Source organism: Stenella coeruleoalba (genome assembly GCF_951394435.1).
Source record: "Stenella coeruleoalba genome assembly, chromosome: 14".
NCBI classification, from domain to species: Eukaryota; Metazoa; Chordata; class Mammalia; order Artiodactyla; family Delphinidae; genus Stenella; species Stenella coeruleoalba.
The window spans coordinates 31,492,504-31,564,592 of record NC_137160.1 but is presented as its reverse complement, the minus strand read 5'-3'; the positions used below and the strand labels follow the sequence as shown (position 1 = coordinate 31,564,592).

At 35.1% G+C, this 72,089-nt stretch overlaps 1 protein-coding gene across 1 annotated transcript; it reads right to left on the bottom strand.

Annotated features, from left to right (window-relative positions):
• Window positions 1-46,228: 46,228 nt before the first annotated feature.
• SYT4 (synaptotagmin 4) lies at window positions 46,229-53,467 on the bottom strand (the record flags this gene model as incomplete). The annotated part of the gene is made up of 4 exons (XM_079942650.1): window positions 46,229-46,536; window positions 47,908-48,028; window positions 49,713-50,524; window positions 53,434-53,467. 4 exons carry the CDS (start codon window positions 53,465-53,467, stop codon window positions 46,229-46,231), a joined length of 1,275 nt encoding a protein of 424 aa, XP_079798776.1.
• Between the last annotated feature and the right edge of the window lie 18,622 nt (window positions 53,468-72,089).

Genomic DNA, 72,089 nt, shown 5'->3' with positions numbered 1-72,089 from the left:
AATCTAATAGGTTGTCCTATATGTATTTTTATTTGCTAAATCTACAACCCTAAATCAGGGGATGTCTATTTAGGCTTAAAGTTGTCAATCTGGAGCTGTCATGATCTGTTTCCTATAATTAAGAAGTACTTGGTGTTTCTATCCTTTTATATTTATGACACTCTTTATTATTCCATCCTTTTTATCTATATTCAAAACAAATGTACTCCATTTATTCTATTTATGACTAATATGTCTCACAATCTACTAACATATCTATTATGTATATTTATCACTTCTCATGAGTTTCATCCATCCTCTTGTGTTTCGTCCTTACTACATATGAATAAAATACTCTCAAAGAAAACAGCAAGCACATGTTGTACAAATTTATATCTATTTTATGATTATGCTGAACATGTCATTTCCATCCCCAACTATAATTAACTTAGGAACAGAATACATGTTTGACTCATATGTTGCAGGCAATCCTGTCCTACCACAGCATCACCCTTTGTTGAAGCCTAAACTTTCTATCAAGATTCAGCATACCAAATTTGGACCAATACCTGCAGAAGCAGGTGAAGGCTTTCCTTCTCCATGGGGGAGGAATATGGAAATATAGAAATAAAACCATTATCAGGTGGACATTGAGCCTACAAAATCAGTGAGACTTTTTCTCCTAATTGTCCACCTGTTACTCCCATCTTAAAATACATTAGTGTAAGATAACAGATCTTAGTAGAAATATGACTATTCTTGTGGCTTACAAGTCAGCCCAAGGATGCATTCCTTAAATACGTAGCACTTTTCAAGAGGTAGACACTTTATATGACTTACTTTACAGTGGAATTTTTATCTTGCATATACTCCAACATTACAAAGTTATCTTCTATACATCCCAGGGAAATATCACTTTCCTCATTCTAAATTAGGTCTATCTGTTATATAGTTTCACACCACTATGTACTCTTCTTTATAGCATTTACCTAAAAGGACGTTTAGGGCCTTTTTTAATTAATTGCTTAACGTCTTTGTCTGACAATAGTATGTAAATTTTTATTGCAGTATTATTTATGGTGGGAACAACAAAGTACAGAATGTTCATTGGTGGACTATTGTGTTTTTATATCCTCTACACCTAAGACTGCTATGTGGTGCATGCACAAAGCTAAGCTGAGATATATTCCTATTAGGCCTGACAAAAAGTAGGAATCCAAATAAATTAGATTAATGTTCTTATACAATTTATAGTCTTATTTTAAAGATTATCTCCAAGAATGTCTCTAATGGGTTTAGACAAAGCAACACCAATAGAATAAGTATGCCCCCTCTCAAATGGAGTTTTCTGAAGACTTTATTTTAATTTAATGTTTGCATGTCTACTTAAAAATATTATTATTGTCTGACAATAGTATATAAAAGTTATGATTTTTTTTTTTACATTTGGGCTAATTTTGATTTTTATTGCACTAGAGACCTGAACTTAAGTGGTACTTATTTACGCATTTCAGAAAAACCTAATTCACTGGTGATGCTCTCCAAAAACAACAAAACAAAATAAAACCTAATTTGAGCAAAACTTCAAGAAACTAGTACCTTAACTACCATGAGTTGATAACAAGAAGAGATGTCACATGCAGGTAAAACTACAAATGCTTCAGAATTAAGTGAGAAGACAGGTGCAGTCAGTTATATTATCATCAGTTCCCAAGATATTTTACATTTTTCTAAACTTGACTGCCTGAAACATAAGTTAGGAACCAAATGATGTCATTAAAATTTTGTCAGGATGTCAGGCTATAATTTCACACTGTGTTTAACACAAATCTCTGGTAAAACTTTTGGATGCCATTTCTTCATAATTCTCAAATGTCCTTGTTACTACCAGAGTTGCATATTTCTGTTTTCTGCTTCCAAATCACTACTAACAACAAAATGACAATGGAAAAATGAAAGAAATATGTACATCTGAATGAGAATTAAGCCATTGTAATTCACCATACCAGATAATAATATTCAACATGTTTCCCATACATTCCTATTAGTTTCCATAATAGGAATAATCAATATAAATAGACAGGAGAGGTTGATAATGTAAATACGGGCCACAAAGATGAAACTGACTCTAAAAAATTAGTGAAGACAACATTTATACTTCCTGAAAATCCATCATAATTTTTAACCATTTCAGAGACACCTAGCTGATGACATGAAGAATAGGTTAGTTAAAGCTCCCTAGCTGTCGACATTGCCAACAACTCAACAATGTCTTCCACAGATGGTCCTGCTATTAGTTCATTGAGAACTATATGAGCCATTTATCCTCCTACATGCAACTCATCACCTGGATTGAGGAACAGAATAATAAGCTAATGTGCTCTGTGACAGGAAACCATGCCTATCCTAAGTGGCATCCAAACACCCTCTCTGCTTGAGTGCAACTATTATAATGCATAAAATTAGTGATGTAAGAAAAAACTCAGCAAAAACTGGTAATAAAGTTTTGGAGGGGTGCAGTCTTATATTCAAGAGGATGAGTATGTGTTTATACATATGTATGTGCATGATTTTGTGTAGGAAAGAGATAGAAAGAGAGACAGAAAGAAATAAAGACAAGAATAACAGACAGGGAGTTCTTCAATGGTAGAGACCTAATGTAATTATGTTTTCAAGCAAAGAACTGTGCTTGGCACACAGGAAGTTATGGAAGTAAAATATTGTTGAAAGGATAGACCATAGGTGATTTATGAGATAACAGAGACATTACTGAGTCAGTCATTTACCATGGAAAAGTCACATCTTAAAACAACATGGTTTTGTTGTTCAATAAAAACAATTTAAAAGCTAAAAGATGAATGCTTTGAGTCTGTAAATTAAGATTTTTATGATGTTTAAGTTTCTTTTAAATTAAGTTGCAATAAAAGCTGTGTAAAATGAACATAACACTTTAAGAACAGATGAAAAAATTTAACTTAAAGCTGTCTGCATTTCAGTGATGATTTCCTTGTTAAAGAGTTTGTAGTATTTTAAGTGAAGCTATTATCACTAGGAACCTCACAAATGAATATAAACAGGGTATTTCCCTGAAGACTGCTTTTTAAAAACCTGACAAATGTACTTTATTTACATTTTCTTCACTGAGTAAGTTATTCCAGCACTAAGCAATTACTGTATCGTGAATATTAGTCTGATAGGCTCAAAAGGGTAATAATTTTCTAATTTCAGCTCTGTTGAAGAGGTATACTTAATGTGTCAGGTGTTAAGTAGATTGATGAACTTCACCAATTCTTGCTTATAATTAGTAGAAAATGCTTGTAGAATCATTGAATCTTAGAGTTGGAAAATGATCCAGTGTGATCATTTTCATTAGAGAAACAATTTATGCAAGAAAAATCTTAGGCAGTAATGCAATACAAGAGAAGATAAGTATTTGATTAGCATAGATACATTTTATGTGTTAAAATTCGTAATTATTTATTATAAGACTAGCCAATAGAAAGAAGGAGTATTTTATGCTCATGAAAATTTCAAATCTAGAAGTTTATACATAAACTATCAGGCTTATTATTCACTTCTATAATTTGTTTAGGTTGGAAATCCTGATTTAACAAGCTATAATATTGCAAATGGTGACCTTTTTAATCTATTTGAAATATGTGATTACGACTTCAAGGAATCTCATAAGCAACTGTCCTCCATGAGGTGATACAGTGGTTCTGCTACTTTGAAGTTTTGGTCCTGTTATCTCAACCATTCGCCAACTCCATGATTACTACAGTAAGTGAAGAGAGACTGAAAAATCATATCAGTGGCTAAATGCTTTAGTGTGTAAATGATATTTATAACTTCTGCTCCCAACCCATTGGCCAGAATTAATTGTATGTCTGTCTTAATGCCAAGGGATGTAGAATGATAATTCTCTCCTTTGTCCAGAAGTGGATATGTGAGGGCAGTAGATACATTCTAGAATAGATTTATTTACTTAAAGTTCATGTTCAATTGACTTTAATAGATGTTTCCAAATTATCCTCCAAAGATAATGTATTCTATATTCTCATCAATAAATTTAAAATGTAATCTTTTGAAATGTCAGATATCTCAGTGTCCTTACCTGTCAGATATTCCTTCAAAATTTCCAAAGAGTAAATTTTATTTAGTTTTGTTAGTTGAGTCTAATTTTAACCAAAATGACTTATAGACCCAGCACATCTTAATGGTGATTTTTTTAATTTACTAAATTCTTATCAAGATGTACCCCAAATTTAACTTATTATAACATACTATTATGAAAAGGAATCTGGTTCCATGTTCACCTGTTATTGTACAACAATCAAAGACAAGAGTGAGCCTAGAAGGCACACCTGAGTCTTTTTCCATGTTCAGCATATGTTAGTTGTCCTTGTGGTCTCAGATTTCTTCTGTTAGTTGGCCTGAAGAGGCAAAACTAATAAAAAAAAATAAAAGAAACAAAAGACAAAAACAAGTAGAGAGCTGAAAGCTTTCTTACACAATGAAACATTTGCAAGAAACTCAAATGTATCTATAGGGGTAGTGGGAGAAGTTTTATTCTATAACCTATATGGAAAAAAATTAAACGTGGCATGCTAAATCAATTTGTCAGTCATTTCTTGTTTATTAATTTTAATGCGTAACACATTTGTAAATTGATCTTATTAATTCAATGCCCTAAATTATTAGGAATACATTAAAAACTATTAAATAAGCACTTGTGAGTAAACATATGAAGGAGCACTATTTGAAGAGTGTTACCTAAGGATTTTATGGAGAGATGTTCATTTCATTAGAATATAAAAATTTAGAGGTATGGAATAAAAAAAACCCCAAGAGGTCAAAGAGATTTTTAAACAGCATAACTAACAGACGTATTATCAGAAATTATTTAAAGTAAGATTGAATTGGGGTTTTAATGTCATTTGAGTGGATTTATTTTCACTTTCCAATTTGAAGTATTTCCCTTGGTGGCTAAGACAGAAACAAACTACAACATTTGCATAGTTCAACTTTTTCTTAATTTATTCTCATTTCCTCTTTCTTTCTCTGCCTCTGAATCTTCATTTGCCTCTTTATATATTTCTTTTTCTTGAGATATACCACAACATAAGATATATAAAATTAAATGATTAGGCAGTTATCTTGAGACCAATGATTATTTTTCCAATTATTTTAAATGCAACTTTATAATTTACTAAACTGTTGATTATTTTGTAAACATTTATAGATAGCATATTTTGATGCCAGTATCATAGCATGTTGAGTATTGTGACATCAATTTTAATATATTTAATTTATATGTATTTTAATATATGAGGTAATAGTCTAGTTCAAAAACTTTGGAAATTTTTATGTATGTATTATTCTTCATGAAATTTAGGTTTTATTTCATTAATTTGAAAAAGCTTTTACTGACATGTAAAGATATTATTTAGTAGATCAAGTTAAACATAAATGTATCTATAGTATTCTTACTATCTTAGAAACAACATTATTTTTTCAAATATTATTTTATATTCCTGGATATAGTGCAATTTTCTTCACATATGTAGAAAAAATTAAATAAAAATATACTGTGAATATTATACATCATAGAATATAGTATATAATTGTATGTTGTTCAAAGAAATATATATCATATTGACATAATAAATTATCAGTTTGCATAAATTTTTCCCATACCTTTTAAATTATACCCTGGAAAGATAATGATTTTGATAACTGCATATTTTTGACTGATCACATTACTAAACATTTTTATCATTTCAAAAATTTTTCAGTGATTTTATTAAGCTTCCAAAGTGAACAGTAATGGTTATTTTATCATCTTCTTTTCCTCTTTTTACTTTTTTGTGTCTAATCATAGATCTTCCACTAGAATGCAAAATAATAGTACATATTTTTTTCTCTGATTTCAAGTCTTCCCTGTTCAATCAATCTAGTCATTTAGAAAATTTATTCATATTAGAGGACATTTTCTTACTGCTCTATTTGGTAGATATTGAAGTTTATTAAATATTTTTTCTAGCTTCTAAATATTATCTTGAAAACTTGTATTCCTTTTCCAAAGTTTGAATGTAAAGAATTATAATAATATATTTCCTAATATTCAGTCTTTCATTTTTTGTAATAAGCCTTAATTGATCTTGCAACACTATTCTAACATTGAATTTACTAATATTTTCTTTATGAAATTTGCACTTCTAGATACAATATTGACATTAGATACAGTTTAACTTAGTAAAATGATTTGTGCATTTTATTTTTAATTTTCCAGGCTCTTAAGCACTGTAAAAGGCAAATAAATTATATGGTCTTCAAAGACGTTAAAAAGAAACTTGCCTCAATACTATCTAGTATTGTCTTTTTACTTTGTTTTCAGTTAGTTGATCTAGTCATTTTGTTTTTGAAAACTCTTTCTTGAATCAATGTTAATAATTTATATTTTTCTATAAAATTGTTAATTGTATCCATATTTTCAAATTTATTACATATAACTGAATATGATCATTTAAATTTTTTCTATCTTTGCTTCATTGGTAAACTATTATTTTTTTTTTTACTATTCAGTGTTTTATTTTCCCAATTAAAAGTATAGTAGCATCTTTTGTAGTTTTATCTATCTATTCAAAGAACTAGCTCTTGGATTGAGTATCAAGTCTTCTCTTTGTTCTGGTGAAAAATCATTAATAATAAAATATTTAATTTGCTTAATTAAATTAATTTGCCTTTAAATTTATTATTTTATGTTCCCAGGTCTTGTAGGATAATGATCAATAGGATGAATTGTCTTTTATTGCACTGATGCATTCTGCCAATACATAGATTTAAAGGTTCTTTCAAACTGCAAAATCCTTGCCATTCACCATTTGATTTTCCATTGATCAAAAACTTATCAGTATCTTGGTGTTCCATTTCTTACCTCCATTCTTTTCTCACTGTAGTTTTTACCTTCTTAAAAAATTATTTTCATCATTTATTTTATGAGGAAGAAGAGATAAAACTGTCTTTACAGTTTGTAATCCTGTACTGGAGTTTTATATAAACATCACTCCATTTTTTCCTACATTTTATGATTATTTTTTCTTAATCATCTTGTTTCAAACTGAAACTAAAAGTGATTTTTGATGTCTTATCTACCATTTACAAGATTTTGTTCAAAGTTTTATCCTTTTGATATTAATTTAAATTTTACAGACATTTCCTGTGATTAATGTTTCTTTTTCACCTTATATTTATTTTTATTCTCTTTTTACATTTGAGCCTTTCATAGTGCTCACTGTTTAAATAAATGAATAATGAAGAACAGGCCCATTACTGGCTATCTTTGTTTGACTTATTCATATTTGGTGTGTTTCTTTTAATTCAAGTTCTTTTAGATATAATTTACACTAGATTAAAGGCACACATTTGAAAAGTAGAAACCAAATATAACAAAATTTCTGGGATGCAGCAAAAACAGTATTAAGAAGGAAATTTATAGTCATAAACGACTACCTTAGGAAAAAAGAAAGGTCTCAAATAAACCACCTAAATTTACACCTCTAGGAACAAGAGAAAAAACTAACTAAGCCTAAAGTTAGCAGAAGGAAGGAAACAGTAAAGATTAGGGCAAAAATGAATGAAATAGAGACTAGTAAACACAATAGAAAAAGTCAATGAAACTAAGAGGTTTTTTTTTTTTTTAATAAGCAAAATTGACAAAACCTTTGGCTAGACTAAGTTTGATTAATTTTGTCAAATATATATCAACATATGACCACCCCCATTCAAGATACAGAACCTTTCCACATTTCCATCAACGAAAAATGTTCCAAATATGACTTTCAACCTATTCCCAATCCCCTCAGCCACCCAAATTCACTACTGGCTCCAGGCAACAACTGATTACTTTCTATGACTGTTTACTAGTTTACCTTGCTGTAGGACATAATATAAATAGAATAATATACTCTTTTGTAACAATTATTTTCACTTATTTTAGTGTTTTTGAGTTCCACCTCTGTTGCTCTATGTATCTGTAATTTGTTACTTCATTGTGGAATAATCTATTGTCTGGCTACATGACAAATTGTTTATCCATTCACTTATAAATGGACATTTGTTTTTGTTACTAGGTTTGATATTATGAATAAATTTACTAAGAAAATTTACAAACAAGTCTTTTTGGTGGACAAATATTTTCATTTGGGGGTAAATATGTAGGAGAAGAATTGCCGACTTATGTGGTAAATGCATGTTTAACTCCATATGAAACTGCCAAACTGTCTTCTAAATTGGTTAATTTTACAATTTTATAAATACAGCAATATATAAAAATTCTAGTTGCTCCAATTTCTCACCGACATTTGTCATGCCAAGCTTTTTTTTTAATGTTAGCCACTATAATGGTGTTTCATTGCACTTTAATTTGAAATAACCAAATGAGTAATGATATAAAGCACTTAGTCATGATTTCCATATGTCTCATTTGTTAAGTATCCCTCCAATACTTCAGCCCATTTTTTAAATTGGTTGTTCGTTTTCTCATTATTGAGTTCTCAATATACTTATATATCCTGGTTTCAAGTATTTTGACAGATATATGTATTATGAATATTTTTCTACTCTGTGACATGTATTTATATTTATAACAGTGTGTTTTAATGAGCAAATTTTATTTTAATGAATTTCAACTTATCATTTCTTTTTGCTTTTGTTTTCTTCCAGCATTTTTTATATTTAGATCTATTATCCATTTTGAGTTAATTTTTGTTTATGGTATGTGCTAAGGGTCAATTTTCATATTTTAATATGAATATTCAGTTTCTTTTTTTAATGAATGTATTATTTTTCTGATTGAATTGTCATAATGCCATAGTTCAAGAACAAATGTAGAGTTTGGGTCAAACGGAGGAATAGGAGGACCTGGGGTTCACCTCTCCCCACAAGTACATCAAGAATACATCTACAAGTGGAACAATTTTTACACCACACCTTCTGACACTAGCAGAGGACCTCAGATACTTAAAAGGATAAGAAAAGATGCTTGCATAACTGGATAGGACAAAAGAGAGAAAAGGAAGAAAAAGAAAAGAGGAAACGAGATGGGACCCACAACCCTGGGGGGGAGCTGAAGGAAAGGAGAGGTTACTGCACCCAGGGAAACCCACTTACTGGTGGCAAGATCAACAGGAATAGAAGGGGAGCTCTGGGGGCTATCAGAGGAAAGTGCAGCAGCTGGTCTGTGGCAGGCAAGACAGAGTGAGACTTATACAGATGATATGTGCCACAGCTCTGTGCACCCCAACCTGAGACGGGTGTCTACCAGTGATGGCAGGGGCAGGGTGCTGAAGCATGGGGTTTGGAGAGCAGACCCAAGGGGAGGAGTGCTATTGGCTGTACAGAGACAGCCTGAGGGAATGGGAGTGAGTAGCTCCATAGCCAGGAATGCTCCTGGAGAAAGCACAGACTACCATGGAAGTGAGGCATGATTGTTGAGTAGAATGTGAATGGTGGGGAGGACATTATGACCTCTCTCCCCACACACCAGTCTCTGCCTCTTCAGACACTGGGTGGGACTCCTGCCTGAGAAAGTGTGTGCATGCCCCAGTTGCTGCCTTGTCCCCCTCAGCTTGGATGAATATGTGTCCTCTTGTTGGTCACCACTTCCTGCCAGCCCCTGCCTCTGTGAGCTCTAGAGGGGGCTCCCACTGGAGAAAGTGTGTACTCCCCAGTCATTGCAACCTTATCTCTCTCCCACCTAACTAAGCAAGCATGGCCCACTCAGTTGCTGCCTTTGTCCCCTCTCACTTGGGTGGGGAGCAGATGCCTGAGGATGGCCCACATACATCATTGGGGCCAAAACCAAAGCTCAGCCCCAGGGGCTGTGTGACTAAGGACAAAGAACTGAAATCTCTCCATGCAGCTGCACAAGCCACTGATTAAATCCCCGTGAAATTCAGCACCTGAGGAATATCTGAATGGACAATGATGGTCTCACAACCCGGAAGTGTCTAGCTTAAGCAGCTGTGGACTTTGTGGGCATGTACACATGAGATTTGGGCCAGGTCAGAATCTGAGCCACCCCCACAGTGGGTCCAGAGACCTACCTAGAAGTCTTGGAGGGCCTTCTGGGGAAACGGGGGTTGGGTGTGGCTCACCATGGGCTCAAAGACACTGATAGTGGAGACCCCAGAGAATTTTTTTGTTGTTCTTTTTGTCATTGTTCTATTTATTTATTTTATTTAGTTTTATTTTATTTTTTAATATATTTTTTACTTCTCTCTATGTAATTTTGTTTGTTTTGTCATTTTGATCTCTTTTTTTTGTATTTTTATGGTCATTGTTTGTATTTCTTTGCTTTTTTTTGTTTTTTGTGGGGTTTTTTTTTTTTTTGGTTTTTGTTTTTTAGTTTTGTTTTTATTTTTGTGTTGGTTCTTGGGTTTTTTGTTTGGTTGTTTCCTTTATTTTTTTGGTTTTGTTTTTATTGTTTGTTTTGGTTTTGTTTGTTTGTTTTCTTATTTTTTTACTTTTCTTGGCCAGACCATCTGGCTTGCAGGCTTGTGAGGTCTTGGTTCCCTGGCCAGGGGTTGAACCTTAGGGCCCACAGTGGAAGTGTCACATTCTAGCCCTTGGGCTACCAGGGAATTCCAAGCCTCAGGGAATATTAATTGGCATGAGCCCTCCCTGAGGTCCCTAGCTCAGCACTAAGACCTGGCTCTACCCAACAGCCTGTAAGCTCCAGTGTTCAAACACCTCAGGACAAACAACTAGCAAGACATGAACACAGCCCCACCCATCAGCATACAGGCTGGCTAAAGTCATACTAAGCACACATAAACCAAAACACACTCATTGACACAGACCTGCCCACCAGAGGGACAAGACCCAGCTCCAGCCACCAGAGGGCAGAAACCAGTCCCTCCCATCAGAAAGCCTACACAAGTCCCTGGACCAAACTTACCCACCAGGGAGAAGAAAACAGAAGCATGAGGAACTACAACACTTCAGCCTGCAGAGAGGAGACCATAAACACAATAAGTTAGACAAAATGAGATAAAAGACAAATATGTGGCAGAAGAAGGAGCAAGGTAAAAACCTACAAGAACAACTAAATGAAGAGGAAAATCTACCTGAAGAAAAATTCAGAGTAATGACAGTAAAGATGGTTCAAGCTCTCAAAAAAAGAATGGAGGCATGGATCAAGAAGATACAAGAAGTGCTTAACAGGACCTAGAAGAACTAAAGAACAAACATGATGAACAATACAGTAACTGAAATTTTAAAATACACTAGAAGAAATCAATAGCAGAATAACTGAGGCAGAAGAACAGATAAATGAGCTGGAAGATAGAATGGTGGAAATCTCTGTCACAGAAGAGAATAAAGAAAAAAAATGAAAATAAATGATGACAGTCTCAGAGACCTATGGAACAACATTAAACACACCAACATTCCCATTATAGGGGTCCCAGAAGAAGAAGAGAAAGAGAAAGAGACAGGGAAAATCTTTGAAGAGATTTTAGTCAAAATTTTCCCTAACATGGTAAAGGAAATAGTCACCCAAGGCCAGGAAAAACAGAGATTCCCATGCAGGATATACCCAAGGAGAAACAAGCTGAGAAACATATTAATCAAAATAACAAAAATTAAACACAAAGAAAAATATTATAAGCAGTAAGTGAAAAGCAACAATTAAAATACAAGGGAACTCGCAAAAGGTTATCAGTTGATTTTTCAGCAGAAACCCCACAGGCCAGAAAGGAGTGGCATGATATACACATGATATATTTTAAGTGATGAGAGGTAAAATCTTACAACCATGAATAATCTACACAGGAAGGCTCTCATTCAGATTTGACAAAGAAATCAAAAGATTTACAGACAAGTGAAAGCTAAGAGAAATCAGTACCACCAAACCAGCTTTACAATAAATGCTGAAGCAACTTCTCTAGGCAGGAAGCATAAGAGAAGAGAAAAAGAAGAAGGGAAGAAAAAAAACCAAAACACAAAATAATTAAGAAAATGGTAATAAGAACATACATATTGATAATTAAGTTAAATGTTCCAACAAAAAGACACAGCTTGCCTGAATGGATATAAACCCAAGACCCATATATATGCTATCTACAAGAGACCCACTTAAGACCTAGGGGCACATACAAACTGAAAGTGAGGAGATGGAAACCAAAAGACAGCTGGAGTAGGAATACTCATATCAGACAAAATAGACTTTAAAATAAATACTCTTACAAGAGACAAGGAAGGAAACTACATAATGATCAAGGGATCAATCCAAGAAGAAGATATAACAATTGTAAATATATGCACCTAACGTATGAGCACTTCAGTACGTAAGGCAAACATTAACAGAAATAAAAGGGGAAATCAACAGCAACATAAGAATAGTGGGGGACTTTAACACCCCATTTACACCAATGGACAGATCATTCAGAGAGAAAATTAATAAGGAAACACAAGCCTTAAATGACACATTAGACCAGATGGACTTAACTGATATTAATAGGATATTACACCCGAAAGCAGCAGAATACACTTTCATCTCAAGTGCACAGGGAACATCCTCCTGGATAGATCACATCTTGGGTCACAAATCAAGTCCTGGTAAATTGAAGAAAATTGAAATCATGTCAAGCATCTTTTCTGATGACAACACTATGACATTAGAAATCAATTGTAGGGAAAATACTGTAAAAAACACAAACACATGAAGGCTAAACAATATGTTACTAAATAATAAATGGATCACTGAAGAAATCAAAGAGAAAATCAAAATATATCTAAAGACAAATGAAAACATGATGATCCAAAACCTATGGGATGCAGCAAAAGCAGTTCTAAATGGAAAGTTTATATAAATACTACCCCAAGTCCTACCCCAAGAAAAAAGAAAAAATCTCAAATACAAAACCTATCCTTACACCTAAAGCAGTAGAAAGAACAAACAAAACCCAAAGTTAGTAGAAGGAAAGAAATCATAAAGATCAGAGCAGAAATAAATGAAATAGAGACAAAGAAAACAATAGCAAAGATCAATGCAACTAAAAGCTGGCTCCTTGAAAAGATAAACAAAATTGATAAATCTTTAGCCAGACTTATCAAGAAAAAAAGGGAGAGGGCTCAAATCAATAAAATCAGAAATGAAAAAGAAGTTACAATGGGCACCACAGAAATGCAAATGACCATAAGAGATTACTACAAGCAACTATAAACCAATAAAATGGACAACCTAGAAGAAATGAACAAATTCTTGGAAAGATACAACTTTCCAAGACTGAACCAGGAAGAAATAGAAAATATGAACAGACTAATCACAAGTACTGAAATTAAAACTAATTATAAACCTTCCACAAACAAAAGCCCAGGACCAGATGGCTTCACAGGCGAATTCTATCAAACATTTAGAGAAGAGTTAACACCCACCCTTTTCAAACTCTTCTAAAAAATTGCAGAGGGTGCTTCCCTGGTGGTGCAGTGGTTGAGAGTCTGCCTGCTGATACAGGGGACACAGGTTAGTGCCCTGGTCCGGGAAGATCCCACATGTCGTGGACCGGCTAGGCCCATGAGCCATGGCTGCTGAGTCTGTGTGTCCACAGCCTGTGCTCCTCAATGGGAGAGGCCACAACAGTGAGAGGCCTGCATACCGCAAAAAAAAAAAAAAAAAAAAAAAAAAAAATTGCAGAGGAAGGGAGACTCCTAAGTTCATTCTATGTGGCCATCATAACCCTGACACTAAAACCTGACAAAGATATCACTAAAAAAGAAAATTACTGACCAATATCACTGGTGAACAAAGATGCAAAAATCCTCAATAAAATATGAACAAACCAAATCCAACAACACTTTAAAAGGTTCATACCTTATGATCAAGTAGGATTTATCCCAGGGATGCAAGGATTTTTCAACATATGCAAGTCAATCATATATTGGTCAATCATATATTGACTTATATATACTGTGTGATATATATATATATATATATATATATATATATATATATATATATATATATATATATATATATATATATATACAGGCCAATATCACTGATGGACATAGATGCAAATATCCTCAACAAAATATTAGCAAACAGAATCCAACAGCACATTAAAAGGATCATACTCCATGATCAAGTGGGGTTTATTCCAGGAATGTAAGGATTCTTCAATATACGCAAATTAATCAACGTGATACACCATATTAACAAACTGAAGGAGAAAAACCGTATGATCATCTCAATAGATGCAGAGAAAGCTTTCGAAAAAATTCAACACCCATGGGCTTCCTTGTTGGTGCAGTGGTTGAGAGCCTGTATATATATATATCACACAGTATATATTGATATATATATCACACAGTATATTGACATATATTGTGTGATAAATCCCCATCAAGAAATTGAAGAATAAAAACCATATGATCATCTCAATAGATGCAGAAAAAGCTTTTGACAAAATCCAACACCAAGTTATTATAAAAACTCTCCAGAAAGTGGGTATAGAGGGAACTTAACTTACCTCAACATAACAAAGTCCATACATGACAAACCCACAGCAAACTTCATTCCCAGTGGTGAAAAACTGAAAGAATTTCCTCTAAGATCAGGAACAAGACAAGGATGTCCACTCTTACCACTTTTTTTGAACATAGATTTGGAAGGTCTAGCCATGGCAATCAGAGAAGAAAAAGAAATAAAAGGAATCCAAATGGGAAAAGAACTAAAACAGTCACTGTTTGCAGATGGCATGACACTATACATAGAATATCCTAAAGATGCTACCAGAAAAATGTTAGAGCTCAGTAATAAATTTGGTAAAGATGCAGGATAAAAAATTGATACACAGAAATATCTTGCATTCCAATACACTAACAACAAAATGTCAGAAAGAGAAATAGGGGAAACAATCCAATTTACCATTGCATCAAAAAAATAAAATACCTAGGAATAAACCTACCTAAGGAAGCAAAAGATCTATACTCAGAAAACTATAAGATATGATGAAATAAATAAAAGATGACAGAAAATATGATGGAGAGATGTATCATGCTCTTGGATTGGAAGAATCAGTATTGTGAAAATGACTATACTACCCAAGACTCAATGCAATCCCTATCAAATTACAAATGGCAATTTTCACAGAATTAGAACAAAAATTTTACACTTTGTATGGAAACACAAAAGACTGTAAATAGCTAAAGCAATCTTGAGAAAGAAAAATGGAGATGGAGGAATCAGGCTCCCTGACTTCAGACTGTAGTACAAAGCTACAGTCTTCAAAACAGTATCATACTGGAACAAAAACAAAAATATAGAAGAATGGATCAGGATAGAAAGTTCCAAGGTAAACCCATGCACCTATGGTCACCTAATCTATGACAATGGATGCAAAAATATACAATGGAGAAAAGAAAGTCTCTTCAATAAGTGATGCTGGAAAAACTCTACTAATTTGGGTAGTAGAGCCATTTTCACAATGTTGATTCTTCCAATCCAAGAACATGGTATATCTCTCCATCTATTTGCATCATCTTTAATTTCTTTCATCAGTGTCTTATAATTTTCTTCATACAGGTCTTTTGTCTCCTTAGGAAGGTTTATTCCTAGATATATTATTCTTTTTGTTGCACTGGTAAATGGGAGTGTTTTCTTGATTTCACTTTCAGACTTTCCATCATTAGTATATAGGAATGCCAGAGGTTTCTGTGCATTAATTTTGTATCTGCTACTTTACCAAAATCATTGATTAGCTCTAGTAGTTTTCTGGTAGCATCTTTAGGATTCTCTGTGTATAGTATCATGTCATCTGCAAACAGTGACAGCTTTACTTCTTCTTTTCAGATTTGGATTTCTTTTATTTCCTTTTCTTCTCTGATTACAGTGGCTGAAACTTCCAAAACTATGTTGAATAACCATGGTGAGAGTGGCGGACCCTGTCTTGTTCCTGATCTTAGTGGAAATGCTTTCAGTTTTTCACCATTGAGGACGATGTTCGCTGTGGGTTTGTCATATATGGCCTTTATTATATTGAGGAAATTTCCCTCTATGCCTATGGTCTGCAGGGTTTTTATCATAAATGGGTGTTGAATTTTTTTTTTTTTTTTTTTTTGCTGTACGTGGGCCTCTCACTGCTGTGACCTCTCCCATTGTGAAGCACAGCCTCCAGACACGTAGGCTCAAGGCCATGACTCATAGGCCCAGACGCTCCGTGACATGTGGGATCTTCCCAGACTGGGGCGTGAACCCGTGTCCCCTGCATTGGCAGGCGGACTCTCAACCACTGCACCAACAAGGAAGCCCATGGGTGTTGAATTTTTTCGAAAGATTTCTCTGCATCTATTGAGATGATCATACGGTTTTTCTCCTTCAATTTGTTAATATGGTGTATCATGTTGATTAATTTGCGTATATTGAAGAATCTTTGTTGATTAATTTGTGTATATTGAAGAATCCTTTTAATGTGCTGTTGGATTCTGTTTGCTAGTATTTTGTTGAGGATATTTGCATCTATATCCATCAGTGATATTGGCCTGTAGTTTTCTTTCATTGTGACATCCTTGTCTGGTTTTGGTATCAGGGTGATGGTCACCTCGTAGAATGAGTTTGGGAGTGTTCCTCCTTCTGCTATATTTTGGAAGAGTTTGAGAAGGACAGGTGTTAGCTCTTCTCTAAATGTTTGATAGAATTCGCCTGTGAAGCCACCTGGTCCTGGGCTTTTGTTTGTTGGAAGATATTTAATCACAGTTTCAATCTCAATGCTTGTGATTGATCTGCTCATATTTTCTATTTCTTTCTGATTCAGTCTTGGCAGGTTGTGCATTTCTAAGAATTTGTCCATTTCTTCCAGGTTGTCCATTTTATTGTCATAGAGTTGCTTGTAGTAATCTCTCATGATCTTTTATATCTCTGCAGTGTCAGTGGTTATTTCTCCTATTTCATTTCTAATTCTATTGATTTGAGTCTTCTCCCTTTCTTTCTTGAAGAGTCTGGCTAATGGTTTATCAATATGTTTTATCTTCTCAAAGAATCTGATTTTAGTTTTATTGATGTTTCCTATTGTTTCCTTCATTTCTTTTTCATTTATTTCTGATCTGATCTTTATGATTTCTTTCCTTCTCCTAACCTTGGGGTTTTTTTGTTCTTCTTTCTCTATTTGCTTTAGATACAAGGTTAGGTTGTTTATTCAAGATGTTTCCTGTTTCTTAAGGTAGGATTGTATTGTTATAAACTTCCCTCTTAGAACTGCTTTTGATGCATCCAATAGGTTTCATGTCATCGTGTCTCCATTGTCATTTGTTTCTAGGTATATTTTGATTTCCACTTTGATTTCTTCAGTGATCACTTCGTTATTAAGTAGTGTATTGTTTAGCCTCCATGTGTTTGTATTTTTTACAGATCTTTTCCTGTAGTTTATATCTAGTCTCTAGCGTTGTGGTCGGAAAGGATACTTGATACAATTTCAATTTTCTTAAATTTATGAAGGCTTAATTAGTGACCCAAGATATGATTTATCCTGCATAATGTTCCATGAGCACTTGAGAAAAATGTGCATTCTGTTGTTTTTGGATGGAATGTCCTATAAATATCAATTATGTCCATCTTGTTTAATGTATCATTTAAAGCTGTGTTTCCTTGTTTATTTTCACTTTGGATGATCTGGCAATTGGTGAAACTGGAGTGTTAAATTCCCCGACTATAATGTGTTACTGTCAATTTCCCCTTTTATGGCAGTTAGCTTTTGCCTTATGTATTGAGGTGCTCCTATGTTGGGTGCATAAATATTTACAATTGTTATATCTTCTTCTTGGATCGATCCCTTGATCATTATGTAGTGTCCTTCTTTGTCTCTTCTAATAGTCTTTATTTTAAAATCTATTTTGTCTGATATGAGAATTGCTACTCTAGCTTTCTTTTGGTTTCCATTTGCATGGAATATCATTCGTCATCCCCTTACTTTCAGTCTGTATGGGTCTCTAGGTCCGAAGTAGGTCTCTTGTAGGCAACATATTTATGGGTCTTATTTTTGTATCCATTCAGCCAGTCTGTGTATTTTGGTGGGAGCATTTAGTCCATTTATATTTAACGTAATTATTGACATGTATGTTCCTATTCCTATTTTCTTAATTGTTTTGGGTTTGCTTTTGTAGGTCTTTTCCTTCTCTTGTGCTTCATGCCTAGAGAAGTTCTTTTAGCATTTGTTGTAAAGCTGGCTTGGTGGTGCTGAACTCTCTCAGCTTTTGCTTGTCTGTAAATGTTTTAATTTCTATATCAAATCTGAATGAGATGCTTGCTGGGTACATTAATCTTGGTTGAAGATTTTTCTGCTTCATCACTTTATTTTTTAACATCTTTATTGACGTATAATTGCTTTACAATGGTGTGTTATTTTCTGCTTTATAACAAAGTGAATCAGGTAAACATATACATATGTTCCCACACCTCTTCCATCTTGCGTCTCCCTCCCTCCAACCCTCCCTATCCCACCCCTCCAGGTGGTCACAAAGCACCGAGCTGATCTCCCTGTGCTATGCAGCTGCTTCCCACTAGCTATCTACCTTACATTTGGTAGTGTATATGTGTCCATGCCTCTCTCTCACTTTGTCACAGCTCACCCTTCCCCCTCCCCATATCCTCAAGTCTGTTCTCTAGTAGGTCTGTGTCTTTATTCCTGTCTTACCCCTAGGTTCTTCATGACACCTTTTTTCTTAAATTCCATATATATGTGCTAGCATACAGTATTTGTCTTTCTCTTTCTGACTTACTTCATTCTGTATGACAGACTCTAGGTCTATCCACCTCATTAAACATAGCTCAATTTTGTTTCTTTTTATGGCTGAGTTATTCCATTGTATATATGTGCCACATCTTCTTTATCCATTCATCCAATAATGGACACTTAGGTTTTTTCCATCTTGGGCTATTGTAAATTGAGCTGCAATGAATATTTTGGTACATGACCCTTTTTGAATTATGGTTTTCTCAGGATATATGCCCAGTAATGTGATTGCTGCATCATATGGTAGTTATATTTGTACATTTTTAAGGAAATTCCATAGTGGCTGTACCAATTCACATTCCCACCAGCAGTGCAACAGTGTTCTCTTTTCTCCACACCCTCTCCAGCATTTATTGTTTCTAGATTTTTTGATGATGGCCATTCTGACTGGTGTGAGATGATATCTCATTTTAGATTTGATTTACATTTCTCTAATGCTTAATGATGTTGAGCATTCTTTCATGTGTTTGTTGGCAGTCTGTATATCTTCTTTGGAGAAACGTCTATTTAGGTCTTCTGCCCATTTTGGGATTGGGTTGTTTGTTTTTTTCTTCTTGAGCTTCATGAGCTGCTTATAAATTTTGGAGATTAATCCTTTGCCAGTTTCTTCATTTGCAAATATTTTCTCCCATTCTGAGAGTTGTCTTTTGGTCTTGTTATTGTTTCCTTTGCTGTGCAAAGCTTTGAAGTTTCATTAGGTCCCATTTGTTTATTTTTGTTTTTATTTTCATTGCTCTAGGAGGTGGATCAAAAAGGATCTTGTTGTGATTTATGTCATAGAGTGTTCTGCTTATGTTTTCCTCTAAGAGTTTGATAGTTTCTGGCCTTACATTTAGCTCCTTAATGCATTTTGAACTTATATTTGTGTATGGTGGTAGTGAGTGATCTAATCTCATATTTTTACATGTACCTGTCCAGTTTTCCCAGCACCACTTATTGAAGAGGCTGTCCTTTCTTCACTGTACATTCCTGTCTCCTTTATCAAAGATACGGTGACCATATGTGTGTGGGTTTATCTCTGGGCTTTCTATCCTGTTCCATTGATCTATCTTTCTCTTTTAGTGCCAGTACCATACTGTCTTGATTACTGTAGCTTTGTAGTATAGTCTGAAGTCAGGAAGCCTGATTCCTCCAGCTCCATTTTTCGTTCTCACAATTGCTTTGGCTATTCGGGGTCTTTTGTGTTAACATACAAATTGTGAAATGTTTTGTTCTGGTTCTGTGAAAAATGCCAAGAGTAGTTTAATAGGGGTTGCATTGAATCTGTAGATTGCTTTGGGTAGTAGAGTCATTTTCACAATGTTGATTCTTCCAATCCAAGAACATGGTATATATCTCCATCTATTTGTATCATCTTTAATTTCTTTCATCAGTGTCTTATAATTTTCTGCATACAGGTCTTTTGTCTCCTTAGGTAGGTTTATTCCTAGATATTTTATTCTTTAAGTTGCAATGGTAAATGGGAGTGTTTTCTTGATTTCACTTTCAGATTTTTCATCATTAGTGTATAGGTATGCAGAGATTTCTGTGCATTAATTTTGTATCCTGCTACTTTACCAAATTCATTTATTAGCTCTAGTAGTTTTCTGGTAACACCTTTAGGATGCTCTATGTATAGTATCATGTCACCTGCAAACAGTGACAGCTTTACTCCTTTTCTGATTTTGATTCCTTTCATTTCCTTTTCGTCTCTGATTGCTGTGGCTAAAACTTCCAAAACTATGTTGAATAAGAGTGGTGAGAGTGGGTAGCCTTGTCTTCTTCCTGATCTTAGTGGAAATGCTTTCAGTTTTTCACCATTGAGGTTGATGTTGGCTCTGGGTTTGCATATATGGCCTTTATTATGTTGAGAAGCATTCCCTCTATGCCTACTCTCTGCAGCGTTTTTATCATAAACGGGTGTTGAATTTTGTCGAAAGCTTTCTCTGCATCTATTGAGATGATCATATGGTTTTTCTACTTCAATTTGCTAATACGGTTTATCACATTGATTGATTTGCATATATTGACGAATCCTTGCATTCCTGGAATAAACCCCACTTGATCATTGTGTATGATCCTTTTAATGTGCTGTTGGATTCTGCTTGCTAGTATTTTGTTGAGGATTTTTGCATCTGTGTTCATCAGTGATATTGGCCTGTAGTTTTCTTTCTTTGTGACATCCTTCTGTGGTTTTGGTATCAAGGTGATGGTGGCTTCGTAGAATGAATTTGGGAGTATTCCTCCCTCTGATATATTTTGGAAGAGTTTGAGAAGGATAGGTGTTAGCTCTTCTCTAAATGTTTCATACAATTCGCCTGTGAAGCCATCTGGGCCTGGGTTTTTGTTTGTTGGAAGATTTTTAATCACAGTTTCAATTTCAGTGCTTGTGATTGGTCTGTTCATATTTTCTATTTCTTTCTGATTCAGTCTTGGCAGGTTGTGCATTTTTAAGAATTTGTCCATTTCTTCCAGGTTATCCATTTTATTGTCATAGAGTTGCTTGTAGTAATCTCTCATTATCTTTTGTATTTCTGCAACATCTGTTGTTACTTCTCCTTTTTCATTTCTAATTCTATTGATTTGAGTCTTCTCCCTTTTTTTCTTGGTGTGTCTGGCTAATAGTTTATCAATTTTGTTTATGTTCTCAAAGAACCATCTTTTAGTTTTATTGATCTTTGCTATTGTTTCCTTCTTTTCTTTTTCATTTATTTCTGATCTGATCTTTATTATTTCTCTCCTTCTGCTAGCCTTGGGTTTTTTTTTTTTGTTCTTCTTTCTGTAATTGCTTTAGGTGCAAGGTTAGGTTGTTTATTCGAGGTGTTTCCTGTTTCTTAAGGTGGGCTTGTATTGCTATAAATTTTCCTCTTAGAACTGCTTTTGCTGCATCCCATAGGTTGTGGGTCGTTGTGTCTCCATTGTCATTTGTTTCTAGGTATTTTTTTATTTCCTCTTTGATTTCTTCAGTGATCATTTCGTTATTAGGTAGTGATTTGTATAGCCTCCATGTGTTTGTATTTTTTACAGATCTTTTCCTGTAATTGATATCTAGTCTCGTAGCATTGTTGTTGGAAAAGATATTTGATACAATTTCAAGATTCTTAAATTTACCGAGGCTTGATTAGTGACCCAAGATATGATACATCCTGGAGAATGATCCATGAGCACTTGAGAAAAATGTGTATTCCTTTGTTTTTGGATGGAGTGTCCTATAAATATCAATTAAGTCCATCTTGTTTAATGTATCATTTAAAGCTTGTGTTTCCTTATTTATTTTCATTTTGGATGATGTGTCCATTGGGGAAAGTGCAGTGTTAAAGTCCCCTACATTGGTTTTCCCCTTTTATGTCTGTTAGTATTTGCCTTATGTATTGAGGTGCTCCTATGTTGGGTGCATAATTATTTACAATTGTTATATCATTTTCTTGGATCAATCCCTTGATCATTATGTAGTGTCCTTCTTTGGCTCTTCTAATAGTCTTTATTTTAAAGTCTATTTTGTCTTATATGAGAATTGCTACTCCAACGTTCTTCTGAGATCCATTTGCATGGAATATCTTTTTCCATCCCCTCACTTTCAGTCTGTATGTGTTGCCAGGTCTGAAATGGGTCTTTTGTAGACAGCATATATATGGGTCTTGCTTTTGTATCCATTCAACCACTCTGTGTCTTTTGGTGGGAGCAGTTAATCCATTTACATTTAAGGTAATTATCAATATGTATGTTCCTATTCCCATTTTCTTAATTGTTTTGGGTTTGTTATTGTAGTTCTTTTCCTTCACTTGTATTTCTTGCCTAGAGAAGTTCCTTTAGCATTTGTTGTAAAGCTGGTTTGGTGGTGCTGAACTCTTAGCTTTTGCTTGTCTGTAAATGTTTTAGTTTCTCCATCATATCTGAATGAGGTCCTTCCTGGGTAGCGTAATCTTGGTTGCAGGATTTTCTCCTTCATCACTTTAAATATGTCCTGCCACTCCCTTATGTCTTGCAGAGTTTCTGTTGAAAGATCAGCGGTTAACCTTATGGGGGTTCCCTGTGTGTTACTTGTTGTTTTTCCCTTGCTGCTTTTAATATGTTTTCTCTGTATTTAATTTTTGACAGTTGGATTAATTTGTGTCTTGGCATATTTCTCCTTGGATTTATCCTGTATGGGACTCTCTGTGCTTCCTGGACTTGATTAACTATTTCCTTTCCCATATTAAGGAAGTTTTTAACTGTAATATCTTCAAATATTTTCTCAGTCCCTTTATTTTTCTCTCCTTCTTCTGGAACCCCTATAATTCGAATGTTGGTGCATTTAATGTTGTCCCAGAGGTCTCTGAGACTGTCCTCAGTTCTTTTCATTCTTGTTTCTTTATTCTGCTCTGCTGTAGCTATTTCCAGTATTTTACCTTACAGGTCACTTATCCATTTTTCTGCCTCAGTTATTCTGCTATTGATCCATCTACAGTATTTTTAATTTCATTTATTGTGTTGTTCATCATTGATTGTTTCATCTTTAGTTCTTCTAGGTCCTTGTTAAGTGTTTCTTGGATTTTCTCTATTCTATTTCCTAGATTTTGGATAATCTTTACTATCATTATTCTGAATTCTTTTTCAGGTAGACTGCCTATTTCCTCTTTATTTGTTAGGTCTGGTGGGTTTTTATCTTGCTCCTTCATTTGCTGTGTGTTTTTCTGTCTTCTCATTTTGCTTCTCTTACTGTGTTTTTCGAGATCTCCTTTTTGCAGACTGCAGGTTCATAGTTCCCGTTGTTTTTGGGGTCTGTGCCCAGTGGCTAACGTTGGTTCAGTGGGTTGTGTAGGCTTCCTGGTGGAGGGGAATAGTGCCTGTGTTCTGGTGGATGAGGCTGCATCTTGTCTTTCTGGTGGGCAGGTCCACATCTTGTGGTGTGTTTTGGGGTGTCTGTTGACCTATTATGATTTTTAAGCAGCCTCTCTGCTAATGGGTGGGGTTGTGTTCTTGTCTTGCTAGTTTTTTGGCATAGTGTGTCCATCAGTGTAGCTTGCTGGTCCTTAAGTGAAGCTGGATGCTGGTGTTGAGATGGAGATCTCTGGGAGATTTTTGCCATTTGATATTATGTGGAGCTGGGAGGTCTCTTGTGGACCAGTGTCCTGAAGTAGGCTCTCCCACCTCAGAGGCAGAGCACTGACTCCTGGCTGCAGCACCAAGAGCCTTTCATCCACACAGCTCAGAAAAAAAGGGAGAAAATGTAGAAAGAAAGAAAGAAAGAAAGAAAGAAAGAAAGAAAGAAAGAAAGAAAGAAAGAAAGAAAGAAAGAAAGAGAGAGAGAGAGAGAGGGAGGGAGGGAGGGAGGGAGGGAGGAAGGAAGGAAGGAAGGAAGGAGAAAGGAAAGAAAGAAAGAAGGAAGGAAGTTAGGAGGGAAGGAAGGAATGAAAGAATGAAAGAAAGAATATAAAATAAAATAAAAAAGTAAGACAAAATAAAATATAGTTATTAAAATAAAAAATAATTATTAAGAAAAAAATTTTTTTAAAGAAAACAAACAAAAAAACAGACAGATAAGTCCCTGGGACAAATGGTGGAAGCAAAGCTATACAGACAAAATCTCACACAGAAGCATACACATACACACTCACAAAAGGAGGACAAAATAATAAATCTTGCTCTCAAAGTCCACCTCCTCAATTTGGGATGATTCATTGTCTACTCATGTATTTCACAGATGCAGGGTACATCAAGTTTATTGTGGAGCTTTAATCTGCTGCTTCTGAGGCTGCTGGGAGAGATTTCCCTTTCTCAGCCCAGCTTTGGATTTGGCCCTGCCTCTGCCTGTAGGTCGTCGGAGGGTGTCTGTTCTTTGCTCAGACAGGACGGGGTTAAAGGCGCAGCTGCTTCGGGGACTCTGGCTCACTCAGGCCAGGGGAAGGGAGGGTTGCCTTTGCAGGACGAGCCTGCAGCGGCAGAGGGCAGCGGGACATTGCACTAGCCTGAGGCACGCTGTGTGTTCTCCCAGGGGAGTTGTGCCTGGATCCCGGGACCCTGGCAGTGGCGGACTGCACAGCCTCCCTGGAAGGGAGGTGTGGATAGTGACGTGTGCTCACACACAGGCTTCTTGGTGGTGGCAGCAGCAGCCTTAGCATCTCATGCCCATCTCTGGTGTCCGCGCTTTTAGCCGCGGTTTGCGCCTGTCTCTGGAGCTCCTGTAAGCAGTGCTCTTAATCCCCTCTCCTCGTGCACCAGGAAACAAAGAGGGAAGAAAAAGTCTCTTGCCCCTTTGGCAGGTACAGACTTTTCCCCGGACTCCCTCCCGGCTAGCCGTGGTGCACTAATTCCCTGCAGGCTGTGTTTACCCCGCCAACCCCGGTCCTCTCCCTGTACTCCGACCGAAGCCCGAGCCTCAGCTCCCAGTCCCGCCCACCCCGACGGGTGAGCAGCCTAGCCTCTCAGGCTGGTGAGTCCCTATAGGCACCGATCCTCTGTGCGAGAATCTCTCCACTTTGCCCTCCACACCCCTGTTGCTGTGCTCTCCTCCACGGCTCTGAAGCTTTCCCCCTCCGCCACCCGCAGTCTCCGCCCATGAAGGGGCTTCCTAGTGTGTGGAAACCTTTCCTCCTTTACAGCTCCCTCCCACTGGTGCAGGTCCCGTCCCTATTGTTTTGTCTCTGTTTATTCTTTTTTCTTTTGCCTTACCCAGGTATGTGGGGAGTTTCTTGCCTTTTGGGAGGTCTGAGGTCTTCTGCCAGCGTTCAGTAGGTGTTCTGTAGGAGTTGTTCCACGTGTAGATGTATTTCTGGTGTATCTGTGGGGAGGAAGGTGATCTCTGCTTCTTACTCTTCCGCCATCTTCCTGAGAAAGTCTCTTTTTATCTTTGCCATTTTAATTATAATATGTAGCGTGTCTTGGTGTGGTCCTGTTTGGGTTGTTCCTTTTTGGGATCCTCTGGACCTGCAGGTCTGTTTCCTCTCCCAGGTTAGTTAAGTTTACATCTTTTATGTCTTCAAATATGGTTTTTGCCCCTTTTCTCTCTCTTCTTCTGAGAACCCTATACTGTAAATGTTAGTATACTTGAAGTTGTCCGAGAGATCTTTAAACGTCTCATTTTCCTTTCTCCTTTTTTTTTTTTCCTGTTCAGATTGAGTGATTTCCATCACTCTGTCTTCCAGTGATCCATTCCTGTATATCATCTAATCTACTGTTTATTTCTTCTAGAGTATTTTTTACATCAGTTATTGTATACTTCATCTCTGCTTAGTTCTACTTTATATTTTCTTACTCCTTGTTAAATTTTCTAATTTCTTACTCTGTTCATCCAGTCTTCTCCCAAGTATTTTCAACAACTTTATGATCATTACCTTCAACTCATTAACTGCTAGCGTGCTTATATCCACTTCACATAGTTTTTCTTGGGTTTTATTTTTTTCTTTATTTGGAACATATTTCTCTGTCACTTCACTTTTCCTAATTTTCTTCTTTTATTCTATGTGTTTTGTAGGTTGGTTACTTTTCCTGATCTTGAAGAAGTGGCCTTATGTAGGAAATGTCCTATGGGACCCAGCAGCACACTCCCCACTGGTCAACAGAGCTATATGCTTTAAGGGTGCCCTCTATGTAGCTATGTGGGTCCTTCCAGTGTGGCAGACTGACTACTGTGGGCATGCTGGTAGGCTGTGAGGCTGCTGGTATGGTTGGTTGCCAGGTCTTGCTTTTTGTGGATGTTTCTGGCTATTGGTGGGTGAGACCAAGTCATGCATGGCTGGTTTCATGGAAGGGGAGTCCTGGTCCTGGTGCTTGCCCACAGGTGGCAGGACCAGGTTATGAGGCAACTGGTTATATGCCCCAAGTGGTCCTAAGCCTGGTGTTAGTGTCCTGGTAGGTAAGACCAATTCTTGACACAGCTGGCTACTATGTCTGGGTTAACCTAGATCTGATGACAGCCTGCTTGTTTGTGAGGCTGGATCCTGACATGGCTATCTGAGGGGCCAAGTATTTTCTGGAGCTGATGTAGGCCCACTTTTGGGAAAGGCCAGGATACAGTGCATCCCCAAGGCCTTGCCGACCTGCTGGTGAATGGGTCAGGTGTTTACAGAGCTGGCTGTGGGGCCCTGCTTGTCCTGGGACTGTTGCTGCCTCATTGGTGGGCAAGGCTGGTACCCTGTGGGTACAAGGTCTAGTACTAGCCTTCTGGTTGACAGACCCTGATCCTGGGGTCTCTGGCTGCATGGCCCTAGGGTTCCCACAATTAATGTCTGCCCAAATGTGGGTAGGGCTGGACCTAATGGATCCCAAGAAGGGTGCTCACATAATGGTGGGTGAGGTTAAGTCCCAGGGCTAGTGTCAGTCTGTTGGCAGGTAGGGCTGTATCTGGCAGCTAGTTGCAGGATCCCTGTGGGTACTGGAGCTGGTGCTGGTGCACTGCTGGGCAGGGCCAAGTCCTACACCTGCTGATGGGTGAGACTGTGTCCCAGGGCAGTCAGGGGCTCTGTGGGTCCAAGGCAGATGGCCTGCTTGTGGCTAGAGCTAGGTCCTGACACTATAGAGAGGATGAAAATGGTACTTACCACTACCAGTGTCTTTGTGTTGGGTCATGTTCCCCCAAATACTGATGCCAGTGCCAATGTCCCCAGGTTGTGTCTCAATTGCCTCCTGCTTCTCCCAAAGGCTCTCAAAGATCAGCAAGTGGGTCTGGCCCAGGCTTAATTCAAATTACTGCTTCTGCCCTCTGTCTCAGAGTGTTGATATATTGTGTTTGCCCTTTAAGAGTGAGTCTCTATTTTCCACAGCCCTCTTGCTATCCTAAAAGTAAGACCTGCTGGTGTTCAAAGCCAAACATTCTGGAGATTTGTCTTCCTGGTATAGGACCCCTGAGCTGGGGAAACCAACTTGGGACCTGGATCCCTTGCTTGTTTGGGTGGACTCTGCAATTGTAATCATCCTCTCATTTGTGGGCCACCTATCTGGGACTAGGGTTAGGGGTCTCCTAACCCTAATACCACATCTCCACCTCTCCTCTCTGTCTTGTTGTGATTACTTCTTTATATCTTAGCTGTAGATTTCTCTGCTAGTCTTCAAGTATCTTTCATGGGCAGTTGCTCTGTAAATAATTACATTTTGGTGTGCCCACAGGGGAGGTGAGCTCATGTCTTCCTACTCTACCATCTTGGTCACTCCCCCCTCAACTTCATTCCTTTTATCAACATCTAACAGTTTTTTCAGTACAGGTCTTTTACCTCCTTACATATATTGATTCATTTTAGATAAAATTTTAGCTGGGATTATTTTCTTAATTTATCTTTATAATAGTTCATTGTTGGTGTATACAAATGCAACTGATTTCTGTATATATTATTTTATATTTTTATTTTATTTATTTATTTCCTTTCTTTCTTTCTTTTTCTTGGCTGCATTGGGTCTTAGTTACAGCACACAGGATCTTTGTTGAGGCTTGAGGTATCTTTCGTTGTGGTGTGTGGGCTTCTATTTGTGGCGCACAGGCTCCAGGGTGCATGGCTATATAGTTTGCGGCACATGGGCTCTCTTGTTGAGGTGTGCAAGCTCAGTATTTGCAGTGTGTGAGTTTAGCTGCCCTACAGCATGTAGGATCTTAGTTCCCTGACCAGGGATCGAACCCGTGTCCCCTGCATTGGAACGGATTCTTTACCACAGGACCACCAGGGAAGTCCCCCTGTGTATTAATTTTGTATCCTGTAAATTAACAGTTTGTCAGCTCATAATCTTGTTGGAATTCCCTTGAACATATGTAGTGGCTGTTATCCTGCTGCTCTTAATATCCTCTATTTTAATGTTTGCTATTTGAATTATATGCATTGGTATTTAACTCTTTGGATTCATCTTGTTTACTACTCTATGTGCTTTGTGGACCAGGTATCTGCTTCCTTTCCCAGGTTAGGGATGTTTTCAGCTATTATTTCTCTTTTTTTCCTATGTAAATTTTTTAACTTTTATTTTATATTGGAGCATAGTTGATTTACAATGTTGTGTTAGTTTCAGGTGTACAGCAAAGTGGTTTAGTTATAGATATATCTATTCTTTTTTAGATTATTTTCCCATATAGATTATTACAGAGTATTGAGTAGAGTTCCCTGTGCTATACAGTAGGTTCTTGTTAGCTATCTATTTTATATATAGTCGTGTGTATATGTCAATCCCAATCTCCCAATTTATCTCTCCCCCTCACCTTTCTCCTTTGGAACCATATATTTGTTTTCTAAGTCTGTAAGTCTGCTTCTGTTTTGTAAATAACTTCATTTGTATCATTTTTTAGATTCCATATATAAGTGATATCATATGATATTTGTCTTTCTTTGTCTGACTTAGTATGATAATCTCCAGGTCCATCCATGTCACTGGAAATGACATTATTTCATTCTTTTTAATGGCTGAGTAATATTCCACTGTATATATATATACACCACATCTTCTTTATGCATTAATCTGTCTAGGGACATTTAGGTTGTTTCCATGGCTTGGCTTGCAAATAGGGCTGCAATAAATATTGGGGTGCATGTATCTTTTCAATGTATGGTTTTCTCTGGATATATGACCAGGAGTCGGATTGCTGAATCATATGGTAGCTCTATTTTTCTCTATTTTTTGATTTTTAAGGAAACTCCATACTTTTCTCGATAGTGGCTGTACCAATTTATAGTTCAACCAATAGTGTACAGTGTTGGTTTTCACTTTATACTCTCCAGCATTTATTGTTTGTAGTTTTTTGTGTGTTTTTTTGTTTTTGTTTTTGATGATGGCCATTCTGACTGGGGTGAGGTGACACCTCATTGTAGTTTTCATTTCTCTAATAATTAGTAATATTAAGCATCTTTTATATGCCTCTTGGTTATCTGGATGTCTTCTTTGGAGAGTATCAACTTAGATCTCTTATCCATTTTTTGACTGGGTTGTTTGATTTTTGATATTGAGCTGCATGAACTGTTTGTATATTTTGGAGATTAAACTCTTGTTGGTTTATTAAAAGTTAAGTTGTTTATTTGAGATTTGTCTTCTTTCCTGAAGTAAGATGGTATCACTATAACCTTTCCTCTTAGAACAGTTTTTTCTGCATCCTATAGGTTTTGGATCATTGTGTTTTTGTTTTTATTTGCCTCTAGGTATTTTTGGATTTCTTCTTTGATTTCTTTAGTGATCCATTGATTATCTAGTAGCATTGTGTTTAGCCTCCATGTTCTTTACAGTTATTATTTTTATTGTATTTGATTTCTAATCTTATAAAATTTTAGTCAGAAAAGATACTTGATATGATTTCAATTTTCTTAAATTTATCAAGGCTTGTTTTATGTCCCTGCACATGATCTATCTTGGAGAACGTTCCATAGATACTTGAAAAGAATGTGTATTCTACTGCTTTTGATTGGAATGCTCTATAATTATACATTAAGTCTATCTGGTCTAATGTGTCATTTAAGGCCTGTGTTTCCTTATTGATTTTCTGTCTGGATGATCTGTCCATTGATGAAAGTGGGGTGGTAAAGGTCCCCCACTATTATTGTGTTACTGTGAATTTCTCCTTTTATAGCTGTTAACATTTGTCTTATATATCGAGGTGCTACTATGTTGGGTGCATATATATTTACAATTCTTATAACTACTTCTTGGATTGATCCCTTGATCTTTATATAGTGTTCTTCCTTGTAACAGTCTTTATTTTAAAGTCTATTTTCTCTGATATGAGTATTGCTACTACAGCTTTCTTTTGATTTCCATTTGCATGGAATATCTTTTTGCATTCCCTCACTTTCAGTCTGTGTGTGTCCCTAGGTCTGAAGCGGGTCTCTTTTAGACAGCACATATATGGGTCTTCTTTTTGTATCTATTCAGTGAGCCTGTGTCTTTTGGTTGGAGCATTTAATCCATTCACGTTTAAGGTCATTATCACTATGTATGTTCCTATTACCATTTTCTTAATTGTTTTGGGTTTGTGTTTGTAGGTCCTTTTCTTCTCTTGTTTTTCCCACTTAAGGAAGTTCCTTTAGCATTTGTTGTCGAGCTGGTTTGGTGGTGCTGAATTCTTTGAGCTTTTGCTTGTCTATAAAGCTTTTGATTTCTCCATCGAATCTGAATAAGATCCTTGCCAGGTAGAGTAATCTTGGTTGTAGATTCTTCCCTTTCATCACTTTAAATACGTCCTGCCTCTCCCTTCTGGCTCTTAACCTCATGGGAGTTCCCTTGTATGTTATTTTTCATTTTTCCCTTGCTGCTTTCAATAATTTTTCTTTGTCTTTAATTTTTGCCAAGTTGATTACTCTAAATCTCAGTGTGTTTCTCCTTGGGTTTATCCTGTATAGACTCGCTGTGCTTCCTGGACTTGGGTGGCTATTTCCTTTCCCATGTTAGGGAAGTTTTTGACTATAATCTCTTCAAATACTTTCTTGGGTCTTTTATCTCTCTCTTCTTCTTCTGGGACCCCTATAATGTGAATGTTCTTGTGTTTAATGTTGTCCCAGAGATCTCTTAGACTGTCTTCATTCCTTTTCATTCTTTTCTCTTTATTTTATTCTGCAGCAGTGAATTCCACCATTCTGTCTTCCAGGTCACTTACCCGTTCTTCTGCCTCAGTTATTCAGCTATTGATTCCTTCTAGTGTAGCTTTCATTTCAGTTACTGTATTGTTCATCTCTGTTTGTTTGTTCTTTAATTCTTCTAGATCTTTGTTAAACATTTCTTTCATCTTCTCGATCTTTGCCTCCATTCTTTTTCCTAGATCCTGGATCATCTTCACTATCATTATTCTGAATTCTTTTCCTGGAAAGTTGCCTATCTCCACTTCACTTAGCTGTTTAATGAAGCTGTTTAATATTCCTTCATCTGGTACATAGCCCTCTGCCTTTTCATCTTGTCTATCTTTCTGTGAATGTGGTTTTTGCTCCATAGGCTGCAGGATTGTAATTCTTCTTGCTTCTGCTGACTGTCCTCTGATGGTTGAGGCTATCTAAGAGGCTTGTTCAAGTTTCCTGATGGGAGGGACTGATGGTAGGTAGAGCTGGCTGTTGCTCTTGAGGGAAGAGTTCAGTAAAACTTTATTTCACTTGTCTGCTGATAGGTGGGGCTGGGTCCCCTTTCTTTTGGTTGTATGGCCTGAGGTGACCCAACACTGGAGCCTACCTGGGCTCTTTGGTGGAGTTAGTGGCAGACTCTGGGAGGGCTCATGCCAAGGGGTACTTCCAAGAATTTCTTCTGCCAGTGTCCTTGTCCTCACAGTGAGACACAGCCACCCCCTGCCTCTGCAGGAGACCCTCCAACACTAGCAGGTAGGTCTGGTTCAGTCTCCTATGGGGTCACTGTTCCTTCCCCTGGGTCCCAATGCACACATTATTTTGTGTGTGCCCTAGAAGAGTGGAGTCTCTGTTTCCCCCAGTCCTGTTGAAGTCCTGCAATCAAATCTCACTAGCCTTCAAAGTCTGATCTCTAGGAATTTCTTCTCCAGTTGCTGGACCCCCAGGTTGGGAAGCCTGACATGGGGCTCAGAACCTTCACTCCAGTGGGTGGACTTCTGTGGTATAAGTGTTCTCCAGTTTGTGAGTCACCCACCCAGCTGTTATGGGCTTTGATTTTATTGTGATTGCACCCCTCCTACCATCTCATTGTGGCTTCTCATTTGTCTTTGTATGTGGAATATGTTTTTTGGTGAGTTTCAGTGTCTTTCTGTCAATGATTGTTCAGCAGTTAGTTGTGATTCCAGTGCTCTCACAAGAGGGAATGAGAGCCTGTTCTTCTATTCCGCCATCTTGAACCAATCTGTTTCATTGTTAATTCTGTTTTGGGTGTGCTAAATTTGAGATGCCACTTTAACATACAAGGGGAGTTCCTTTGTAACATGGACAGAAAGAAATGCCAAATGAAAAAAAAAAAGAAAAAAACAAAAACCTTTAATCTTCAGAAAACGAAAAGAATATTCTTCACATCTCAAAAGAATATACTTTAAAATATATTTTCTATAGCATGCTATTGAGGAATGAATATGAAATTTAAAAATAAAAGACAGGCTCAAATCTTTGAACAAGTTATATGATATCTCTGATCCTCAGTGTCCTTATCTGTAAAATGGACTCAAAAATAACTTTCTTAAATAATTCACATGGCCTTCCTGAAGATTTGATGAGTTAAAGTATGTCAAAGTACTTTATAAACTCTAAATCAATGTTGACTAAAAGTTGCTGACAATAAGAACTGCCTGCTGAAGTTTCATTTTGATTTGGGTTTGTTGTTTATTTGTATGTTTGTTTTTGAAACATAGTATGGTCTTTCCAGAAGTGTACTGAGACAGAAACTTCAGGAGTAGAGTTTGTTAATCTATCTTTCCAAAAACTCAAGGTCCCCAGTTTCTACTTTAAGATGTTCTATCTTAAGACTTCTTGCTCCAAATCTATCAAATAAGTATTGCACATTTTAAAATTTTTATTCCTTTATATAAACAGCTCTGTGAATTCAAGTCAGTATCAAATATAACTTGATGCACAAAACTTTGTTTTGTTCAAAATTTTCCAATTGGTAGTTCTATTGGTGTAGTGTAAGCCCTGGCAGTTGGCTTTTTCTTTGGTAATGTAAATGCTGAGGCATCCACTTCAATAAACACATTGCCAGCCACACAACTAGATAAAGAGCTAGGCTACCCAATACCACCTCCTCCTTGTTTTAGAGATCTTGTTTGATTTTGATAACTGACATTTTGGGCCACTTTCTTTTTTTCCTCCTCCTGTTCTTTAAATACCTGCTCTTATGTTTTTTGTTTTTTATTAATTGAATATAGCTGATTTACAATATAATGTTAGTTTCAGATGTATAGTACAGTAATTCAGTATTTTTACAAATTATATTCCATTAAAAGTTATTACAAGAGGGCTTCCCTGGTGGTGCAGTGGTTAAGAGTCCGCCTGCCGATGCAGGGGATATGGGTTCATGCTCCGGTCTGGGAAGATCCCACATGCTGCGGAGCGGCTGGGCCCATGAGCCATGGCCACTGAGCCTGCACGTCTGGAGCCTGTGCTCCGCAAAGGGAGAGGCCACAACAGTGAGAGGCCCGCGTACCGCAAAAAAAAAAAAAAAAGTTATTACAAGATAATGACTATAATTCCCTGTGCTATACAGCATATCTTTGTTGGTTATCTATTTTATACATAGTAGTTTGTATCTCTTAATACTACAGGGCTGGTCCAGCCACAACATTTGTTATCCATAGGCTGAGAGTGGCACAAAACAATGAAATAACACAACTCTATAACTATTCTAATGCTAAACCTACAGGGTAATTTTGAAGAATATCAAGTTTATCTTTAGAATCAACCATTCTCTTGAGGACCCTTCCTTTTTATTTGCCATCTTACACTCACATATAGGAACCACGGTTGTCTTGTCCAAGTTACAAGATTGGTTTACACTCATTCACCTCAGTTCTTAACAGATTAATGTAGTATGCCTCTTAAACATCTTAAGTAATGTTAAGTAATATCTCAGCATATTCCAAAGTGGACATTTCAAAGAGGTAATATTGAGACCTAAAGAATGAATAGTACAGACAGAAGAATTTACAGCTGGATGGCTCTTTAATGAAAGGCATTATTTCTGTAGAACTTGTTATGTCAATGTGTTTAGAAAGTATCTCTTTTACCTGCAGGGAAGATAGATCTCAATCAGTTTGCAAGAAGCTACTGAGGGAATGTGGCAGCCACAGAGACCCCAAGTCAGTCTCTGAAGAAGTCAACTGATTTTTCTACTTCTCATCTGACATGTGTGAGGGTGATGATTAAGCATGTGGGAAAGAACTAGTACTGAAGGAAAAAAAAAGATCCATATTGACCAAATTATGTCTTTGTTTTAACATTGTTGCTTGAAATTTCTCTACTTTCTTTTAGATCCAGATAGTCCTTCCTGAAAAATGTGGATAAATTGAATTGACCAGAGTTGGTAAATGACTAAATGAGATCACAATAAAACTAAGTTATCTTGGGTTGTACAGAATTATAGAACCTTAAAATATTAGAAGAAAGTTGATTTCTCCATGTTAAGAGTAAAGCGTAGATTGGAACCTTGATATCCTAACTGCCAGCCCTATCACAATGCAGCTCTGTTTCACACTGCCTGTTTATAATTTTTTCAGTGCACATATTTCTATGATAATTAACATGAACAAATTATGAACATGATTTTTTCATATTTTATAGCAAATTCATTATCACTTTCAAGCAAAAATCTGGTCTATAGTTCTTAGAATATCTTGTTATTTCAGTAGTGAAAAAGCCAACTAGCATGATATATGCATTTTCTTTTTCTTTTACTAAAATTTTTATTATATATACCGATAATAGTGAAATACTTCTTACTAGTTTCATCCCACAAAATATATTTTCAGAAAGAGATTATGATGTTTACAACTTTCTCTCTCTGGACAAACATGACTGTAGCTGTGTCTGGCTTTGGGAGTAACTAAACAAACACTGTTGCCCACATACATCAAAGGGAGGAACAGATAGAGTAAGAAATGTCTTGGTATTAATGTGGTATCTGAAAGTTCTTTATTGAATATAAAATATCTTTTCAGTAAGCATTTTGGGAAATAAATTTCTTTCTCTCTCACTTTCTCTCCACCTATTATGACTAAATTGTGCCTCCCCTCCCCAAAATGCATATGCTGAAGCCCTAATCCCCAGTACCTCAGAATATGACCATATTTGGAGATAAGACCTTTAGAGAGATGATTAAGGTAAGTGAGCTTATATGGTTATATAATTCAATATGACTAATGTCCTTGCAAGAAGAAATGAGGAAGCAGAATGCACACAATGAAGACCAAGTGAGGACACTGGAAGAAGACAGCCATTCACAGGCCAAGGAGAGAGGCCTCAGAAGAAACCAACTCTGAACACACCTTCATCTTGGACCTCTAGCCTCCAAAATTATGGGAAAAATAAATATTTCTCGTTTAAGGCACCCAAGCTGTGAGATGTATTACAGCAGTCTTAACAAACTAATATACCATCCATCTTTTTAAATATATTCCTCAGAGTGCAAATCTATGTATTGTCACTGTATAATTCTTTAAGTTGCATTGTTTGTTTCATTTATAATTATTTTAATAAAATTATATGTTAAAATAATGAGTTGCATTGTTTGTTTCATTTATAATTATTTTAATAAAATTATATGTTAAAATAATGATACTAAGTAATGTTCATCTTTATAAATATTCTAGCCTTAGTATAATTCCTTTTATGGCTTTTGAAACCTAATAAAGTTGAAAATTTTACTTTTGCCCTTAATAACATGTTTTATGCTTAGGTGTATGCAAAGCACCCAGGATTTTGCATGTGTATATTAATATGCATGAATGAAGGCAGAGCTGCATAGCATAGCAATAAAATAGGTTAACCAAAAACAATTGTAGTTTCAATTGCTCCTAAACAAAATGTTTTTCTAATTTTATTTTTTAATTAATTTCATCTTTTATTTTTATTTTTTTTAAGATTGATTGATTGATTGATTTTTGACTGTGTTGGGTCTTCGTTGCTGTGCACGGGCTTTCTCTAGTTGTAGCGAGGGGGGCTACTCTTTGTTGTGGTGCATGAACTTCTCATTGCAGTGGCTTCTCTTGTTTCAGAGCATGGGCTCTAAGCACGTGGGCTTCAGTAGTTGTGGCACACGAGCTCAGTAGTTGTGGCTCATAGGCTCTAGAGCACAGACTTAGTAGTTGTGAAGCATGGGCTTAGTTGCTCTGCAGCATGTTATATCTTCCTGGACCAGGGCTCAAATCCATGTCCCCAGCATTGGCAGGTGGATCCTTAACCACTGCACCACCAGGGAAGTCCCTAATTTTATTTTATTTTTAAATAAAGCATTTTTCATACAGTTGGTATTGTCTACTTGTCCCCTGTACCCAATCTAATCTTCTCATCATTCATGCCATGTCCCCATCATGAATGGTTTGGAATTTTCCTGATTCAAAATACTTTTTCTCTGTTTTCTAGAAACAGTTAAATTAGTAAGAGATATCAATACCTATTTTTAAAACCTTGAAGTTTAAATTACTGAAATTTTATTTTTTTGCTTTTTTGGATTCAAAAAAATTCAATACACATTTTCTGAAAAAACATAACCACACAAAATTGATCACTCTCCCCACTATCCTTCTATGCAATCTGGACATTTTGTTATGGAGGAATTATTACCAGCCCTTTTTTTAGAGAAAGAAATTGATACAGAAATATTTAATAACAAACAATCCTCATACATCAAAACAAGTTAGGGTTAGGGTTAGGGTTAGGTAAGAGATGAAGTCAAAATTCAAACTAGGGAGACAATATAAAACTCACGTTTTTTAAATCCATTAACACAGAGGGATAATGAAAATATCATCTTATGTGAGAGAGAAGTTGACTTAATAAAGCAATTTAATCAATTCACATTTTACCAACACAAAATCAAGAAGTATGGAATTTTACTTACCAGAGACTAAATAGAAATATTTCCCTTAAGCTAGGGAATATAGTTCCCAGTGCATAGATAATCAAGTCCATCAGTTTTCTCATAAGCCATGATTTACCCTCATAAACCACCTCAACATGATTTTCCATATAGTCATGACCACTGGATTGGTATTCAAGATGACATCAAGTTGGCATTTCTGTATCAAACTCTCAAACATGAAGGTTCAGAGAAGTAGGCAGTAGTTCTTAAAAACTTTTAGTGGAAAACTTACACATATTCAGTTCCAGGTTCTAACATTATTATATAAAAGTCAATCTGATGACTGTTAAAAATAGCAAGAAAGACTTTATTCAAAACTATTACAATAGGGGAGAGGGATAGAAAGAAAATCACGATATGACAAAGACAACTGGAGATTTATAATCAATCAGAAGACGGAAGGGTCAGTGGATGGAATATTACTAAAATGAACTTCATTAGATATCAAGAGTAGAGAGATTCTTGGTTAACTGGCTTAACAGAATTTTTTTTAAAGGCAGGTCAAGGACTTAGATATCAAGGGTGGGTTGGGGGATAAGAAACTTGATCAGATATCAAAAGTGGGGGAGAATTCTTGATAAATCAGCTTAGCAGGGTTCTTTGCTAAAACTGGCCTTGGCAGGCCAAGGTTGTAGCCTAGAAAAAGAAGAGGGCTCATAGGAGCCTAATTAAAGTTTGGTCAAGGAGGAAATTTTTGTTACCATTCACTTGTTATATGATTTGTGTTAAAAAAAGAAAAAAACTAAAACAAACCTGAGGAGTTAATTCAACCATAATTTCCTAGTATTTTCAGTATTTGTCAGAGGTCTGACTTATTATAAGAACTGGGAGTGAAAGAAGAAAAACACATGGTTCTCTGCCAGCTTAAATCAGGTCAGTGTGATGCTATACACACAGTAGGGACTTTATATTCAGAAGGCCCTAAATTCCATTCCATCTTTAATTGTGTGGTTTTAAGTGAGATAAAAATCTGAAATTTATCTTTATCATCCATAGAACTAGAGGAATATTTCTTATAATTTGGGTTGTGCTGCACATTAAATGAGATGATATCAATTAGAAAATGCATTATATTATTAAATTTTAAATTTCAATCCAATAAATGTTTGAGTTACCTTCTACCATGAACAGACACTGGGGATACAGCAATGCCTATTACAGGAGGTTTCCCCATCAAGAGGGAATATAAACTTTAGGCAAGTAATTCCAAGGTGATGATTGTTAGTACTAAAGGTAATAGAACACTAGCATCACTAGCATCGTCACTATTATCAGCAACCTAAGCCAGGGGATCAATTTGAGGTTGAGAACTTATTTCGTTTGTCTTTATGGATTTTCTGCTGAAATTATAAGTGACCTATGAATGTAACAGAGACTGAAGCAACACTTTCATTGTGCTCTTGCCTTCTCTTCCTGAGCCATGTGGACATTTGAGGTGTAGGCCTGGACAGCTACTTGCTTGCTGTGATTTCCCAATTGCTCTCTACATGACTTTGTGCCAGCCATCTAAATAGATCCCTTGGTAATTCTATGTTCTTAAAAATCTTTTGCTTAGATGAACTTCAGCATTTCAGTGGGTCATATTTCATGTGTGCTATATGACCTCAGTGTTAAATTTAAAGTCATCCACAGTAAATTTTCAAGTCAAATTCATATCTTAGTTGCTTTTATTTTTATTTTTTTTACTTTTTATTTTATATTGGAGTATAGTTGATTAACAATGTTGCATTAGTTTAAGGTGTACAACAAAGTGATTCAGTTATACATATACATGTATCTATTTTTTTTCAAATTATTTTCCTATTTAGGTTGTCACATATTATTGAGCAGAGTTCCCTCTGCTATACAGTAAGTCCTTGTTGGTTATTTATTTTAAATATAGCAGTGTGTACATGTCAATCCCCAAATCCCTAACTATTTGCATGCCCCCAACAACCCCCTGGTAACCATAAGTTAATTCTCTAAGTTGGTGAGTGTGTTTCTATTTTGTAAATAAACTTCATTTGTATCATTTCTTTTTAGATTTCACATACAAGTGATATCATACGATATTTCTTTCTCAATACACAGAAATCTGTTGCATTTCTATACTTTAACATTGAAAGGTCAGAAAGAGAAATTCAAGAAACAATCTCATTTACCATCACATCAAAAAGAATAAAACACCTACTTAAGGAGAAAAAAGACCTGCACTGCAAAAACTATGAGATGATGATGAAAGAAATGGAAGATGACACAAACAGATGGAAAGATATACCATGATCTTGGATTGGAAGAATGAGTATTGTCAAAATGACTATATTACCCAAGGCAATCTACAGATTTAGTGCTATCCCTATCAAATTACCAATGGCATTTATCACAAAATTAGAACAAAAAATTTTTAAATTTGTTTGGAGACACAAAAAGACCCTGAATAGCCAAAGTAATCTTGAGGAGGAAAAACAGAGCTGGAGGAATCATACTCCCTGACTTCAGACTATACTACAAAGCTGTAGTCATCGAAACAATGAGATACTGGCACAAAAATAGACACATAGATCAATGGCACAGGATAGAAAGCCCAGAAATAAACCCACACACCTATGGTCAAGTAATCTATGACAAATGAGGCAATACTATACAATGGTGGAAAGAGAGTTTCTTCAAATAGTGGTGCTGGGAAAACTGGACAGCTACATGTAAAAAAATGAATTAGAACATTCTTTAACACCATGCACAAAAATAAGCTCAAAATGGATTAAAGACCTAAATGTAAGACCAGATATTATAAAACTCCTAGAGGAAAACATAAGCAGAACACTCTCTGACAGAAATCGCAGCAAGATCTTTTTCAATCCATCTTCCAGACTAATGGAACTAAAGACAGAAACAAAAAAACAAATGGGACCTAATTAAACCCAGAAGTTTTTGCACAGCAAAGGAAATCATAAACAAAACAAAAAGACAACCCACAGAATGTGAGAAGATATTCCCAAATGATGTGACCAACAAGGGATTAGTCTCCAAAATTTACAAACAGCTCATTCAGCTGAATAATGTCAAAACAAACAACCCAATCCAAAAATGGACAGAAGACCTAAATAGGCATTTCTCTTAGTTGTTTTTAAATGATCTTTCCTTAACCTCAGATGACATCCTGTCAAGGAACACAGAATCACTTTAGTACTAGCTTAATGCTAAAAGCTGGAGTATAAATCCAATTTTAAGAAACAAACAGTGAAACACAGTTCACACCAAAACTAATTTGAAAAAGTTTGGGATGTCTATTATATGTATAGCACATTGGACTTCTATAGTTTCTAATATAGTATGAATTACAATAGCGCCCCCTTATCTGCAGTTTCACTTTCCTTGGTTTCAGTTACCCTCAGTCAACCACAGTCGGAAAATATTAAATGGAAAATTAAAGAAATAAACAATTTATAAGTTTTAAATTGTGCCCTGTTCTGAGTAATGTGATGAAACCTCACACCATCAAGCTCCATCCTGCCCAGCATTCCCAACTTTTGACATCATCTGTTCCTGACATCCAATCATTGACATTGTCATAGCTCAGTGATCCAGGATCACTCAAAGCATGTGATCCTCCTTCTGACATAACATCAGAAGGTCAGTAATAGCTGTCATTCATCTCACTTCATCTTATCATGTAGGTATTTTATCACATCTTCACAAGAATAAGGGTGAGTATGGTAAAATAAGATCATTCAAGTGAGAGAGAGACCACATTCAGATAAATTTTATTACAATTATTGTTATAATTGTTTTATTTTATTATTAATTATTGTTATTAATCTTGTACTATGCCTAATTTATAAGTTAAACTTTATCATAGGTAGGTATGTATAGGAAAAAAACATAGTATATATATGATTTTTCATCCACTGAGTGTCTTGGAAATTATTCCCTGGGGAAGGGGGACTACTATACATCAATATAACAACAACAACAAAAAATTCTTTTATATATTTGGAACAAATTTTTCTACTGCTATTCTTGAACAATTGTGGTTTTCACAATGCTTTCCCATCTAATCATCAATTAAGTTTGATTTAGTTAAAAAATTATTTATTGAGTTTACTATGTACAACCTAGCTACTAGTGAAAATGATCAATAAAACACACATTTCTTATTTATAAGGGCATTATCTTACAATGGGAGAGTAAATACTTCTTCCTGAATAACATTTTAAAAGTAATGCTGCAAAGGAGTACTATAGAGCTGTAAAAATCAATAAGGCCTATATATGCAGCTGGAGAATGATATCCATGATATATTGTATAGCATGTTTTGTTCATCTGATACACAGAAAAATGTGAATATATCTACATATGTTTATATTAAAAATGAGAAGAATTAACCCAAAACTTAAATGTCATTATATATGGGAGAGGAGGGAATAGTTGAGTGTAGAAATAGATGGACTTCTGTTAATATATTTTGTTTTGTAAATTTATTTTTATAAAATATAATATTTCATATAACTATAAATCAAAATTAAATTCAAAAATCAATTTCTTAAAAATAGAAGCAATCAAAAAATTTACTTGAATGAGTTGGTGGTATAATTACACAGAAACCATCACAAAAGACTTTAAAAAGCAGTCATCCAACTATACATTCATGGGGAAAGGTACATTAAGAAAAAAAGAACTGCTCCCAACACATGTAAATTTTTTTTTTAATTTTCAGAAAAATATTTCTGGTAATAATGTTAGTATTGTTATTTCTTTTTCTTAAAAAAAGTTATAGTTTCTATCTTATACATTTTTTTCTTAACAGCTTTATTGAGGTATAATTTGCATATAATAAACTGTACACACTTAAAGTGCACAATTTGAAAAATTTTGATACATGAATATACCCATGGAAACATCATCACAATCAAGAAAATGAACACATCCATCCCCTGCACCTCCAATTTCCTACAATTCCCTTTTAATCTCGCTCACTCACACATGTCCACTCACCCTACTCTAATCGCAAGCAAACACTGATCTGCTTACTATCACTACAGACAAGTTTGCATTTTCAAACATTTCTGATAAATTAAATCATACATTATACACTCTACATTTTGGGGGTTCCAGGGGAAAATAACTAGCTTCCTTCACTCAGTATAATTATTGTAAGTATATATGTTGTTGCATGTATCAATTGTTTATTCATTTTTTATTGTTAAGTAGTATTCTATTCTGTGTATACAACACAATTTATTTATCCATTCACCTGTTGTTGAACATTTAGGTTGAATCCAGTGTTTAGCTACTACGAAAAAAGCTTCTATGAAAATTAATGCATGAGTCTTTGTGCAAATGCATGCTTTCTTTTCTCTTAAGTAAATACCTAGAGGTGGAATGACTGGGTCATTTGGTAGTTGTATATTTAACTTTTTAAGAAACTGACTACTTGTTTCTCAAAGCAGCTATACATTTTATATTCCCACCAGTAGTGTAGATCAGTGTAGGAATATTCCTCCAAATCACCAACACTTGTCATGTTCAAACTTTTTGATTTTAGCCATTGTAATAAGGTGTGCAGTGGTATCTCATTGTGGTTTTAATTAGCATTTCCCTAATGACTAATTCCCTTAGAATATCTCTTCAGTGTCTCTGATTACTTTTGACAGGGAGGTCTAAAATATATTTAAGCACTTAAATGTAATGACCAACTCTTTTAACATATCTGTGCACAGTCTTAATACAATTAATATGGTTTAAAACAAAAATACAATGGCAGCAGATTTTGATTGCAACCATTTGCAAGGTTGTTTTGCCAAGTGTGATAATACAGAACACATCCATATAGATTAGTGCTGTAAAAAATGGCTGATCCTCCTGGTGGTGGATCCGATAGTTCCCATTTACCTTAGCTGGTGTCTGATGGAAACATTGCAGATGTTCTGGGTCTGTTTTTCCTACATCTTTAAGAAGAAATAAAGACTTCCATTTCAACTCCATTTTACTAAATAAATCTATCCAATGCAAGGATATAGGAAAAATGAAAAAGAAAAGACAGTAATATAAAATAGGTAATGAAAGAGACTAAAGTGAGAAAGAAGATCATGAAAGACAATAAAAGGAAGAATAAATTAAAAGTTGTGATGAAAAATGGTGAAAATGGTAAACTAACACACCATTGTAAAGCAATTATACTCCAATAAAGATGTTTTTTTAAAAATGGTAAATAAAACATGGAAAAGTGACCACAATATAGAAAGGAGAAGTCCAAGAATGTGGGCATGAAACATTTTAAGAATCTAGCAGAGCCAATTGATTAGGATCCCTGGAGGAGAGTGGCCTGGCATAGAGAGAAGAGTGAGGTATGCAATGAAATCTATTCACATATCATCCGTGTGTACTTGAGTCAATTGCCAAAGCTCCTTGAGTCTCAGGTTTGCTTCTGAATAGGGATAATATCTTTCCTGGATGAGTGTTATGAGGATTAAGCAAACTACAACAAGATATATGGAAGATCTTGGTGTTGAATCTTTATGTTTCTTAATATATGCCAGATGATCTATTAAGGAAACTCGAGAGTTTAGAAAGAAATAAGAGAATCCATTAATCCATTAAAGAAAATTTTGAGTTGAAATGGGTTGGTCAAAGGCAGCCATTTATTCATGTCATATAACATGATCTTACAAACATCATACAAAGCTGGCACGAAAGAACAGACACCATCTCATATACCATGCTTCCTCCCAAATCACTTCTATTAAGTTACAACATCAGAAAAAATCAGTTACTGAGTTACACAGTTCTTCAAATATGGATACCTCTCCATTAGGGTGGTTAGATTCGCTAATCAGACAAACAATTAATTTACATGTTTAATACAGGGCAGAATGTGTAACAGAATTCAAGATAATCACACAGATACTGTAATACAATATAAAACAGTACAATTTTCAGAAAATGATGAGATCACTATGCCCCTGCCTGTTTCAATTCCTTTCTAGTTTTTCTTCTTTCTTTTCTTAACAGCAGTTGCAAATAGTTTTACTCAACTTTTCACACCGAGAAACACTTTAAATTTTAAGAACTAAAAACTATTTACAAATTAGTTATTGTAATTTTGTAATTATTTGTTCTTGATTTCATTGTTTCCCTAAAAAAACAAGTTCACCCTCCTCCAACAACAATACTTTTCTTGGTACCGTCATTAACTTCTGGCAGCTCTGAAGGATACTTAGGGTTGACTTCTTACAATGTTTCAGAGCTCCAAAATATATTATATTCCTTGACCCATGATACCAAATATACAAATATTAAAAGGCCATATGACTCCCCCAAACCATATACTGACTAAAATTCATTTCACATTGCTTTCACAGAAATACTGAGTGGACCAAGATGCTATAAGTTGACTTTGTGATGGCATGAAGATGATGATTGGACAATATTCTTGTTTAATCCCCAAATCATCTTAAAGCACAAGAAGAGAGGTTGATTTCAATCTTTGTATATAGAGTGTAAAGCATTTTCTTTACATTAGGAATAGTCATAAAAAGCATGTATAAGTTGTTTTGAAAATGCTTTATCATAGATTTTACAAACACTGTGATATCAAACACATTCTCAAAAACTGCTAAAGCACTGACACAAAACCTGACTCAAAATGTAAATTTTTCAGTAGACTTCATTTCTAACTTGCATATTTAAAATTCAACTGTACCTGAGTTTCACTCATACTTTTCTAAAAACTCAAATACAGTGACATTACCTCAAGTAAATTCTTTCCAAATAATCACAGGGTTTAATGGATTTTTAATGAATTTCAGAGCCCTGGCACTGGAAAGATGTATAAGATACAGGTTTATAAACTGGTCAACAGGCAACAGCTCAAGACAAATTAGCCTAGAAAAGATAGTGAAACATACTTGTGCTAATTTGACAGCTAAATATATTATGTATGAACATATATAAAGTATATTAGACTTGCCATGTAACTATTTTTTATTAGTTTTTTGGGTTAAGTAACACTTTCTACCCAGCGATGATTACAACTTCACAACTTTTTTGTCTTCATTTCTTTTCAAATAGTAGCTTAGTCCTCTCTGGGGGAGAACAAGCTGAATGAAGACTTGGTTACCAATGCCCTTTCTGTGTTCAAGGGATAACCTTGAATGTACACTTGCATACTATATATATTTCCTATAAGAAAACAGCATTTCTAACTGGATTTCTCACTGAAGTTTATTTCTTTACCCACTAGCTAACTCAGCAACTTCACAAAAGTATATAGGGCTTTCTTAGGCCACACTGACATTTGTCACAAGCAGTGAATAACTCAAGGCCATGGTTCTTATGTGAGATTATATTTTATTTTTGACTCACATGTAAACTTAGGGAGGGGAAAGCATATTTCGGCTATAGTATTCTAAACTCAGCCCTTTGATAAAATGATTTCTCATTTTGTTCACTTTTTTTTTCAACAAACCTAAGTTACCCTTCTTATGATAAAATTGTGTCAAATAATTACAGACCAAAAAGAAATAATCATATACTTTTATATGCAGGATAACCATTTGCACATGACATAATTAATAAAATAATCTAGAGAACATTTCTTTAATATCTTTGGGTTTAAAGAAAAATTGATTTCCCCAGTTGATGAACAATGGATGAATTTTCATAAGAGAAGATATGCTTTTCATTTCTAAATCCTAAAAACCACACTGACTTCCAGTGACATGTTCCAATGAGATCATCACCACAGCCATAACTCGGGCCTGCAGAGCAGTATTCCTAAAATGTTTGGCTACTCTTATTTATATAACTGGTAACCTTCAGGGGAAATTGAATATCTTATGAAAATTTATCCAACTTCTCTAATAAAGAGTAAATTATCATGATACACATTTACAGTTACTTTCTGGTCTGATAATTCAATACATTTCTAACAACAACAACAAAAAAGCTTTCACAAGCTTGCAATCATGTATCAGAAAAAAGAAAGAAAGAAAATTTCTTCTTGCCTAGTAAAAATCATTAAGTTCCAACTCATCTTGGCTAGGATGCTAACCATCACAGAGCACATGCCACTTGGCAATTTGTCTCCTGGGATAGTCACAAATCTCCTTCCAGTGCTCTCCACTGGCTCCTTCTGCTGCTGCTCCCAGGACCAACCGCCCAATTACCTCATTTTGGGATTCCCTTTCAGAATCCAAAACCAGAAATTCAACACTTATCTCTTCAAGACCCTCACAGGGAATGTCAAAGACAAACAGTTCATTGAACACTGCATTGGGGGTGCATTTCTTCACATGAGTCTTCTTTTTGGAGATTCTCTTTTTGGCATGGTACAGGTTCACTTTGACATAGGGATCTGCAATGGGAAACAACACAGATTGTATTGACAAGACTTGGCTGGAAAGCTGATCTCAAGATAATGGTGCCTTAGAGATGCTAATAAAATGTGATTATAACGAATATGAGTCAGAACAAAGTGAAAACATGGATAAAGCTTGGCTTCTGTATTGTCAATAAATTGAAAATAAGTAAGAATGTACAACACAAGAGATAGTGGAGGACGGGAAAGAACTGTAATGGAAGGATGAAGAGATAACATAAAGTGGAAGAAAATAGAATGTTCTAATGACACATTCTGATTACTAATAATTCATTCCAGAGAATGGAATAGAAGGAAAAAATATTACACATCTATCTTTACTGAGTTGTATGACTTTGGATAAATCTCACTAATTCTCTGAGCATGGGCTTTCTCTTTTGAATGGGGGAATGGGCATTTAGAATTCACAATGGCAGTGCCATTTTTGGCTTTAATTTTTTTGTGGTTCTTTATCCACTTGCTGTGTTTGTTTCCTGTTACCCAGTATTGATATTTCCTGTGTCACCTGTATCCTGTGAATTTTAAGATCATGCTACTTTATCACACATTTAATTATATTATTTTGCCCTTTTCTGGTTGCATGAGTCATTTTAACTTCCTAACCTAAATCTTTGAGACCATGTTTTTAATCTCCATTTTCTAATAATAAAACTACAACTAATAATAACACTGGATGATATTTAATGAAATATATATTCCCAGACCTCATAATCTCCTTCAAGGTAAGTACTATTATATCCAGTTTGTGTAGAGTTTAAGAAACATACCCAATGTTACGATGCTAAGAAATGGAAGGGTTAGGATTTGAACTCAGATCATTTTAAACCATAGGTCTTATGCTCTTTCTCATTGTACTATACAGCAATTTTTTTTTTTTGGTAAAAATTAGTCACAAAACTAAAAGCTAATTCTTAAAGCAGACAACAGACACATAAGGAATTAAAGGAAAGATAATAAAAATAATAGAAATGTAAGGGTAGGCAGGCTCATTTAAAATAGTAAAATTAAGAACTTTTCCTAAACCTTAATTTTATTTCCATCACTGTGTTTTTGGCAATGGCCTCACTTCTGCATTTATCACTGCTTTCTGCTTCAACTCCATTCAGTCAGACATCTATGACATACTAACTTTGTACTGGATCTTAGAACTATGCAGTTTTCTTCTTCTTGATAATGGCCTCGGCTCACACATTTATTCCATAAAATGAGAAACAAAAACAATCACATAATTTGTGATTGTGAATAAAGGGTGAATCTAAATCATAGTCCAATGTTAGTTGTTAACTATTTTGCCCAATATATTGCTCATTTCTACACTGAGCCTGAGTTTTTCAAAAACATTCTTACCTGAAAGTCCAGACACATCAGATTTAGGCAGGTGCCGAGCTTTTAAAACAACCACAGTGAGAGTGTTTGTGATGGACTGATAGCAGAGAGAGATCAGTAACTCACCACGTCCTGAAGACTTCTAAACAAAGAGAGATATGAGATAAATATGTTTTTATTATTCTTTAGTTTTGAAATTTATACTTATATTAATTTTTAAAGCACTATAATAGCATTGTTACTTAACTGTAATTTTCCTACTTATTTTACTTTAATATGCTAAAGAATCAAAGAGTAACTAAAAGCTTTTGTGCAGTACCATCATCTTCTAAAACAACTACTGCCATCTTGTGGTCTTTTTAGGTACTACAGAATGTTAAAATTCGTAATGAGTTAGCCACACCCATTACTAGAAATGTTTTAAAGGGTGATATTTAAAATATATCTTACACAGAGGTATTTTTAGTTTTTGCTTTTTAATTAACTCTCCACTTTTTGAAGTTATTAATGGTAATGAAAATTATCTAATTATTTGAATGGATCTGTATATGGTAAAGTGACTCAAGTTTGATTTGATTTCAAATTCTTTAGCACAGACATTATTAGAATTTGAATTCAGAAAACCTGAAATTTAGTCTGACACCCACCACTCTCTTAGCCCAGAGGACTGATGGAGTTAAAATTCTCTTCTCCCACCACACCCAGAGTCCTCCTTTAATCCAAGGAATGAATTAAATATTGGAGAGAATTGATTCAGAATATTTAAAGCTTTGTCTCTGAACAGTATCATAGGGTTTTTCTTTGCATAATACTTAGATCTTATTTTTACTTTAACATTAGATAAGATGACCAAGAACTCAAAGTACAAGTTCTAACTGAAAGTAACAAAAAGTAAACTTGGTATAACTAAGAATGATGGTTGCCCAGAGCTCCTAAAACTTCAATATGTATTTATATAAAAGCTGACATGGGGTAACTGTATGAATAAGCACTCCAAGAAGAATAAGAGTAGGGAACAAATCTTTATTCCCACTGTGCCACTAAACAGTTAGGTGACTCAAACTACTTAATATTTCTTGATCTTGACTTCCATTAATTTCAACAGAAAAGGTGAGGATGTGGTCAAAACAAACTTTATGCTATTCTATAGAATTATGCCTTATAAACACCAGTTATTCTGAAATACCACAACTGGAATCAAATGAGCTCCATATTTAAAGGGAAAATACATTTAGATTTGATTAATTGATGTCTTATCATTTTCTAATAATTCCAGAACTACCAAAGTAGCATAACTGCAAAGGCCGAGTAACTCACTTCCTGTTATACAACATAAAGGTGAATATTTGTAATTCAATATAATGAGATATCTCTTCCTTAAAAAGCAATTCTATGAAGTCATTAGAACTTCAAATACTCAAAATGAACTGACTTAATTTTCAATTTCAAATTCAGTTATGTTGACATTGAAATATATTTTTAACTTTCTTATGAGTAAGAAATATTTGTCTGCATTTTAGTGACAATCTTAGTCAAAATACTTGTGACAGAAATTAATAAAAATATTTATATAAATGATATTTAAATAAATCCATAAAGGATTCCTTTTTATTTTATATCATTAAGATACTTTATGCATTTCAGTTGTGGGTTAAAATTTCTTTCATCTACTCTATCCCCCTGCTCCTCATTTGATTATGATTAATAATAGTTAAACATGGTAAAGATGATATGTATAAGACATCATTTTAATAAAACTCCCCTAGATACAAAAAAGCTACAGAAAAGATTGTTTATAAATATGTTAAGCACTAAAAATGAATTACCCTAACATTTCTCTTGATAATCTCTCTGTTCATTAACTTTTTTCCATCAGTTAATTCAATTCCTGTGAGAGGAATAAGGACTTCTCCAATTATATCATCTCTTGAAAACCTATCAAAACTCAAGATTGTGAAGTGCAAGGCCAACTCTTGGATCTGAGTGTAGGGTATTCCATAGAATGTAAAGGTCTCATCAAAAGCTGGGTCCAAGGTCTTTCTCAGAACTCTGGTTTTCACTTTATGCTTCTTCTCTGGGAGAATCATCATTTTGATGTATGGATCAGAGGTCATCGACTGCTCATCCATGGCTGGCAAGCCACGGGCTTCTTTAATATTTACCACAAATGTTTTCTTCTCAAAGTTATACTCTAAGGAGAAGAAGAGGGTTCCCAGCTTCTCTTGTTTCTCATCTGAAGTAAGAGAAGTGCTGGACTTTAAGCTATCAGGGGAAACTGCCTCTTTTTCCCCTTCTGAGAAAAGCTTTGGGGTCACATTCTCCAGGTCAGGACTGCCAGCTTTGAGGTTTGTTTTGGGAAAATTGCCATTTAGATCTCTCTTCTCAAGATCAAGATGCAAAGAATTCTTTGGCCCAGCTGGTTTATTCTTTACTTCATTTTTCTCATCTGCTCCAAACTTCTTTTTGCTGTTTAGGTTTTCAGGATAAATATCAACTCCCTTTAGCACATGCACAAACTTATATGGAGGAGTCTTGTTAGATTTGGATGATTTTCTCTGACAGCAGATCCATGCAAACAGAGAGACTGTGAAGACCAGGCCAAATGCACTGAAGATCCCCACCACTGTGGGGATTTCATCTGAAAAATCAAATGACCAATAACATGCATTAATTGGGCAGAGTTGGAGACACCCTATTTGAAAAGCATCCTAAAGCTGGCAGTTGCTGTAGGTTGCACAGATTGAATTGCTTTCCAACTGTTCTGGGTGAATTATGTACCTATTTCATGCCACTTTCAGGAATAAACACATTTGTAACACATAAAGAATAAATACAGTATGACAGAAAATCCTTCATTGTAGTAATTTTTCACAAATAAAATGAAAAGATGAAACTGGGGCTGGGCCAGGGATGGGAGAATGCTAAATGACCCTGACCTACCTTCGTTTTCTCAGATAACATGAGTCAACTACAGCATGATGAGTCAGTACTAATTTCATTATGTTTTCATTGACATTTTGAGGGTTTCCAGAAGCATCAAGTCTTACTATATAGCTCTAAGTGCATATTCTTCAAATACTGACAGAAATTATGGAAAATTATTTTCAGTTGTCACAAAGTCATTAATAATTTCCATCCAAATTATAGAACAGTGGTAAAAGAAATGTACACATATTAGGGAAAAAAGAACAAAAATATGAACAGTTTATTAATAGTATACAACTTATAAGACTACAAACTCATATGCTGACCCAAAATTCTTCAAACACTGAATCATCCAAAGTACAAATTAATTACCTAAAAAGGATAAAACCCAAACAATGGTTATAAATGAATTATCATTCTTTAACATGTAATGAGAAGAGTGTGTAGAGATAATTTAGAGTTCAGTTTCATCCATAACTGATTTTTTTCCTAGCACATTTCCACATGGCAAATGGCAATCAAATTGAAACTGGCATTTGTTCCTTGAATGAGGACACATTAAATTACTGACATTAGGTAACACTGATTATGCATGAAGCTCACCATGTTCCATATGTAAGTATATTCTCCAACAAATAATAAGTTCATCATGTTACATATGTAAGTATATTCTCCAACAAATAATAAGTAACACTGTGTAAGTAAAAGCAGTATTACTATATCTGGACACAGTGTATCAGTTGAGTCAACGTTTAATATAATCAAAACTAATATAATTAACGTTATAATATCTGCCTTTAGCTCCATTCCAGTCTATTTTTAAATCCCAAATAGTGAATAATAAAGTTAAAAGTTCCAGTCAGGAAAGGGTTAAGGCTTGTTTAACTAACCTTGAAAGAACAATCTTTTGTTTCTCCCCTCCCTAATCCCCCAAACTTCTGCCTATCTACTTCATAATCACAAAACTGAACTCAAATAATATAAGATTAAGAAATGACAAGAGCAAAAATGCCTAAGAAAATAAAAAAGCAAATACAACAATAAAAAATTCTGTAGTTTAATTATATCAAAGAACTGAATTGTATAAAGGTGAACTTTGAATTTTCCAGATAGAAAAAGCAGGGAATGCTACAGAAGAAGAATGAGGTGAGAGCTAAAAATCATCATCTAAACTTAGTACCAGCTTTTCAATTTTTCCTTCTATTTAAGTCTTTGTGGAGAGAAGAAAAAAAAAACACTCCTGCACTACCTAATAATCCAAGGCCAGGGAGCAAAAGCAAAGTCATGAACTATTCTTGATTCTTTAGTCAATGCAGGAAGAATAATTTTTAAAAAAGGAATATAAAAAAAATTTTTTTCCTAAGTAAACAATGCCAACACTAGAACATATTTTTAACTAGCATAGCCTCTGAAAATTCCTCAGTATTCAAATATTTTTCTGATTTTCAAATCAGAAATTGGGAATACGTATCATATCACAACAATATAAACTCAATCACTCAAACAGACAGCTGTGAAAGAAATTCATTTCTGAATATAATATCACAAATTTTCTGTGTTTAATATTCATGTCAAATGGCAAAATATTCAATATAATATAGAAGGGCTCATCTACTCCCTGTGTATTCTCTACTGTTAAGGTCCTAAGCTTTTGAGAGCAAAGATCTCAGTCATTTCACTCAGTTTCATAACAAACTTCTATAAATTCCCTGATATTTCCAAATACATGTAAAGTAAAACTCAAATCTCTTGCCTTTGGAATATAATGGGACCTAAAAATACTACTTTTCTATTTGAAGAAGTACATCTGATTTTTTTCCTTTTCTTTTTTTACTGTAAAAGAGGAGAGTAATGGTGCTAAAAATCTGTTATAGGAAAAGGGAAATTGAACAGGAAAATATAAGTCCTAAGTATAGTTTCCAGTAGCTTTTAGCTAACTGACTTGCAAAATTTCCCTTATCTCTCTGGGCTCCAGTTACCTCTCCTGTGAAATGGAATGGGCTCAGCTAGTTAATTTTGAATATCCCTTTAACCCTAGTATCATAGGATTCTGTGTCTTTCGTTAGCAAAATATTTCAAGGATACAACAAAAACATAGCAGAGAAAAAAATACCTTATGGTACACTCTGCAATAAAATATACATTCTAAATGCCCAATGTTCAAGTTATTTTATACCAAGATCAAACCTTTATATAATCACAGAAACATCTGGCTTCCTCCAATAAGATAAACACAGGTTTATGTACAAATAGAAATCACCTGCAGAATTAATGACACCAACAAGAAAACAGACCTCTTTACTTAGCGCGTGCTGCAATTTACAGCGCTACCTGAATGATTAGGAACTTCTTGGATGTAAAATCGCCCTGGCAGAAAGCAATTTTAAGGAGAAAGATATCAAGGAAGGGAGAAACCACAGAGATAAGCCACTATTGCCCTTTTACAGTTCTCATTTTTCTACCTGGGAAATCTATGTTCAACATCCCGCGAACACACACATACACAAACACACACACGCGCGCGCGCGCGCACACACACACACACACACACACACACACACAACACATCACCCCAGAGTATTTAAGGAACAACCACAGTTATAAGCGGAGTAACTTGCTTACCAAATTCTTCCCGGCTGGTAGCGATCGGAGCCATTTTTTGCTGCGTATTCTGTCCGAGGTGCTGAACGGAAACTCCCTATCTTGGTTCACTTGCCTGGATGTGAAGCGACAGGGCTTTTCCTAATGCTGAAAACAACGGCGCAAAGCTCAGGGGACCTAAGCCTGGAATAGGGAGGAGGCAAAGAGGGAGATCCACTCGCCCTCGCACAGTGATTTGCCACCCCTCTTCCTGTTTTGGCTCTTCAGAGACGCTTGTCTCTGAGACTCTAGAGGTGGCTGAAACCCGAATTGACGCAATCCTGACGCTACAGGGTTGAAATCAGCACCTCCCTCCTCCAAGCCTCTCCTCTACTCTTCATTCTTTCTTCTTCCCTTCCCTCCTGAGAATTCAACACACATTCATCAATTATCTTAACTGTTGGACTACATTTTCTATTCTGTGAGGGCTCAGAGGTACATAGAGATGTCTCGAAACTCATCGATGTCAATTCCTGATATAAAATCTGATCATCTAGATCAGTAAAAATGTGTCTGTGTTATCAGAATAATATAATTTACAGAGGCGATTTGAGGACAGAGTAAAAAGAGAGAAATTTCTGCATCAGTGATCCACTGTAAAATGCAAATCTATATTTTCTTGCTATTTACATTTTTGTTTGACATATTATACCTATATTAGAAAAAAACCTCACTGCACATTGATCCATTTGAAATAAGATAACAGTTTTCCTATCATTATCACTTATTTTCTAATAAATTATTAGTCTAAACATTTTGTTGATTCTGTTGCTCAATCTATCTCTTAGCTCTCTTCCTTTAATATTTGACATTGGACCACTTAAAGTACTTAGGGACAGATGGGAATAATCCCTTCTGTATTCCAACTCACAGTTTTGACTTTTACATATAATGAGATTGTTTTTGGAATGTCATTTCTGGTTAAAAGTCTAATATGTTTGTGGAAAATAGTTACAAGAATCATACCAAAATCTAAAATGACATTGATAATTATTGGTTATTTTCAAAGGAAAACATATTTTTTCTGAACTGATGACATTCCCAGGGTTGAGGAACTCAGAAAATATGGTGTCAGATTCTGATTAATTTTAGTCTGAAGAGTGTGACTTTTTAAAACAAGCATTAGCAATTTTCCAGAAGAGAACTGAGGCTGTAACTTCAACTTTCAATTATTGGTCCACAAAGAATTCCTCTTCTCTGGGGCTCAGTGAGCAAATGACATTCAGTGTGTGCTGGGATGGGGGAAGAATGGGTATGGGGTGAGTCCATAAAGCTACTGTACAAGTGACAGTTTCCTGCATACTGGAAAGCAGCTGCTCTGAATGTCAGGACAGTGTCTGGGGAGAAATTGGCTTCAGTCTTTTACATCATGGAAAATTTTATAAACCTATGTCTCTCTTCTTTCCCTTTCTACTCACTCCCACATACTTGGCATTTTAGCATTCTTCTAACAGATTTTTTTCTTTAGCTTATATCTTCCTGCTATGAAAACATACAAACTAACTTACTGTATTCAATTTTTCCATAGGCAAAATCTGTGTTTTCTGTCTTCATCTTTCCATTTCATTCAGATTACTTGCTTTCTTGATTTTGCATGCACTGGTGAGATTGTCCCTATGAATAAATATCCATTAGACAGATGAAAGAGAGAGTGGCATTTTTTTGTGATATGTATCGCAGGTAAACAAAATATATGGTGTGACGTTTACTAAAATATGTTTTCTAGCTAAGCTATTTCTACATACGGTTATACTCACTTGTAAACATAAGTACCTTATATATGTGTTCTATATAAATTAATATCTCATTAATTTTACCTTCAGGTGGTAAAATGCTATCATCCAAAACCTGTCTAGATTGGTTAAACTCTGTTTCTACAGAACCCCACCTTACCCTGGGCTGTCTCATTTCTGAGGACACATTGTGATAAAATTACCTCTTGCCCAGAGCTAATGCTATTATGGATATAGTAACCCTTTCATTGTTTGCTTTAAAAGCAAACTGAAAATAAATATTATTAATTAAAATGTCAGATGTTTCCCTCATTTTCATATGATGCATAGCATATTACTCATTATCTAATCTCTTTAGACAAACTTCCAGCAGCACCAGATGAGGAGTGGGAAGTTGACCCAACGTAGAGGAAAAACCTGTAAGTTTCTTGTGATTGAGATTCACACCCTACCACTGTATTACATTCTCTTTAGATCCAGCAAACAAGTAATCAATTCGCTGACGTAAACAATACCACTCTTGCAGCATTGATTTGGGGGGAGGGGTAGTTGCTAGGTAACCACCTTATTGCCACCCAAAACACACAGTCTCAAGCAAGTTCCTGCCCTGGGAAACAAACGCATCTGTACAAGTGGCATTGTTTACTTCAAAGTGATTCTTTGACTGTTGAAGTGCTTCAGCGTTTACCCTATTTTATTTCTGATTGCAAATATATATAGATATTTTGAGAAACAATGAGCAGAACACTTGAATTCAATTTGGCCTTAAGAAATCCAGTTGATTTTAAAGATTATTGTTAAATAATTACATGATCATTTTTATTAATTTTACTTATTTTTCTTATTTCTATTTAATATACAGTTTAATTTTTAAACTTTATTTTTATGGCTTATTAATTATATAATTTAGTCTATATTTTCTCTATTTCTTTCCTTAAAAATATTATTGGTGGATGTGTTTAGAACTTCCTGCTAAGCAAAATAAAATTTCAAAAAGTTTTGAAAATGTTTCAATGATCTTCAGTATTCAGTAGTCTTTAGTAATACCCAGATTAGTAATACAAAGACATTTTACTGGTCTACAGGTAGAGTAGAATGAAGTATATGATAATGGATAATGGGTTTAATGTTCCATATCATTCTATTAAGAATGCTAGCTCTAATGTTAAAGGAATAGATTTGTATTACAAGCATACCCAAGTCAAAATTCTACAAGACAAATCCTTTCCCAATTGGTATTACAGAAATCCCTTCACATGCACAAATTCTATATTTGTTTTTCTTCAAACTATTCAGCACTTACTATGTACCAAGCTAAATTGGGCTCTGATGGCTCATGAGTGAAAAACTCATTAGCTTAAACCAAAAAAAAAAAAAAGCCAATAAACTTTCTTCCTTTCTTCTTTTCTTCTTTCAACACATCCTTATGAAATATGTAATACCTCCTAGGTTTTACCTAAGTAGGGGATTTATGCTGGTCAATATGATAAAAATGATCCTTGCTGTCATGGAGCTTAAAGACCATAGAGAAAATAGCCCTTCCTTTAGAACTGGGCAGAAACTTTTCAGATCATAATTGTAATCATATTTCTTTTTCTTTTACTTGGTACTTCCTACCAAACTTGGTCAGCACTATTCCACAGCCATCATTCTCTATCCCATTCTTGTTCTTCATAACTGTAGATTCATTATGATACACTCAGATTGCATTCTTCCTTCTCCTATGAACTGTCCACATCTTTTTTTCCATTTAAAAGAGTTTCATTTATACTATGAAGTTTCTGACTTACCAGCACTCATGGATCTATTCTAATTAAAATTTTTATAACACTATCTCTAGTGAAGTCCTTTAATTCAGCTTGACATATCCTTGGTTACATACCAAGAATTTCCAAAAAGGTAAACCAGAGGCCTCCATTAATTCTCCCCTCAAATATTCCACAAGTTTCACATTTGTTCATGATCTTGGCACCAGTTTTTTCATATCTCTTGGCTTCATTTTATTTTTACATTCCAGGCCTGTTTTTAGGTTGTGGTCTTTGAAGCAACTTCTCTAGTTGTTGGATATTGGTTCTTCAACAAGAATTTGACCTGGATCCATTCTAGAAGTCTGCCCTGTTTACATTTACTTTGAAGGTATTTCTTGCTAGCTCTTCACAACACACCCATCATCCCTATTCCAATCTATTCCTAAGCGAGACTTCTCTTATCCTTCTTCCAACAATAAACATATATATTACCTTAAAAAGGAGCAGTAACATTCATCTGACATCTCAATAGATATGAAAGAAGTCTGAAGACAATTGAATAACTCTAAAATGATAAAAGAAAACAACCATCTATCTAGAAATTTATCCTAGCAAAAATCAAGATGAAAGAAAGACATTTCTAGAAAAGCAGAAGACGAGAGTATTTATTGCCAGCAAATGTTAACTAAGTGAAGGAAAATGATCACAGACAAAAACACTGAAATGCAGAGTAAAACAAAGAACACATAAAGGGTTAATATGTGTCTAAGTATAAATGAATATTAACTGTTTAAAAGAATAAAAATGTATTGTGATATACAAAATATATGTAGAATTGTAATGTATGGCTAACAATGTTTCAAAGACTAAGAGGGAATAAGTTGAGTTCTCATGTTTTAAATCTTGGAAATGGTAATAGTAATAATTTATATTTAACTTTTAATCTCCAGGGTAACTCCAAATGAGTATCAGGGGAAAAAATGTACGTAAGAAGTTAGTAAGTGCAAAAGAGCTAATAAAAAGTAAAAGAAAAAAAAAGGTAGAAAAAAGAAAGAAACATGTGGCCCAGTGAATACAAATGAAAATTTGGAGGATAATAACACAAAAATTAACTGAAATGGACTAAATTTTCCTATTAAAAGATGGGGGATTGAATTGTCATAATATGAGAAATAGACAAATCCACATCATAGAGGAAAATTTTTCAAAACTTTTTCATAACTGATAGCAGCAGACAAAAATCAGTACAGATACACAGTACCTAAACAAATTAATAAATTTGAGCTAATTAAAAATACCTAGTAATTTTTACAAGTAAATATGGAACATTTAGTAAAATTGATCATGAGGTAGCCATTAAATGTTTCAAAACACCTCAAAAGACTGAAATAATTCAGTTTGTTCACAGAGATATTAAGCAGGAAATAGTACAGTAAGCTATCTATAAAACCACTTATTGTTTGAAAACTAAGCATGAAACATGTAAATAACCCATGGGTCACAAAGAAATCTCAGTAGAAATTAGGGGAAAAGTTTCAAATGAATGATAATTACAACATATATTAAATTATGTGAAATAGAGCTTAAAAAATGATGAGAGAGTATGTGGTCTTTTTTTTAAACATCTTTATTGGGGTATAATTTCTTTACAATGGTGTGTTAGTTTCTGATTTATAACAAAGTGAATCATTTATACATATACATATGTTCCCATATCTCTTCCCTCTTGCATCTCCCTCTCTCCCACCCTCCCTATCCCATCCCTCCAGGCGGTCACAAAGCACGGAGCTGATATCCCTGTGCTATGCAGCTGCTTCCCACTAGATATCTACCTTAGGTTTGGAATGGGAGAAAATATTTGCAAATGAAGCAACTGACAAAGGATTAATTTCCAAAATTTACAAGCAGCTCATGCAGCTCAATAACAAAAAAACAAACAACCCAATCCAAAAATGGGCAGAAGACCTAAATAGATATTTATCCAAAGTAGATATACAAACTGCCAAAAAACACATGAAAGAATGCTCAACATCATTAATCATTAGGGAAATGCAAATCAAAACTACAATGAGATATCATCTCACACCAGTCAGAATGGCCATCAACAAAAAATCTAGAAACAATAAATGCTGGAGAGGGTGTGGAGAAAAGGGAACACTCCTGCACTCCTGGTGGGAATGTGAATTGGTACAGCCACTATGGAGAACAGTATGGAGGTTCCTTAAAAAACTACAAATAGAACTACCATATGACCCAGGAATCCCACTACTGGGCATATCCCTGAGAAAACAATAATTCAAAAAGAGTCATGTACCAAAATATTCATTGCAGCTCTATTTACAATAGCCCAGGGATGGAAACAACCTAAGTGTCCATCATCGGATGAATGGATAAAGAAGATGTGGCACATATATATAATGGAATATTACTCAGACATAAAAAGAAATGAAATTGAGCTATTTGTAATGAGGTGGATAGACCTAGAGTCTGTCATACAGAGTGAAGTAAGTCAGAAAGAGAAAGACAAATACTGTATGCTAAAACATATATATGGAATTTAAGAAAAAAATGTCATGAAGAACCTAGGGGTAAGAGAGGAATAAAGACACAGACCTACTGGAGAACAGACTTGAGGATATGGGGAGGTGGAAGGGTGAGCTGTGACAAAGCGAGAGAGAGGCATGGACATATATACACTACCGAGAGTATGTGGTCTTAAATGCACATATTAGAATAGAAAAGATTCTGGAAAACAATAATTTAACTATTTATTGGGAAAAATAGAAACAAAAGCAATTCTATGCAAGAAATGTTGAGAAGGAAAAAATGATATAAAATAAATTAATACAATTTTTAAAATACTACATAAAGAGAGCTCAAAAATCTAAAATAATTTATTTGAGAACATTAATCTTATTGATAATTCCTGGCAATATTTACAAGAAAGAAAAGAGGGAAAAGTAAAAATTATAAATGAAAAACACAGCAAAAAAGACAAGCCATAGAGCAGGACTTAGAGAATATATTTGCAATGAATATTTCTGACCTAGGTATTGTATATAGAAATATGTAAAGAAAACTCAGTTTTAAAAGACAAACATTCCAATTAAAAATGGACAAAAGCCCTATTATAGGCACTTCACTAAGAAAGATATGTCTTAATGGCTAATGATCAATGAAAAGAGCTTTGCAGCAGCAGTCATCAGAAAAATACAAATTAAAACCTCCCACAAGAGATAGTACTACACACCCACCAAAAGGCCTAAAAGTGTAGGGGAAGATGATACAAAGTGTTGATAAGAATGTGAGGTAATATGAAATCTTATTCACTGATTTTTTGGCTTTTATATTGTTACAAATATTTTGAAAACTGTTTGACAATATTTACTAAAGCAGAACACAGACATGTGCTATGGCTCTGTAATTCCACCTGTGGTTAAATTCTAAACTGAAATTACTACACCCAAGTACAAAAAAATGTTCATAACAGCATTATTTGCAGTAGCCAAAAATTGGCAACATCTTACCTTTCCTATCCACACTAAATTGAATAAACACTTTATACACTATAATACTATACAGAAATGAAAAGGAACAAAATGCTACTATATATAACAAGGGTGAATCTCATAAACATTATGTTGAATGAAAGAAACCAGATAGAAAAGTATAAACACTATAAGATCCACTTATTTAAATTTCAAAAAAATAAAAACTCAGTGTTAATAGAAGTCATATGGTGATTATCTATGAAGGAGGCAATAACTGAGATGGAGCACAGACAGATTTCTTTGGCATTAATATTCTATATCTTGATCTGGTCAGTAGATGGTGAATCTTTTTTTTAACTCATTGAGTTACTCAGTTACAACCTGTGTTCTATTTTTTAAATTTTTTATTATAGTTGATTTACAAAATTGTTTTAATTTCTGCTGCACAGCAAAGTTATTCAGTTATACATATATATACATTCTTTTATATATATATTCTTTTCCATTATGACCTATCATAGGATATTGAATATAGTTCTCTGTGCTATACAGTAGGACCTTGTTGTTTATCCATTCTATATATAATACCTCATATCAGCTAACCACAAACTCCTACCCCATCCTTCCCCCAAGCCCTTCCACCTTGGCAACCACAAGTCTGTTCTCTGTGTGAGTCTGTTTCTATTTCATAGGTTCATTTGTGTCATATTTTAGATTTCACATATAAGTGATACCATATGCTATTTTTCTTTCTCTTTCTGACTTTCTTCAAATAGTATGATCATCTCTAGTTGCATCCATGCTGCTGCAAATGGCATTATTTTGTACTTTTTATGGCTGAGTAATATTCCATTGTATATATGTATCATGTTTTCTTTATCTGTTCATCTGCTGATGGACATTTATGTTGTTCCCACATCTTGGATATTGTGAATAGTGCTGCTATGAACATGGAGGTGCATGTATTTTTTTGAATTAGAGTTTTGTCTGGATGTATGCCCAGGAATGGGATTGCCTGATCATAATTCTATTTTTAGTTTTCTAGGAAACTTCATACTGTTTTCCATAGTGACTGTACCAAATTACATCCCCCAAAACAGTGTAGGAGTGTTCCCTTTTCTCCACATCCTCTCCAGCATTTTATTTGTAGACGTTTTAATATGGCCATTCTGATCAGTGTGAGGTGGTACTTCATTGTAGTTTTGATTTGCATTTCTCTAATAATTAACAATGTTGAGCATCTTTTCATGTGCTATTAGCCATTTGTATTTCTTCTTTGGAGAAATGCCTATGTAGGTCTTCTGCTGATTTTTCAATTAGGTTGCTTCTTTCTTTGTTGTTGAGTTGTATGAGCTGTTTGGATATTTTGGAAATTAATCCCTGTCAGTCACATTGTTTGCAATATTTTCCCCCCTTTTGTATGTTGTCTTTTTGTCTTGTTTATGGTTTCCTTTGCTGTGCAAAAGCATGTCAGTTTGATTAGGTCCCATTTGTTTAATTTTGTTTTATTTCTATTGCCTTGGGAGACTGACCTAAGAAAACATTGGTATGATATATTTTAGACAATGTTTTGCCTATGTTTTCTTCTAGGAGTTTTATGGTGTCATGTCTTTTGTTTAAGTCTTTATATGTTACGTGTCAAAAAAAAGTTTACCCAAAACTCTGGGTGTGTGTGCACTTAACATTGCTGCATATTTTACAAGGACAATTATATTTTCAAGGACATATACACAAACAAATTAGTGTAGATATTAAAGTAGATTCACGTAAGGAAGGAAACTATGACTGGCAATTGGACATAAAGCAGAAAAGTATATTAAATTGGAGATAGACTGTGTATAATTTATTATGCATCTATGTTTTAAATTGTTTTCCAAAAATTGAGTATTCCTTTGACCTTTAACTTTTCAAATATCTAGTCAGTTTCACTTCTATCTCATAGTCAAAGAGTTGCACTTCCACCTTGGATTTACAGTAAGCCACCAGTTCTGAACTATTTCTTTACTCAGGTACAGATACTATAAAAATAGATGATTATTATTAGAATTGAAAGTACTAGGAATTGGCTCTGCATAAAGATTATAAAAGGAAAATGTATGTGAAATGTGAACTTCTTGAACTTTATTTATATATATATATATACTTATATAATACAGTTAGGGTGAAGTGAAGTTCGGGGGGCTGGAACCATTATTTAACATCAGATTGGAAGGGTAAGGTTGGGAACGTTTAGAACTCCATGACCTTTAAGCTTCCTTCCAATTATTCCATGCTAAGGAACAATTCACTACTACAGCAGAAATAGCTCTAATCTCCATTTTATTGAACTCATTCTGCATAGAGTACCATTTCCACTGCCAAAAGTCAAGTATAGCAATACAAATGTGCAAAATAAAAAAATTGATGGTGAAATGTGTCTTTGACATACTTATTCTTGCCTTATGCAAACCTTTTTTACCTTTCAGTACTCAGTTCTTCACAAACTTAGTATTCATCTGCTTATCTGTTTTCCCCTCTCCCTTTCACAAACACATACTTTCTCTCGGGTGAAAAACTAATAACAATTTCTCATAGCATACTTTTAAATAAAATCCTTTTGTGACTTCTCTTGAGGAGATAGCTTTTTAAAATACTTATATGTGTGAATATAACCAAAGATCCTTATCTACTACAGGAAATTAATAAAAGAGTGAAAAATCATCTGTTTGCCTACCTAAGCCTCTAAAATCATGTAATGACTATGCTGTTTTGTCTCTCTTCTCAGTATCTCACCTTGGAAAGCAGGACACATACTGATGAGCAATATTGGGGAAATTAAGATCAGATTTTGATGGTATTGATTTAATAGTGGCAAGGAAGAAAAAAAGAGAAGAAATTATAAAGTTTAACTTAATAACTACCATTTGATACCTGAGAAGGTATCCATAATCTGGAGAAAGAAAAAGTCAATGGTAGTTTATTACATCAAATCATCACTATTAAAATGTTATCTTTTTAGGTAACAGTTCACAATAACACAGATTAGTTAGAAATTAATTTAGTCTGGTTTGCATATTTTCCTTCTCCCCATCTTTCACAGGAATCATTTTTTTTTTAATTTAAGTATCAATATAACCTACTAATTAACTTTGGGCACCAAACCACATTTAGTCCATCTGATGTATAGTCATGGCTCCCAGAATTGCTGATGAGCCCAACTGATGTTCTAGAAAATTATGAACTTTATCAAAATATTTGTTTAATATCCAAAGAGCCAAAGTATAAGAGAAGAAAAAAAGAAAACAACACAGATGAAAAAACAGAGTGAAGAGGTGAAAAATTGGGAAAAGAATAACAAGACTATAGAGAAAGGAATAAGTTAGGAAGAGATGAGTGAGAAAGGAGGGAAAGAAGAGAGGTGACAGAGAACAGGAGAAAGCAAAAATAAATTCTTTTGAATAGAAAAATTTTAAAACATAATTTAGTAGTCTATTAGCAAATTGCAGGTTAGTAGTCACAGAAATTTGCTTCCTTTTGACTCTTTTTGCTATTATATTATCCCTCTATCTCCTCCTTTTGTCTGTGAACTTTTCTTATCCTGGGCCTTGTTTTCTTTTTTCTTTTCCTTTTTTTTTTTAGCATCTTTATTGGAGTATAATTGCTTTACAATGGTGCATTAATTTCTGCTTTATAAGAAAGTGAATCCCCTATACATATACATATATCTCCATATTTCCTCCCTCTTGCATCTTCCTCCCACCCTCCCTAACCCACCCCTCTAGGTGGTCACAAAGCACTGAGCTGATCTCCCTGTGCTATGCAGCTGCTTCCCACTAACTATCTATTTTACATTTGATAATATATATAAGTCCATGACACTCTCTCACTTCATCCCAGCTCACCCTTCCCCCTCCCCTTGTCCTCAAGTCAATTCTCTACGTCTGCATCTTTATTTGTGTCCTTCCCCTAGGTTCTTCAGAACCTTTTTTTTTTTTTCAGATTCCATATATATGTGTTAGCATACAGTATTTTTTTTTCTCTTTCTGACTTACTTCACTCTGTATGACAGACTCTAGGTCCATCCACCTCACTACAAATAACTCAGTTTCCTTTCTTTTTATGGCTAATATTCCATTGTATATATGTGCCACATATTCTTTATCCATTCATGTGATGATGGACATTTAGGTTACTTCCAAGTCCTGGCTATTGTAAATAGAGCTGCAATGAGGGCTCTGTTTTCATTTCACTCTCTCTCTCTTTATGTTGAAGTATAGTTAACATACAATTTTAGGTTAGGTTCAGATATACAACATAGCAATTCAACATTTAAATACTTTACAAAATGATTACTATGGTATATCTAGTAACATATACAATGTTATTAAAGTATTATTGACCATATTATATATGCTGTATAACCACGAATTATTTATTTTATAACTAGAGGTTTGTACCACTTAATCCCTTTCACCTATTTTCCCCAATCTTCCACATAACTCCCCTCTGGAAACCATCAGTCAGCTCTCCATGTCTACGAGTCTGTTTTTGCTTTGCTTTGTTGTTTATTTTGGGTTTTGTATTCCACATATAAGTAAGATCATAGGATATTTTTCTTTCCCTGTCTGACTTATTTCAATTAGCATAATACCATCTAGATCCGTCTATGTTGTATCAAATGACAAGTTCATTTTTGTATGGCTGAGTCATAATCTTTTGTATATATACCACATCTTCTTTATTCATTCATCTATCTTTGGACACATACAGGGACCAAATTTTGGCTACTGTAAATAATGCTGCAATGAACAAAAGGTTGATATATCTTTGAATTAATACTTTTATTTTCATAGGGTAAACACCCAGAAGTGGAATTTCTGGATCAAATGACAGTTCTATTTTTAATTTCTTGAAGCAGTGGCATACTGTTTTCCATAGTGGCTGCACCAATTTACAATCTGCCCAACAGGGCAGGAAAGTTCCTTTTTCTCTGCATCTTCACCAACACTTGTTATTTTTGTCCTTTGATGATAGCCACTCTGACAGGTGTGAGGTATTATCTCACTGAGGTTTTGATTTGCATTTCCCTGATGATTAGTGATGTTGATCATCTTTTCATGCATCTTTTGTCCATCTGTATGTTTTTTTTTTTTTTGGAAAAATGGCTGTTCAGGTTCTCTGTTCATTTTTTTAATCAGGTTATTTTTTCGGATATTGAATTCTATAAGTTCTTCATAAATTTTGGATATTAATCCTTTATTAGATATATAATTTGCTAACATCTTCTTGTATTTAGTAGATTACTTTATATTTTGTTGATGGTTTCCTTCTCTGTGCAAACGTTTTTTAATTTGATGTAGTCTCATTTGTCCAGTTTTGTTTTTGTTGCTATTGCCTGAGGAGACAGATCTCCCAAATTATTGCTAAGATCAACGTAAAGGTGCATACTGAATATGTTTCCTTTTAGGATATTTATGGTTTCAAGTCTTACATTTAAGTCTTTAATCCATTTTGACTTTATTTTTATATATGGTGTAAGAAAGTAGTCCAGTTTGATTCTTTTGCATGTAACTGTCCAGTTTTCCCAATACCATTTATTGAAGAGTCTGTCTTTTCCCCCACTGAATATTCTTACCCATCCTCTTGTAAATTAAATGACCATATATGTATAGCTTTATTCCCAGGCATTCTATGTTCAGGATCTTATGTGTCATTGATCTATGTGTCTGCTTTTGTGCCAGACTGATTTGAATATTATAGCTTTTTAGTGTGGTTTGAAATCAGGTAGAGTGGTACCTCTAGGTTTCTTCTTCTTTATCAAGATAGCTTTCATTTTGGGGGGTCTTCTGTGATTCCATACAATTTTGGGGATTGTTTCAGTTCTATGAAAAATGTCATTGGTATTTTGATAATATTGAAACTGTAGATTACCTTGAGTAGTATGAATATTATAGCAGTATTAAATCTTGCAAATTATGAAGACAGGGTATCTTTCCACTTATTTTTGTCACTTACAATTTCTTTCATCAATGTCTTATAGTTTCCAGAGTACAGAGATTTCACTTCCTTAATTAAATTTATACCTAGGTACTTTATTTTCTTTGATGCAATTGTAAATAGGATTTTCTTAATTTCTGTTATGTATAGAAATGCAGATTCTTATACACAGACTTTCCAGACAGGAAAGAACAGATTTCTGTATGTTAATTTTGTATCCTGCAACTTTACCAGATTCATATATTAATTCTGATAATATTTTTATTGGAATATGTATATTTTCTATATATAGTATTATGTCATTGGCAAAGAGTGACAGTTTAACTTCTTTCTTTCCAATTTGGGTTTTTTCTATTTCCTTTTACTGTCTGATTGTTATGGCTAGGACTTCCTATACAATGTTAAATAAATGAGGCAAGAGTGTGCATCGTTGTCATGTTTCTGATCTTGGAGGAAATGCTTTCAGCTTTTCACTCTTGATATGTGGTTGGCTGTGGGTTTGTCATATATCGCTTTATTAAGTTCAGGTGTTTACCTTCTACACCAAGTTTCTGGAGAGTTTTTATCATAAATTGATGTTGAATTTTGTTAATAACTTTATTTTCTGTACCTATTGAGATGATCTTATGATTTTTATTCTTCAGCTCCTTGATGCACTCTATTACATTGTTTAATTTAGTGTTTCTGAGCCATCCTTGCATCCCTGAGGTGTTTACACTTGATCATGGTATATGATCCTTTTAATGTATTATTAGATTTGGTTTGCTAATATTTTGTTGAGGATTTTTGCATCTATGCTCATTAGGGATACCAGCCTGTAATTTTTTGGGGGAGAGAGTGTCTTTGTCTGGTTTTTGTATCAGGGTGATGGCCCCAAAGAATGAATTCAGAAGCACTTTTCCCTATTCGACTTTTTGGAATAGTTTAATAAGGATAAACATTAACTCTTTAAATATTTACTATAATTCCCCTGTGAAGCCATCTGGACTTTAGTTTTTAGGGAGATTTTTTTCTTTTCTTGTTGTTTTTTTTTTTTTGTGGTACGCAGGCCTCTCACTGTTGTGTCCTCTCCCGTTGTGGAGCACAGGCTCCAGACACGCAGGCTCAGCAGCCATGGCTCACGGGCCTAGCTGCTCCATGGCATGTGGGATCTTCCTGCACCAAGGCACGAACCCGTGTCCCCTGCATCGGCAGGCGGACTCTCAACAACTGTGCAACTGGGGAAGCCCCTAGGAGATTTTTAAAATTACTAATTCAATTTTTACTGGTAATCAGTCTATTCATATATTCTATTTCTACCTGATTTAGTCTTGAGAGATTGTATGTTTCTAGATATGCATCCATTTCTTCTTGTCTGTCCATTTTATTGGCATATAATTGCTCATAGTAATCTCTTATGATTCCTTGTATTTCTGTGTTTGTTGTAATTTCTCCTCTTTCATTTCTGATTTTATTGATTTGAGCCCTCCCTCCTTTTTTTTCTTGATGAGTTTGTGTAAAGGTTAATTAATTTAATTTATCTTTTGAAAGAACCAGCTCTTAGTTTTATTGATTATTTCTATCATCTTTTTGTCACTATTCCATTTGTTTCTGCCCTGATCATTTATTATTTCTTTTCTTCTCTTAACTTTGTGTTTTGTTTGTGCTTGTTTTACTAGTTCTTTTAGGTGTAAGGTTAGATTGTTTATTTGAGATTTTTCTTGTTTCCCAAGGTACACCTGCATAGCCATAAACCTTCCTCTGGAACTGTTTATGCTGCTTCCCATAAATTATGTTTTTTTTTAATTATTGTACTTTTATTTTATATATAGTGCATTTTTGCATGACATTTATTTTGAAGAGCATGTTTCAATTTGTGAAAAATAAAGACCTATTTAATGTAAATTTTATGTGCTCATTTAGTATGAATCCACTGATACTGTAAGTCTGTTAAGGGCAGAGGTTATATTGTACTCAGTTTTGCTTCCTATTCCTCCCCAAACATCAAACACAGTGCTGATGGAGTAAAATAATGGAGTGCTAAATTCATCTGGCTATTTTTCTGTGGGTACATCTAGAAGAAAAAACATATTTCTGAGTATGGATCATAAGCCATCTGGGAGAGCTGAATTGAATTGAAAGACCTTTGTAATTCACAGAGAGAGTTCAACATAGCAGTGGATAGAGCATGGTCTCCAGAGACACTCTGGTTTTATATCCTGCCTGCCACTTACTTGCTAAGTATTCATGGAAATTTTATGGTACCTCTCTTTCTCAGTTTCCTCAACTGGAAAAAAATGGAGCATTAAAAATGTATCTAATTTACATAGTTGATGCAAAAATTGAGTTAAAATACATAAAGCTCTTGGAAGAGTGTCTTGTTCTGAACATGGTGAGAAGTTTATATGGCAATTATTATCATTTAAGTATATAATTATATTTATATAAATATTCTATATACTGGACCTAGATGTCTGTTTCCTTTCCCAGTTTAGGGAGCTTTTCAGATATCTTGTCTTCAAATGTGTCCCCTTCTCCTTTCTCTAGCTCTTCTCCTTCTGAACCCCTTTAATGTGACTACTATTATGTTTGATGTCACCAAGTTCTCTTAAACAGTCCTCACTTTTTAAATTATTTTTTTCTTTTTCTTTTCAGTTTCAGTGATTTCCACTATTCTGTTTTCCAGCCTGCTGAACCATCCCTCTGTATCATCTAATCTACTTTTGATTCCATCTAGTGCATTTTTAATTTTAGTTACTGTATTCTTCCTGTTTGGTTCTTCTTCATGTTTTCTAACTCTTTGTTAAAACTTTTAACTTCTAACTGTTCATCCAATTTTTCTGGTCCTTTGAGTATCTTTATGATTATTACCTCTATCTCTTGACCATGATCACATAGATTGCTTATCTCCAGTTCACTTAGTTCTTCTTCTGGAGTTTTATCTTTTTGCTTCTTTTGGAACATATTTCTCTGTCACCTCATTTTGCCTAATTTGTTGTTTTTATTTATATGTATTTCATAGATTGGCTACTTTTCCCAAACTTGTACTTACATTTTTGTAGATGTCCTATGCATACCAACAGTACACTCCTCTCTGGTCACCAAAGCTATATTCTTATGTGGGCTGTGGAGGTTCTTCTATTTTGCAGGCTGACTACTGTAAGCAGTCAGGTAGTAGTGGTTGTCTACTGATTCAGTTGTTACCAGGCCATACCTTGTACAGAAGCCACCATCCACTGGTGAGTAGGACAGGGTCAGGAGGCAATTGGCTGCAGAATCCCTGGAGGTTCCAGGACTAGTGCTGGCCCACTGGTAGGCAGAGTGGAGTCCTAGGGTGGGTGGTTGTTGCCTGGGCCCTTGGATCTGGTGTCAGCCTGTTGATGCATGGGACTGCTGCTGACACAGCTGGCTGCAGTGTCTTGGGTTCCCAAAGCCCACTGGTGAGTGGAACTGGATCCCAGGGTGGTTGGCTTTGTGGCTTTGTGGTTCTTGGAGCTGGTGTTTGCCTGCTGGTTGGCATTGCCAGGGCTCAGGATTTCCCTGGGCTAGTGCCAGCATACTGATATGTGGAACCAGATCCTGGAGTCTCTGGCTGCAGGTCCCTGGAGGTCTTGAAGCTGTTGTCAGCTTGCTGGTGGGTGGGACTCAATCCTGAAGTGGCTGGCTGAGGTTTACAATGTGTCCTAGAACTGGCATTGACCTGCTAGCTGGCAGGGCCAGGATCCAGGGCATTTCAGGCCTGGTGCCAGCCTGTTGGTGAGTCAGCTGGGTCCTGACATGTCATACTGCTGTGGTCTTGTATCTGGTTTCCAACTGCTGGTAGTCAGGCCAAGGATTCCAAGGGCTGGTGCCTGTCCACTAGTGAGTGGAGTTAAGTTCAGGGGTCCCAAAACCTTTCTACTAGCTGTGTAAGTGGTTGATTTACTCCCTTTACTATAGTTTCCTTTAGCAGTGAGATATTTTTTCTTTTATAATTTTCATATTTCAATTGTGACTTTTTTTTTCCATTTAGATAATTTCCTTTAACATTTCTTGTAAACTTGATTTAGTGATGCTCAACTTTTAGCTTTTTCTTGTCTGTAAAACTTTTTATCTCTCCTTAAATTCTGAATAATAACCTTGCCAGGTGGTGTATTCTTGGTTGTATTTTTTCCTCTCAACACTTTGAATATATCATCTATTCATCCATTTGTCAATCCTTTCTGGCTTGCAAAATTTCTGCTAAAAGGTCAGCTTATGTGTGTTTCCTTGTATATAACAAGGTAATTGTTGCTTTACTCTTGCTACTTTTAAGATTTTCTCTTTATAATTAATTTTTGACATTTTATTTATGTGTCTTGGTGCAGACCTCTATGAGGATCTGTTCAGGACTCTCTGTACTTCTTGGACCTGGATAAAAAATTTTCTATTTTTTTCCTTTCTTAGCTTAGAGAAGTTTTCAGCAAGTTTTTTTTTTTCAAATAATTTCAATGCTCCTTTCTCTCTCCTCCCTCTGGGACCCCTATAATGTGAATGTTAGTACCCTTGATGTTGTGCCAGAGGTTCATAAAATTACCCTCAAATTTTTAAATTCTTTTTTTTTTTCTTTTTTCTCTTCAGCTTGGGTGATTTCCACTACTTTGTCATCCCAAATCACTGATCCATTCTTCTACATCATCTAACCTATGGTGAATTTCTTCTGTATTTTTCATTTTAGATATATTCTTAAGCTCTGATTTTTTTTTAAATCTTTGTTGAAGCTCTCAGTTGTTTCACCCATCCTCCTCCCTAGGTCCATGAACTTCTTTATAATCATTGCCTTGGGTAGATTTTTTATCTCCGTTTTGTTTAGTTTTTTCCTAAGGTTTTGTTAAAACAAAAGAATTCTTTGTTTGGAACACATTCCTCTCTCTTCTCATTTTGCTTAATTCTCTGTGATTATTTCCATTTATTAGGTAGGTCTGTTATCTCTCCTAATTTTGGAGAAGTGGCTTTAGGTAAGTCATTCTATGGCCTAGCAGCATGCTTCTCTTTGGCCACAGGAACTATATTCTCCAGAGCTGTCCCCTATATGTGGTGCATACAGTCTATTTTTGTGGGGGGAAGTAAAGTTTTGATGGACTGGTAGGCAAGGCTGATGTGGACCAGCTTGTTGCAAGGCCCAACAGCACATGACTCCTGCAGGTGGGCAGGTGAACAAAGCAGTTTTCCTGCACAGCTGTGTTGTGGGGCCTAGCAGCATCTAAGTGCTGCAAGCATGCTGGTGGGCAGGGCAGGCTCCTAGTGGTAATAGGCTAGAAGAAGGATTCCAAATAGTTCTTGCCAGCACTGGTGTCAGTATAGTAGAACAAAATTACAAAAATTGCCATTTCCATTGTCTCATTCCCCAGGGGAGCCCCAGTTTCCCCCTTCCTCTCATGGAGGCTCTCTAAGTTCAGAAAGGAGATCTGACCCAGGCATAGTTTACACTGATGCTTCTGTGCTGGGATTCACAAGCATGAGAGATTTTGCTCACACCATTTAAGAGTGGAATGTCAGTTTTCTACAGCTCTCCAGTTCTCCCAAACATAAATCCTGCTGTTTTTTTTTGTTTTTTTTTTTGTTTTTTTTTTGTTTTTTGTGGTACATGGGCCTCTCACTGTTGTGGCCTCTCCTGTTGCGGAGCACAGACTCCAGATGTGCAGGCTCAGCAGCCATGGCTCACGGGCCCAGACACTCCATGGCATGTGGAA